At 39.5% G+C, this 72,089-nt stretch overlaps 3 protein-coding genes across 7 annotated transcripts; 1 reads left to right on the plus strand and 2 right to left on the minus strand.

The window, feature by feature from the left end:
• Positions 1–10,471: 10,471 nt before the first annotated feature.
• DDX25 (DEAD-box helicase 25) lies at positions 10,472–50,580 on the minus strand. The gene is made up of 12 exons (XM_027835205.1): positions 50,518–50,580; positions 49,684–49,747; positions 45,527–45,571; positions 44,854–44,989; positions 43,324–43,416; positions 43,132–43,234; positions 39,972–40,086; positions 39,459–39,636; positions 27,360–27,597; positions 15,632–15,794; positions 14,904–15,092; positions 10,472–10,533 (listed from the first exon to the last, which is right to left on the minus strand). Exons 1-12 carry the CDS (start codon positions 50,578–50,580, stop codon positions 10,472–10,474), a joined length of 1,449 nt encoding a protein of 482 aa, XP_027691006.1.
• Positions 50,581–53,111: 2,531 nt separating this feature from the next.
• On the plus strand, positions 53,112–64,126 carry PUS3 (pseudouridine synthase 3). Of its 5 annotated transcripts, none has more exons than XM_027877662.1 (6): positions 53,112–53,282; positions 57,447–57,511; positions 58,043–58,472; positions 58,580–59,151; positions 59,914–60,104; positions 60,220–60,898. In XM_027877662.1, the coding sequence occupies exons 2-6, from the start codon at positions 57,471–57,473 to the stop codon at positions 60,513–60,515; spliced, it is 1,530 nt and encodes a 509-aa protein (XP_027733463.1). In that variant the 5' UTR covers positions 53,112–53,282; positions 57,447–57,470; the 3' UTR covers positions 60,516–60,898. The 5 variants fall into 5 exon arrangements, with proteins under 5 accessions (XP_027733463.1, XP_027733466.1, XP_027733464.1 ...); XM_027877665.1 differs by having other exon boundaries at positions 58,047–58,472; XM_027877663.1 differs by lacking the exon at positions 53,112–53,282 and adding an exon at positions 53,289–53,403.
• Positions 53,790–57,420, minus strand: HYLS1 (HYLS1 centriolar and ciliogenesis associated). Its single transcript, XM_027877666.1, has 2 exons — positions 57,316–57,420; positions 53,790–56,083 (listed from the first exon to the last, which is right to left on the minus strand). The coding sequence occupies exons 1-2, from the start codon at positions 57,327–57,329 to the stop codon at positions 55,132–55,134; spliced, it is 966 nt and encodes a 321-aa protein (XP_027733467.1). The 5' UTR covers positions 57,330–57,420; the 3' UTR covers positions 53,790–55,131.
• Positions 64,127–72,089: the final 7,963 nt, after the last annotated feature.

Here is a 72,089-nt window from a genome sequence, read left to right on the forward strand (position 1 = left end):
AGAGAGAGAGAGAGAGAGAGTGTGTGTGTTTTACAGCTACTTTCAGGCCTGCCTAGCGGTGTTACAACCAGACACTGAATTAGTCTTTCTTTCTTATAGATGCCTTTAAAGATCCTTAACCTAAATCTTTTTTCTCTCACCAAGGAAAATACTTCTTAAAACTGAGTAGAATATCAGTGACACACCATTAAAAATTATTTATCAGGTAGTCATTGATTCATGTTGTTTTGCATGCTGTCTTCTCCCATTAGATTGCAAGCTCCCTGGGGTCAGGGATTATCTTTTTGTATCCCCAGCACTTAGCCCTGTGTCTGGCACATAGTAGGTGCTTATATACATGTTTATTGATTGATTCCTGGCACTGTCTTCAAGGAGTCTATAATTAATGGCATAGACAAGTACATAGGAGGCCTCTAGACATCTGAACTCTTCTCAGACTCCTCAGCTTGGTGTTTAATTCATTATCTGGCCATACACTGTGTATCCAATTTGATCTCCTGCCACCTTTCTAGGTAGCCCCTTCTGCTCTAGGCAGGCTGGTCATCTTAATGGCTCTGAAGATGTAGCAAACTCTGTTCTTGATTCTCAGCCTGGAAGGAATGTTATATTCCCTCCTCCTCACCTATCCAGATTCTACCCATCTTCTAAAAGCTTCATCTTGAGAGCCAGGGTGAATTGATATAGAGGAAAACAAGCAGAGCCAGTAGAATAATTACCTGTTGACCATAACAATGTGAAGGAAAACAACTTGGAAATATTTCTGAACTTCTTAATGAATGCAAAGGCCAATCTTGACTTCAGAAGGACGATAATGGAACATGTGTCCTTCATCTTTGCAGAGAGGTGATGGACGTTCAGAATGAGACATCCATTTTCAGATGTCACCAATGCATTGAATTCTTTTTAGTCAATTTGGACTATGCTTATTTGTTATAAAAGAGGGTTTCTGTGGTGAAGGGGAGATAAGATGCAAGTTAGTAGGAAGTAACAGAGCTGTTTCTCAAAAACATTTAAAAAAAATACTGAGGGGAAAAGAAAAAGTTCAGAAAATTATGCAAACAAGGTAGTTTTGTTACCACCTTGTTAAATTTTATATGCACTTAAAAACCAAACTCATACTCTTTTTGGTTCTTCCTTGCATTTTGGAATGTTTGAGTTTGTTGGCAATTGTTAAGCTCATAATAAAAAATAAAAAGACCCATCTCCTCCCTGTAACCTATCCCCAACCACTCCAATCTACACTGATCTTACTTTTCCAAATTTTTATCACATGTATGATGCCACCACACAACAACCCACAGGGTCAGACACCAAGACACTGACAGTAGGTCATTCATAGCATAAGTGGTTTCATCTTACATGACTTACTTCTAAATGGAATTTCAGATGTGAAAGATGGAACGCAGTACAGTGTAATGGGATGATTTGGCATCAGGAGAAACCTTTGGTTCAAGGCCTAGCTCCATTGCTCCGTTGTTGTGTGACCTAATGAGGGAGCTTAGCCTTGGTTACCTCATTTGTAAAATGGGTATAAGAGTACCTACCTCCCAGAGCTGTTGTGAGGATAAAACCGAGATTATTTGTAAAGCTTTTTACAAACCTTAAGGCACTATAAACAAAGAAACTATTCTTTATTCCATATTATTATATGTTTCTAATGTATATACACGCTAACATTTCATTTCTAGGTTTGCAGTAGCTGTGGCTGCAGTTATAGGTAGAAGTGATAAGGTAGAAGTTATAGGACCTGCAGGTGACAAGTTGTATCTCCAAGGTTTGCATCTCTTCATGATGGCAACAGCAGTGGAAAGGATAGTAAGAAGGGCTGTTGATCTGGGGGTACTGCTATTCTCAGGGCTCCTAAGTTTAACTTCCCATTGTTGGCCGTTGGTCTGCAGTTGGTATAGATAATCATAAGGATGGAGGGGCCCTTCTCAGCTAGGCTTGCTGGCTTGCCTCATTGCCTGTGGGGGATAGTCTAGAGCAGGGATAGTAGGTGGGGGAGGGGTACATAATTCCTGGGGTTTTCTGATGTTGGGTCCTGGGCTAACTTTCAGGGGAGGTAATGGTCAAGGTCAGGGTCAGGGAACATGGCACCTCTGTGACCTCAGAGTGCCTTGCTACTTCAGTTAGGCTACCTTGACTACCCTGTGAGTGTTACGTATGGAAGGCAATTTGCAAATTTAAAGCAATACATAAATGTTAGTTATTGTTCTTATTAATTCTTCCTTGTTGGAATTGTTTTTCTTTATCTTCAGAATTACATTTCTGGGAGAGCTTCCCCCAACACTCCTTGGCCCACTTCCTTTGTAGAATTTTAGGACATGTGACCCTACCAGTCCTTTTTCCGAACCCTTCGAAATTCACTCTCTCACAATCTGATGTGGGATGTTAGACTATGCCTATATTTTCTCCATCACAAATTCCAAGCTGGAATTACTTGTCTCCCCCTCTCCTCATCACACTCCCAATCATTTCTAGTCTGCTTTAGTAAAATGGTTCTGTATTGTTGGTCACCACACAGAATAGCAATTTGTTATTACTTTCTCTACCTTTTTAGAAATGAGAATTAAAAAAATAAATAGCACAGCTCCTTCTCCTTTCCTGCTCCAGAGCATGCACACAACCTTGTTGCTAGCACCCTTTTCCCCTGGTGGACAGAATTCAGAATCTCCTCTCTCCTCTTACTGTTTGGTCTACAGTCTACCTTTCTCCAGTGGTGGTGGGCTGTTCCTAAGCTTCTTCCACCTTTGAAATAATGTAGTTATCATTTCAGCCCTAAAACTTACTACTGCTCTATTTTTAGCTGAGAGGGGGGCATGTCAACAGATGTCTAGATAAATCATAGTTCAAAAATCCAAATCCCATTCTCAGAAATCATCTTTTCTAGCTGTTCACCTCCTTAATCTAGATCTTTTTTGCAGCCTTTTGCCTTCGACTGTAAGCAGAAATTAAAATGCCCCCTAAAGTCTTCACTTTCTTGCCCAGGATCTTATAGACTTCATATTTCTTTTGATTCTATTATTTGTACTCATGTGAATCAACAGAAGTGGGTAGTGGCCATCAGGTGGCATGTTTGAGGAGGTCCTTCAGTATGTCCTGTATATGTGTGCTAGGAAGACAGCAAGGATCTCTATTGTTAACATCAGGTTGACAAAGAGCTCTCAGCTGGGGTGTCACCAGCTCTCATTACTCCTTGGCTTCTTCCTCTGACCCTTTAATAGTTCCTCTGTACTCTGTCTTTGACGGATCTTTTCTGCAGCATTGCATTCAGATCTGGGGGCCACAGATTAAGAAGGATATTGACTAGTTGAACGGCACTAAGAGGAAGGTAATTAGGTGGGTCAAGGGCCTTGAGTCTTTGTCTTACCAGGATCAATTGAAGGAACTAGGGATGTTTATCCTGAAGAAGAGATGACTGAGGTGGGGGAGGGGTGAGGATAGATGTCTTCAAATATGAGAAGGGCTGTGATGTGGAGGAGAGATTAACTTTGTTCTGTTTGGCTCCATAGGTTAAAACCAAGAGCAATGGATAGATGTTACAAAAGAACTAATTTAGATGATGTCACGTAAAACTTTCTGGCAATTAAAGCTGTCCAAAGAGTTATGAGTTGCGTTGAGAGGTGGTGGGTTCCCCCTTCTTGGAGGTCTTTCGGCAAAAGCTGGATGACTACTTAGGTATGTTATATAGCAATGATTCCTTATGGGCATAGACCATAGATTCTTATGGGATAGACCAGAGGACCTTTTCCTACTCTCAAAATTCTGTGGTTTTTTTTTTTTTGGTGATATTTATCTGCATGTCAACATTCTTTGGAGTAGAAAGAGCCATTTCTTTTTGAGAGGGTCTAGTTCCATCATCTGTGGTAACAGCCTCAATTGCTCAGCAGCCTGTCTTCTTCCCTTCTACATCTATCATATTTGAAAAATTTTTCATTAAAAATTAGTATTTATTTTCTTTCCCTCCCACCTCTTCCACTCCATTCTAGAGACAAGGGGAGGGAGAAGAAAAAACAAAACCCTTGTGACAAATAGACATAGTTCAACAACAAAAAAATTCCTATATTGGCCACATCCAAAATAATGTATGTCTCATTCTGCATATTGAGTCCATCATGTCTCTGTTAGGAAGTGTATAGTATTCTTCATCATTACTCCTCTGGAATCATGGTTGTTAATTAGGTTGATCAGAGTTCTTAAGTCTTTCAAATGTATTCCTATTTACAATGTTGTCAGTGTATAAACTGTTCTCCTCATGCTTCACGCCGCATCAGTTCATTCTTCTGAGGCTTCTCTGAAATGTCGTCTTCATCATTTTTTACCACACAATAGTATTCTATCATTTCATATACAGAACTTTTTTCAGCTGCAGCTGCTGCCCCTCCCCCCTCCTTCCTCCCAGGTAGGGGAGGGCGAAATCAAAGGTGAGGGGTAAAGGGCGAAACTCTCTTCTCCTATGAGAGGGGTTAACAGATACCCTCTTGACTCAAGGGAAGGGAGTGGGAGAAAGGAGTGGGAGAAAGGAGTGACCAGGGTTGTAAGGAGGAGTTTCAAAACTCCTTAATGATCAATCACAAGACCTCCAGAATCTACCAAGATATTTCTAACTTTTCCCTGTAACCTCCATGAAGGAGGATTCAGGGGTGTAGAGGAAAGGGAGTAAGTAAGCCTCAGGGAACCAAAAAGCAACTGCAGTTTTCCTCAATTCCCTAGCACCGAGAAAATTGACAGAATTGGACATAAACTTCCGGATAGGGCATCTGTCCTTGTCCTCTATGCTGCAGAAGGTGTACCCAGGTCCATGACCTTCAACCGACACAGTGATCCGAGAGCCTGAGAATGTCAGGTCGAATGCCAGACAGCTTCATAACTGTCTGCCTGAAGAGCACCTCCAAGCCTTGGCGCTTGGAGAGTGACCCCAACTGCAGAGTAAGAGAGGAGGGGTGGGGCATACCCTCCAGTCTCGGCTGGAGAAGAACTTGGGGTTAGGCAGTTTCCCCATACAGGCCACCAAAATGTTGAAGTTTAGGGGTTCAGGGGCACTGGGACCCCAAAATCACAACACGCAGGTCCTGCCCAAAAGAATTCAACCCAAGCCTTCTTTCAGTCAAAGACAAGGTTAATTAGAACATCTGTCATATTGGGCAGACTCTTATGGAGTTTGAATGTTAGTGAGCTATTGGCTAGATTGTAAGAATCTTAGCCCCTGGCTTCCTTTTAAATATCAACTAAAATCCCTCCTACTACAGGAACCCTTTCCTAACCCCTCTTAATTCCAGTGCCTTTCCTCTGTTATTATCTCCTATTTATCCTGTGTATAGCTTGCTTTGTATGTATTTGTTTGCATGTTGTCTCCCCAATTAGATTGTAAGCTCCTTGAGGGTAGGGACTGTCTTTTGCCTCTTTTTATATCTCCAGTGCTTAACACAGTTCCTGGCACATAGTAGGCACTTAAAATTTATTGATTGGTTGATATCAATTCAGGGGTCCATCAACAATGCATTAATGTGCCCTTTTTCCTGCAGCAATTCCAATATGTCATTTTCATTTTTTGTCAATTTTGCTGGTCTGATTAGGTATGCGGTAGAACCTCAGTTATCTAATTTGCATTTCTCTAATGATTAGTGATTTGGAATATTTTTTTTTTTCATATAGCTATTGACAATTTAGAGCACTAGGCCTAGAGTCCAGAAGACCTGAGTTCAAATCCTGCCTCAGATACTTACTAGCTATGTGATCCTGGGCAAGTAGCTTAATCTTTGTTTACCTTAATCCACTGGAGCAGGAAATGAAAAACCACTCCAATATCTTTGCCAAGAAAATCCCATGGACAGTATTGGAATGAACAATAACAACAAAACATTGACAGCCTGGATTTCTCTGTCACATTTTTCCAACCTCTAACCTCCAATTCAAATTAAGACTCCCCTCTGCCTCTTTAAATCCTTTTTCTTCTTTGTTTTTGCTTGGAAACATTTATACTATATTACTTTGAATTACCTGTATTTGTGTCTTAACCCCTTATTAAAGGCTACAAGTTCCCTGAGGGCAGGAAACATTAATTTTATCTACATTTTGTATCTTCCATACCAGCAAGCACAATCCCCTCCAGATAGCAGGCACGTAATAAATGTTTGTTGTATAAACAAATACCTACTTCCTAAGAGTTGGTCCTACTATTACAGCAGGTGAAATTCATAAACTATGGGGCTTTGTATTTCTGAGTAGGCTCATCAATTTTATTCCATTTTTTGGGTTTACAAATCATTAGACATAATTATTCCTCAAAAGGTGTATGTCTAGATGGGTTGAAGATGTGATTTCTTTGTTGACCTTTTGAAAAAATCATTAATGCTCCTACCATGCGTCCCCAAAGTGCAATGTGTGGACTCTGAAAAGTATTGGTAGGAAACAGAATTTGGGATTTAGAACCCTTGGACCCTGGCACAGGGGTGAGAGCCCAGAGCCGAGTGAAGGAATCTGAATTCTCATTATAGTTTTGGCATTAACTAGCTGATTTTTTTTTTTTTGCTTGCTATATGATGGGAAAGATTTAAAAGGTCTCTTCAAAAGATGAAACAGCTCTTTGAGCTTTGACGAAAGTTTCTCTCTGTCTCTGTCTCTGTATCTCTCTCCTCTTGGAAAAGAACTATTAATTTTCCCCACTAGTTTTCTAACCTTTTCCATCATTGACCACATGGATACCAACGCCAGAAGTTTTCATGGTCACCAGCTGAAGAGGATTGACACTTTCTTAAAAACCAAGAGCAATTACTCAATCCAAGAGCCTTCCCGCCACACCACTAGACTATGGCCAATGTATTTGCCTTTCCTATTAGAAGACTTAGCTCCAGCTCCTAATACCATGGTACATTCAGCTCCTTGCTAGGTGCTCACTTACAACCCCCATTAGAAATCCCTGTTGCTGCCCAACACAATAATGAATTCCAATATGTTAACACCATCAGGCTGGCCAAGAGAAACACCTACTGGTTTTTAATGGACTGATTTCTAATGTTTAATGCCAAACAACACACAGCTGATTCACCCAGCTCACAGATGTACTGAAGTCATCTGGCTGTTTCTCTTCTCTCTAATTCTTCTCCAGGTTTTCAATGACTGAGGGGGATGACCTTGACTATGGAATCAGTGGAGATGTGAAAATTGCTTCCAGTTCTGGGCAGTGATCCGAGCTGAATGAGACAGCCCAGAGAGGTACTGACTAACCAAACTGGACAACCAATGTTAAGACAGCTGGGTTGCACACAGAGAGGAGCATGGTTTTGCTGCTTCCCAGGTGGCCAGACAAAAGGATACAAGGAGAAGGGCAAAGGGGAAGAGGAATGTCCACTGTTTGCAGACCCTGTGAGAACTGTCACTAAACAGAAGTTACTAAAGGGGCTTAGGAGGGTAACTAGAGAGAGCCGGTAGCAGATTTTTCTCAGAGATCTAAACTGGGGGTGGGGGAGGAAAGCAAACCAAACAAAATAAGTCAAATTTTATTCGGGACATTCTAAGATTGATGTGAGTCTAGTAAAAAGAAGAGTCCTACTCAACTCTCCTCTGAACAGAGAATGATGCTCAATGTGTGGGAAACCACTTGAAGGATAATTTCAGGATAAGAACTGTTTAACACTTTAACGATTCTCTAACTGTTAGTGATCTGAAGAATTTTATCATATAGCTTTTGATAGATTGGATTTCTGCTCTTGAGAATTGTCTATTCATATCCTTTTGACCACTTACCAATTAGAGAATGGCTTTTATCTTACAAACATGAACACTTCCTTTATATATTTCAGAAATGAGACCTTTAGCACAGGAATTTTCAGCAAAGATCAAGGCATTTTCAGATAATGGCCAATGTGGGAATTTGCTTATGTATTATTTGTTACAAGGAGGAAAGGTAATAAATGCTTAAGTGAAAAATAATTAAAAAACAATTAAAGCTGCCTTACAGTAGAATTGGCTATGCTGTGAGGCAGTGAACTCCTAAAATATTACATCAGATCCTAGATGACTACTTGATTGGGGATGTAAAGGGGATTCTTGCATTGGGGAGGTCAGAATGTATAATCTCTAAATTTTCTTTTAATTCTTAGATCCCATGATACATTGACTCCTAGTTTGTGCTGGGGGTTCAGAAACTATAAATGGGATAAAGCAGGAGAGATGCCTAGGAAGAAGCACCTCAATTCCTGCCTTCCCAGTTATACTGTGTGCTTTACGACTGCTGTCATCTCTTAAAACAGGATTGATATTTATCACTTTCCTGTAAATATAACAGGTTTTGAGCTCCCCAAAGGGCCTCATCCTATAACAAAAATGATCATCCCACCTCCAGCCAATGTAGCACTTCGTGGCTATGAGTAAGTCTTATAACCAACCTGTGATGGCATGAAGTAAGTCATGCAAATATTATGATCCCCATTTTACTAATGAGGAAACAGAGGCTCACAGAGGTTAAGAGATAACCAGTACTGGACACTGACAACAGAGGCAAGTTGCACCTGAGCCTAGGTCTAGGGCTCTTTGCACTATTTGATACTGCATCTGCCTGATAACTACTAGGTAGGGCTAAGAACCAAGTAATTAACTTTTCATAAATAAATTGTGGGAAAGCTAAACACCTACCATTCCCAACATGTCCATAAAAATGAGAGTGGAAGATAAAGTCACAAGAATTAAAAATATTTCAAAATAGAAATGTTTATATAGGCATAAAACAAAAATCTGTTCATTTGGACACAGAATGTCAAGATAAGACCTGGCTCATTGAGAGTGGGTAAGTGGAAGGGACAGGAGCCAGCATGGGAAGGGAGGCGTATCGCTGGGTGGGAAGCTGGCAAAACTCTCACAGGATCATCGTTTCACCCTGTCTTCTGGAACTTGGTGGGGTTTTGATTTTAAATAGCAAATACATGCAAGAAATAAGTGATCCCAATGGAGGGTACAGGAAAACATCTGGGATTCCCAAATAAAAATCTAAGCCCTAAAATCCAAGTCCTTGAACAATGGTCCTCTAATACAATAAGTGAGACTTCCTTTCCTTCCCCTCCTCGCTTTCACAGCTGTGGGACTTTTGCCAAGTCATTTACCCTTGGATGAGCATCACCTATAAAATATCTGATAGACCTACTTCACACAGAGTTGTGAGGATCAAAAGAGATCATGTTTGGGACAGCGCTTTGTAAACTGTACAACATGAGGAATCATTACATCTTCACTAAAACTTGAAGGCCATTGAAAAACAGCTGCTGCTTCTTTAGTTCTTCAGGAGACCAATGCTCTCACCAATGTGGGGGACTTCCTTCCTCAGTACATACGGTGACCCATCCCTCTCACTCTGTGTGGTTCTTGTTCGTGTTCTCCCACAGAGGATCTGCCCGATAAGCTGGAGGCCTTTTAACATTTGATAGGTATCAGGAGAGAACCTGGGTTGCCTTTGCTGTTATCCCTCACTCAAATGACCTGACTGGCCCATTTTCTTTTTCAATCAAATAATTGGAGCAAAAGAGAAAAAAGTTTTGATGTTTGCTATGGCATCTGGAAGCATAGAAAGTTGCTAGAATGAAACAACAGATTGTCATAATTCATAGCCCAGTGCCTTGCACACACAGCGTGTGCTTGATAATAATTCTATGGAAATGCAGAGGCAAAATAAAATGGTGGAAAGAGCACTGGAATCAGCAACAAAAGATGTTGGTATAATCCTGCCTCAGATACTTGCTTAGTTGTGTGGCCACGGGCAAGACACTTATTTATCCTCTCAGGCCCCAAGTTTAGATATCTTTAAAAGAGGGAGAAGAGTACTTACACTTGAATTATACTCACAGATCTGCTGAAAGGAAGGTACTTCGAACGAACACCTTTAAGTATTCTATAAATATGAATTATTTTTGTTAATTAAAATTAATGACTTAAAGTACCCCCAAAGCCAAGAGGGGTGCACAAGAGGGTGGTGGGGAAGGGAAAGAGGTTAGGAAAAGACACACAAAAGAGAGCTCTCAGATTACGTGTACTGGTCTTTTCACTTAGGCTCCAAAGCTCATGTTGCTGTCGTCACAAGGATAAAAGAACTAGTAAGACTCTACAGCCATCTACTGGCAAAATTCAAGGGCTTCAATATAATTTTTGTGTAAAGGATTCAGTTACTTAGATTCATCAGCGCATTCTGGAATAAGTGGAGGCCCCCATGCAAATATATTTACCAGTAAAAAGATGAAGACAAATCCAGGTCAAAAAATGCTCTCGAGTCTTCCACCAAAGCTGTCCAATGAGCCACATTTTAACTGATGTGAAGAAGAGTTAGGGACTAAAACTTAAGACCATCAGGAACTTTATTCTGTTGTATGACAAACAATAGTTTTCCTTCTGAAAAAGCCCCAACCATCAAATTACAATTGTAGCTTTCTGGAATCTGTTTACACATATATGGGAGTGTTTTATAAACCCCTGCAAAGTCTTTGCTTTAATATTCAATCTTTTCAATTTCATCCATGTCATCTGGGTCCAGCTGCTTAATCTGGCTGTCTGAAAGAACGTGAAAGGACACAGCAGGCAAATCAATACCATTGTCTGTAGGCAGAAAAGCCATGAATTCTATCCAATCATTTCTGAATGACACCGTGATAGCACTTACAACCAAGAAGATGCACTTACAGTAACTTCTTTGTCAATGAACTGTCTTGAACTAGAAATAACAGGACACACAGGGATATGTTCTGTCACTGAAGTCCAACCTCCCTGTGCTGATGAGGTGGCTCTGAGTTCTTGCAGGCCATGCCCAGGCAGAAAGGCTCTAGTAGGTCCTAACAGCAAGTTAGAAAGGCTTTGAATCTGGGCCCAGACCCAGACTATGAGCAGTCTTCTGAGGTCCAGGCTAGCTAAATAAATTTGCAGAGGCTCATCACCAGGATGCAGTGATGAAAAATTTGGCCACAGCAACTCTTAATGATTGTCTGCTAAGCCATATGGGCTTATACGCTGACTCTGGGGCGAGGGTACTGTTGCTGACAAAATTAGAGGACCCTCCTGTGAAGAAGGAGCGATGTGTTCCAAGAGGTCAGGGAGAAAGGAGAGAGTCATGGTACAAAAAATAGGTAGAAACTGATGAAAATACGGTAAAGCATAACCAAAAAACCCCAAAATATGCATCTTGGAACCTTGGGGTGAGATGAGAGGGCAGGGGTTAGATTAAAATCAGCAGAAATTGAGGGAGAGAAATGAGAGTGGGGGACTGTTGGAAGGGCTGGAGAGAAGGAAGCGGTCAGGTTGGCATGTGCTAAGAATATAATGGTTCTAGAAAAAGTGACAGAATCAAATAGATTCCCTGGACTAGGCCTCCAATAATGATCCTTCCATAGCAGCAAAGGGCCTTCTAAAGTTGGGAGGATGACCAGACAATTGTGGTCCCCTACCTCACCCTGGATTACTTTATAAGCACTTAATTGGGTTCTCATCACATTTAGACTAGCAGCTAGTTAAAGTCTGTAGTCTAAAAATTGTTTCTTAGCATACTCTGCCCTCTTTTTTGCCACCATCACCAAAGAAGCAAACAGGGTTTGCAAAGGATTGAGCCTGTATTTTCCATGAAAACTGTTCCTTACAGGCTTTAGGGTGTGTGTCACTCATGTAGATTTTGTGTGTTCACATGTATCTCTCTAGATATGGCTCACAGGAAGGCACCAATAATTATCTTTAGAGTGTCCTCCATCTGTATTTCTCCAAGGGAGACTCTGATTCCTACTAGGAAAGGAGTGAGAGACTGAGGCCACAAGGCTGTCCACTCTGCTCTCCTCAAGGAAAGCATACTAGGTTAGCATTATATCTATTTGTCTCTTGCTAAATATATTAGTCTAAGGGAAATCATTTTTAGGTGCCAGCTGCTCCTGATCATTGTCCCTCAACAGGGAAGGAGTACCCTGAGATATATCCAAAGGCTTGATTCCCTTCCTACCAAATGTCAGTCACACAAAGATCTAGTGAATAGCAAATAAATTCATTTACCCAAGGTGATAGGAAATAGAAATCAAACAAGTTATACAGATAATATACCAGAGCACAGACAGAGTGAATGAGCTCTCTCTCTGGGAGTGAGATATTGCCATGAAGAAAATTTTAGCTCTCATCAAATGGGAAATTCCCCCAAATCTCTAGTATGGTAAACTGGGGATAGGGACATGATCAGAGCTCTAGTCTAGCTCCTCTATATTCTGGCTTCTTTCCAGTCAGTCTCGGTATCTTTCTCTGTCTGTCTGTCTCTCTCTCTCTTAAGGAACCTCTCCCTAAAGAGAATTTGGAATTAAGTACCAGAAGAGAAGTCTCAACATCCCTTAATGGGGAAGGAATGATAAGAAATGAGGAGAGTGTCTTGAACCTAAAATTATGGCTCCTAGGCTAGCAATATTGGGGGGGCTGTATAGATATAATTCTAGCTCAATATTCTCTTTCTCTGAGGAGAGAAGAGTGACCCGCCTTGTGGCTTCAGTTTCCTGCTCCCCGCCTGGCAGGAATCAAAGTTGTTCTTGGAGAGGAGTGAGCCAGAAAGATTCTAGATGCCTATTCATGTCTCCTTGAGAACCACATGATCCACGCAGAGAAACATGACCTATAGGGGCCACACCCTCCCCTCATGAGGAATGAAGATCAATCTAGGTTATGGAATTAGAAAATCAGATTATCTCATATTAATTTGAGGAATTATTAATTCTGTATATATCATAATCTGTATCTATATCTCTATATACATATGTATATATATGTATATGTATATATATGTGTGTGTGTGTATATATATATATATATATATAGTTGGCTCTCATGCCCAACATCCTTCATAAGAATTCACTCTGAGGGGCAGCTAGGTGGGGTAGTGGATACAGCACTGACTCTGGAGTCAGGAAGACTCAAGTTCAAATCTGGCCTCAGACACTCACTAGCTTTATGACACTGGGCAAGTCAGTTAACCTTGATTGACTCCTCCCATCCTCCCAAAAAGAAAAGAATTCATTCTGTCTTTTCTACTCGCCATGATACTTCTAGGATTTAGTAACTAAATAAAAACAGTCTTCTGTACCTGACCAGCTAGATGCTAGTACCCTGGGAACTTCTGAACTTTGGATAAGTTACCCAAAGGGTTCATCAAAAACACGTAGTCCATTATTTCAACTGACTACCTTTATCTTTACCTTTCCTAAAGTCTGTGTTTGTTAAAAACCAATGACAGAAAAAGCAATCTGGAATTATGCCCCCAAAGTTACTAAATTATGCATAACCTCTGACCCAGTGATACCACTACCAGTCCTATGCCACAAAAAGATCAAAGAAAGGAAAAGACCCATATGTACAAAAATATTTATAGCAGCTCTTTTTGAGGTGACAAAGAACTGGAGACTAATCAACTGGTGCCAATCAACTGGCAACAGATGAACAAATTATGGTATATGAATACAGTTCTATAAGAAATGATTAAAGGGATAATTTCTGAGGAACTTGGGAAGACCCTATAGCCTGATTCAGAGTAAAGTGAGCAGAAGCAGTGAAAAATGTATGCTCTAACCATGTCATAAAAACAAACATTTTGAAAGACTAAAAAATTCTGATCAAGGAGATGACCAACCAAGATTCTAGAGAATGAGTGTATGAAGCATGCTGCCCACTTTCTAACAGTGGTTATGGACTCAAGATGCAGAGAATGAGATGTGTTATTGGACATGGCCAAAGTAGGAATCTGTTTTGTTTGATTATGCATATTTGTTACAAGAGTTTTCTCTCTTTTTTTCAGGGGGGAAGGTGAGGTAGTATCAAGAAAAAATAAATGTTTGATAACTGAAAAATGTAATTAAACAAATGAATGTCAAAAGTTCAAGGTCTGTACAATAAGAGTGAGATTGCTTTGTGAATGAATCAACATTTGTCTAATATAACTAAATATTATTTCCTCTCAGCCAGTCAATAAGCATTTGTTAAGCATCTACTATGTGCCAACTGCCATGCGAAATGCTGGAGATACAAAGAAAGGCAAAAACAGTCCCTGTCAGGTCAATTAACATTGGTATTGGTATGCTTCTTCTTCTAAAGTCCTACTATAATGTCTCACTGCAGTATGAATGAAACTCTGGCTCTCAAAGTCTCTACTGGTAGAAAACCTCTGAGGTTTTCCAGGCTGGAAAGGTATCAAATAAAGGTCCAGTAACACATTATGTATATATGTGAGAACCATCTGAGCTACACAGGGAACAGCTTGTCATCAAAAGTTTGGTCACCTGAAAACTATTAATAATCATATGAAAGGTGTTGCACTATTTTGGCCATAGTGATAAAAATCTGCTGGAGTAGGTAGAGTGCAGAATGGAGGAAGTGCCCACACTAGTAAAATCATAAATCTTTTGGAAAGTGGAAGAATGATCATGCATGCACAGGTGGGCCAGTGCCTGGGTACTTCTGAGTTTGTGGAAATATTGTGTTCCTCAGCCTTAAAACTCTTGAGGCCTAAGCACCACAAAAGCCAGTAACATCTCTCTTAAGGGTGTGTGTCAGCAAAAAACGTATATGCCTCCTGATACCTGTTCCATAGCATAATATCATTTTTTTGTGGCAAACTGATCTGAGTCTTCACAATCTTTGGTGAAGGAAATCTCTTGATTTGCTGTAATTCTGGGTTACTCAATGTACACCACATATAATTTCCCCCCAAACTGGCTTATAAAAACACCTGGGTCTTGCTAATTATATTCTCTATAAGTGTATATACTGTATATATTTGCTCCTTTTAGCAATATCTTATTTTGGGGTTGTGGTCTACGTTTGGGGATAGGGATGGGCCAGGAGGAGGGAGAATATATTTGAACCAATATGGCCAATAGAGCTATAGTTCACTTTATGTAGAATGTATTACTTACTGAAGTGATCCTGAATTTTGAAAAGTAAGGGCAAATTATTCACTTCAATCATGTTGAAGGCAATGCCCTTTTTCCCAAAGCGGCCTGTTCGTCCTATTCGATGGAGGTAGGTTTCATAATCTGGTTCACCAGTTTGATTTACAGGAAGGTCAAAGTTCACAACAATTGTGACTTGCTTCACATCAATACCTAGAGAGAGAGAGACAGAGAAAGAAAGAAATATTGACAAGTAATTCTGACTGACAAGTCCCACAATTTCTCCCAGGAGGAAAAGCTGATGAATGACCAAGTATTTTATGGAATTATCACTCAATGGGATAGACAAGCTTGCTTTCAAACAAATGAAATGTCTATTTTGGATAGCACCCTTAACAAAGCTGGATTAGAAATAGGTAACTGCTAAATCTGTCTTTAAGGTAAATATATATGGAGGGGAGGTCCTAACTATACCAAATCTATTAAAATATTTCTTTCCAGTGCTGAAGTGAAAAGCATGAAGCCATCAACTTAAATTCTCCTTTCTCAAAGTATGCATCCACCTGTGCTCTCCTAAGTCCACAGGGGTTTCAGAGGGATGAATGAGAAGACTGGAGGTAACAAAGATGAAGAGCTTAACCTTGATGAGGTCAAACCTGGAAAGAATGAATGAACTGCTTGTGACAACCATAGGCTTTTCCAAAGCAGTCAATACTGCTATCTTAAAAAAAAAAAAAAGTCAAAACCCACACCTCGAGCACAGACGTTGGTGGTTATAAGGACTTTCTCTTTCCCATCACGAAACCTCTGGATGATTGATGCCCGCTGATCAACTGTCAGCTCTCCACTTAGCAAAGATACCTGGTGGCCGTCCTGCATCATCTCCACAGTTAACCACTTCGCATTTCGACGAGTCTGTTTGAAAAATTGATCAAAAAAATGTACCCACAAGGTTAAGGCATAGTTACTGTATGGAATAGGGGATAAGAGAGAGGAGGAAAGATTCATCCTTTCATTTCCCATTAACCCTTTAGAGTATGCTGCACTGATTTACTTCTTTTTCCTGTAGCAGTTCTGAAGGACCAAAAGACAGCACCAAAATGACACACCTTACATTTGTCCTGAGCTTTACAGATATAGAAATGCTTTGAAAATGTAGTCCCAATTGATACCACTGATTACGGGTCTGATATTCAAGATACATAGGGAACTTTTATATATGTGTATACGTATATGTATATATACATATATACACATATATGGAACATGTTATACATACACACACACATATATATACGTATGAGACCAAGAGGCAATGGATAAGTGGTCAAAGGCTGTAAATGATCAATTCTCAAAAAACCCCTGCAAACTATTAATAATCATACGAAAGATTGTGCCAAATCACTAGTAAGAGAAATTTGTGTGTGTATATACATACTTGTTTAAAAAAAAAAAGGAAAGTTAATGATCTATCCATGGAAACCTACAAAATAGAACTCCTTTGGAGTACTGGAGTGAGAAGTTTTATCAGTGTGCCAGCTTTAATATTATAGGACTGTAGGCAAGTGATTTAACCTGTATATATCCCTGTGTGTATATATATACATATATATATACACACACATAACCTGAATATATCCCTGTATATATATATACATAACCTTGTATATATATCCTTATATATACATATACACATAACCTGTATATATCCTTGTATATATATATATACATATATATAAATTGGCAAAGAGGACATAATGATGGGAACAATCAGTATTGGAGGGGTGGTAAAAAACAAACACAGGCACACTCATGTGCTTCTGGTGGAGCTATGAATTGATCCAACTATTTTGGAAAGTAATTTGGAATCATGCTAAGAATCTGACAAAAATGTCCATACCTTTCAATTCGGAGATTCTGGTGCTGGGCATATATCAGTATAAAGGATGTCAAAGATAAAAAGAAAAGTCCCATATACATAAAAATATTGACAGTAGAACTTTTTGTAGTTACATAGAACTGGATACAGAGAAAACAGATGCCCACTGATTGGGAGATGATTGATCAAATGGTGGTACATAAATATGATGGAGTATTAATGTGCTATAAGAAATGATAGATATGAAGAATTTTGGGAGGCATAGGAAAATTTATATGAACTGATGAAGAGTGATATAAGTAGAACCTAGAAAACAACATAGTGATTAGTGTAAATGGAAAGAAAAAACAAAACTGAACACAGTAATTATGACCAACCTTGACCCAGAAGAATTGAGAAAATGTACTACTTTTCTCTCCTTTGCAGGGGTGGGGGACTGTGGGTACAGAATGCTGCATACACTATCAGACTTGGTTGATGTATTGGTTAGTTTTGCTGAGCTGCCCTTTCACTTCCCCCCCACCCTTTCCTTTTTTTTACACTGTGTCACAATGGCCAGAGAAGGGTATCTTTGGAAATGAAGGAGATATAAAAACAAAAGACATCATTATATTTTTGAAAAAAGTTCTCTCATTTGTGTCTTACTACAACTTTGTGAGGTTGGCAGAGTGGGTATAATATATCATCATCATTTTTACACTTGGACAGGTTGCTGTATATACAGGTTAAATCACTTGCCTAAGGTCCTATAATATTAAAGCCGGCATGCTGCTAAAACTTCTTACTCTGATACTCCAAAACTCCAAAGGAGTTCTATTTTGTAGGCTTCCATGGATAGATCATTAACTTCTCTTTTTTTAAAAAATAAGTGGCATTACATCATTGTTTTTAATGGTTGGCACTGAAATGGTTAGACCATATATAGCCTTTTGCAGTTCAGTTGCCAGGGCCTGGTTTCAACATTTGAGGTAAGTGACACTGGTAAGGGATCTCCCACCTGCTATAATGATTGCTTTTGTCTTTGTCAACAGCTGCCCATGGCCTTGGAGCACAGGGCCTTGTCACAGCAGTGGGCTCAGGAAGGGGCCAGACCTGTTGCAGGAGAAGAAAGTGTTTTTTTTTTCCCTAGGAGGACAATTTGTACTGTGGAGAGGACAGAGGGAAATGCCCCCTGGGAAGAGGCAGGTAGGCCAAACCCCAAGAATTGTTCCTTATAGTTACTAATATCCATCTCCTCTCCATCAGTCACAAACTAGAAAGCCACCCTCTCACTCTTGTATCTGGCCCCTCCTAGTGGCTCTAGCCCAGGCAGACTTAAAATTTCTCTCCCCCAAGCTTGGATTTAACTATATATACATACATACATATATATATATATATATATGTATGTATATATAATTTCCCTCCCAATTACATGTTAAAACAACTTTTTTAACCTTTTTTAAAGTTTTATCCTTCAAATTCTCCCTCTCCCTCGCTTGCTCCCCTCCCTCCTCCCTGAGATGGTAAGCAATAAAATATAGTTTTTTTTGTGTACAATCATGTAAAACATTTCCATATTAGTCATTTTGTGCAAGTCACACTCGGGAGTGGTGTGGTCAGGGACCCTGGGTAGGTCCAGTAGTATAGGCTCATGAGTTGGAAGCTGCTGAATTGGGCTTTGGTTCCTTTGAATCTGACCATGTATAGTGCACCTGTAAGTATGTTCATGCTGGCATGTTTGTCTTCGGTCTCCAGGCGGATGCTGACTGAAGCCAGGCCATCCAGGGCTGCAGCTGTTTCTGAGATGATCTTGTACTTTTTCCCATTCCAGAGAACTACATGAAACTCATTGGAGAAGGACCTCCCACCTACTATGTTCCAGTCCTAAGCCGTGTTTTTCCTCTAGTGAAACTGGAATTGTTAGCCAGTAAGCCCATACTGAGGACCACCATTCACCACCGTCATCATGTGTATCACTGAACTCCACCATGACAGAACGTCCATTGTTGGCAATGGTTGGTGACATGCTGGTCCTATAGACCAGGACCAGGGACTTCAAGGTGGGGTCATACACAGAACAGCTCGATTGAAGACAATGCTGATAGCAGACTGGTGGTCCCCTTGGGCAATGGGGTATAACCTGTGACCCAGCTGTGATGGCCAGTCATACTGCTACTGCCACCATCATTACTGTGCACCTGTCTTGGCTACAACTCTGGCTCCTGGAACTTGTTCTATACTAAGCCACTCAGCCGTAGCTTAAAGCCTCCAGAGGCGTGGCTGTAGGAAGAGAATCATCAATTCTCTATACCTTAATAGTTTCATTAGTTGCTGTGGCTTCTCTAAGATCATCACTTAGAGGCCAAACTTAGGCTCAATGAGGGTAAGAATTCTGTGGGTTTTGCCTTTGTATCTCTAGTGCCTAGTACTGTGCCCCACATATAGCAGGCATGTAATAAAGGCTGAATTGTAGAATAGAATGAACTTCCAAACTTAGCTAGATTCTCAGTCTATTCAAGGCCCTTCCAGCCTGGTAGGATCCACTAGAACTGCTGGCAATCTGTTGGTAAAGTTTTTGAGAACCTAGGTTCACTTCCATATAGTGATGGAGTAGGACTTTAGTGAAGAAATATTTATTGCTTATGCTTATTTATAAAAATTTTTTTTGAAACTTATATACTAGGTTGTTAGAGCTGGAAGAGATTTTAGAGGTGTTCTAACTCTTCCATTTTATAGATGAGATAACTGAGGCCTGGAGAGGCTAAGTGCCAGATCTTCCGACTCTAGCTCAGTGTTGCCTGTCACACCTCAGGGACTCCTCATTTACAAAGCATTTCAACAACCCTGAGAAACAAATGGTACAGGCCAGGATGAAGAAACTGAGGCTTAGAGAGGTAATGCATGAGTTGCCCATGGGCAGAGGGACTAAGCATTTATTAATTAGCCATTATGTGCCAGATGCTGTCCTCTCTGTAAACCTCTCTAGGGCTAAGGTCCTGCACGGCCTCCTTGCCTACCCTCTTGTCCTGGGAGGTTGGGAGATGGACCAGCTGGAAGGGCTGCTTTTGCTTCATGACTTGAATTTTCCTACAGAAATCCTTTTTGGATTGATATCACAAGCATGGTGGTACAGAGGGAACATGTTCTACTTCTGGAGCTCTTCAAATCATTTCTCCTTTAAGGTTCCTCAAGCCAGGAAACCTATCTTTAACTCACATGTGCTCCAGTCCTAGGTTTTGCTCTTTATGATGCCAAAACCATACCTCACCTCTATGCTTCTTTGCCAAACAGATATGACATCTATAAACCAGCACTTTATCCATGCCTGTATGTTATTTTATGCCCAGAATTCATCTGAAAAAAATAAAAAAAAAGGATCTCCTGGAACTATTATGGGAGACTGGGGTGAGGAGGCACTAAGATTGTTAAATTTCCTTCCCTTGAAAATGTAAGAATTTTATTCATGTGGGAACTGGCCCAACAAAGCCTCCTGCCCTCTAAAGTCCTGTTTCAGTATAAGGCACCACATCCTACACCTGACATCCTGATACCAGGCCTCCGGTGATATGGCTAGTAAATAGTTAAATAGCAAAATAAATAACAAATAATAATAATAATAATTTAAAAATAATAAATAGTAGGTAGTTAAGCCCACATCTAGAACCTTCTTCCAGCACCAAGGACAGGCAGTCTTTTAAACCTTCATTGGTCCCCATCAGTCAACAGCAACCTCTCCCCTCAGACCTCCTAGAATACTTTGTACCTCTCTGATGTACTTTTGATGTATTATCAATATTTGTGTTTCTTATCCCCTTAACAGACTGGAGGATACTTGAAAGCAAGGATCATAATTTAGTTAAACTTGATATTTCTCTTGCTGTGGTCTAGGGGTGCTAGAAACCCAGATATGCAAGGGTACAGGGAGAGGGTCTGCCTTGAAAGAATTCAACCACTCAAGCTTTCTTTCAGTCCAAGTTGTGAGTTTATTATGACACTGGTTGGGGTGGGTGAGATTTCTAGTGAGTCTTCAGCATTTGTGATGCCAATCCAAAGTGGGCCAGATTTTAAGAATCTGTGCATGTGATGAGGATAAAATTGGTACTTTTATACAGAAAGACTGTGGCAAGATCTGGATGGGATCTGGGAGTGGCAAGTAGTCTGGGCTGGTCCAAGTGCAGACAATGAGTGCCACAATGAAAGGGCAGTTAAATGGAGAATTGACCGGGATGGAGTGGGTGTCTCAGGCAAATGCCAGAGATCTGGGTTCGGAGCCCTAGGGTCCAGGTCCCAAAGATATAGTCCCTTCCTCTTAGGGGTCTAGTGTGAATTCCATTCCCCCCCTCATTCCTTGGTGTCAGGAGTTAGAACAGCTAAAAACATCTTAGCAGATTCTGCAGGTTCTGAGATTGATCATTTAGGAGTTTTGAAATACCTCCTTACAACCCTGGTTGCTCCTTTCCCTTGAATCAAGAAGGTATCTCAGTGTGGGGAATGCAAACAACCCAGATTTTTCTGTTAACCCCTCTCATCCTAGATAAGACCAGAAGAAAGTTTCATTCTTCCTGCCCCATCTTCGAATTTACCCTCCCTCACCTGGTAAAAGGAAGGAGGGGGAAGGGACAGCAGCTAAAGGTGGGCCCCACTGGTAATGACCCTGGGTCCCTGGGCACCCTGTAGCCCACCCAGAAAGCCTGGAAGTATCACTCAAGTTCAGTGCATCCTACTCACCCAACCCCCCCCCCCCCCACCCCAGCAGCTGTGGGGAGAGAGGAAAGGGTCATGGTTTAAGGCAGTGAGGTAAGAAGCTAGCCAGCCTCGGCAACTGGCAAGCCCATCCTCATATGAATAATTTTTATATGATATGGAAATGCAATTCATGTCATTTGAAGTTTGCATTAAAGCTGAAACAATTTAGCTATCACTTACAAAAATTGTAAAGATTGTTGGTTATTGTTTTAATGCCAAAACCTATAGGTGGTAACTGATTGTGTGTGTATATATATGTGTATGTGTGTGTGTGTGTGTGTGTAAAAGGAACAGCCCATAGCAGTTCTAAAGGTAGATGGGGTGGATAGGAAGCCCCTTCTCTGGGGTGTCTGTTGATCCCCCTTTATTTTGTAAACTTGCCAAGAAGCATGTTTGGGCTGTGGAGCCCCTAAACAATGAACTTGACTTGCTGAGAATTTGCAAGAATATAGAAATGATACCTAATGATTGGTTTACACCAGGACAAATTCAAATTTGAGATATAAATCCTGGAAAATTTTTCCTTAAGCTGTGATTAGTGAAACTTGCTTTTTGGGATAAAAGCTCTTGAGCCTGTAACTAATTTTGAGTTGTCTGATGGATCAATAATCTATCCATAATCAAAAGTCAATAATCAACCATCAGAGAGAAATGCCACCAGCTGCTCGGAGAATATGATTTAGGTGGAGGTCTGCATCTGTAAAAGCTCAGAGGACAATTTTAGCCTCTGTCTGAGATGGGATCCTCCTGGCTCAGTTTCCCCATTGTGTTCCTTTGAAAAGGAATGTTACCTACCTGGCTATTCCTGAATCTGGCTATGAGATGGAATTGATATTGCATGGTTAGAAAACTGAATTATCTGAATTCTAAGGATGTTTTATCCTGTCATACTTAGTATAAATCTTGTCTCTGCTTTATCCTTTCGTAGCAAATTTCTATAATCAGAGCAAGTAGTCAGTAAAAGATATAAGCATAGTCCAAGTGTGTGAGATCTTGCTGTTTTGACCTGAATTCCATATCCCAAAACAACTAGAATTAAATCAGAAACACCTTCAGTTTGGTTTGGGGAAGAGAATTTCAGTGCAATCAGTTTTCTTAGAGGGAGGTAACCTGTTTGGCCTAGTCATTACTTAAGTGGCCTCCCAAGTCTTTTGCTATAATTGGAGTAAAAGCCAGTCTCTGGCAAATTCATTTGTGTAACTACTGAACCCAGGGGTGGGAAACTTTTACTGCAAAAATGTGTTAATTCCCAATAGCACCTGATCCTCCTAAAGGAATTGGAATCAGAGTGGAAGCTGGGGAAAATAACAAGATCAGATAATCCTGTATGTCAAAAGTAAATGATTCTAATGGGGTTCTTGCTTTCTTTGTTTTCCCCCATTCTGACATCACTTTTACTTCTCCCTATATTGGGCCCTACATTTTGAACTTGTTTGTCATACTTGCTTGTCAGGTTTTCGTTTTCTAGATTACTGGCCATTCACCTACAGTTGGTAGCAAACAGTGGGTACCAGCCCATGTCCCCCATCCCCATCGTCCCCTGGATGCAGCCTGTGCGTGGTTCCAGTCAACCTCCTCTATGGGACCCCCTCAAGGCAGGGACAGCTCTACACCCCTTGCCAGCAGGAAGAAGTTTTAGAAGCCAAGACCTTCATCCCTTACCTCAAAAGAATTTGGGTCCCATTTGTTTGAGGGGAGAATGATGGGGGATGGGATTCACACTAGACCCCTAAGGGGAAGGGACCACATCTTTGGGACCTGGACCCCAGGGCCCCCGAACCCAGATCTCTGGCATTCACCTGAGGCACCTAGTCTATCCCGGTCAATACTCCATTTAACTGCCCTTTCATTGTGGCACTCATTATCTGCACCTGGACCAGCCCAGACTACTTGCCACTCCCAGATCCCATCCAGATCTTCCCACAGTCTTTCTGTATAAAAGTACCAATTTTATCCTCATCACATGCACAGATTCTTAAAATCTGGCCCACTTTGGATTGGCATCACAAATGCTGAAGACTCACTAGGAATCTCACCCACCCCAACCAATATCATAATAAACTCACAACTTGGTCTGAAAGAAAGCTTGAGTGGTTGAATTCTTTCAAGGCAGACCCTCTCCCTGTACCCTTGCATATCTGGGTTCCCAGTACCCCTAGACTCCGCAACACTGGGACACCTAGTAGCACAATGCTCCTCACACAGTAATAATCATAACAGCACTAAGATTTGCAAAGCACTGTACATACATTGTCATTTGTTCAGTAGGCATTTGATGTTTTCTAGGTTGAACAGTTAATTTTAAGATGGAAGGGACATTTTTGGAAGACAAAACTTTAAAAATACACCTATAATTCATAAAAGAGGACAAGAATAGCTTCTTTTACCTAGTCAAGAAAAAAACAAGATCAATCTGGAAGAGGAAGACCCTCAGGGTTTCTGGCCAATATGGAAACTATTGCTTTTTACCCTTATTCTAAGCTGTCAGAGCCCAAACAATGGCCAAGTGAGGCTTGGGTTGGGGTATTGTTGGCCTGACAATGAAAGCCAGAGTGATATGGGTTTAAGGCATGGTCCTTAAAAGAATTCTAGCCTATAAACCCCAGGATATCTTGCAATGTTTCAGCAATCAAAATTTATATTCCTTTGGGCAGAGCAGGTAAGGGTATGATCCTCTATGTGGATAGAGGGGAAGAAGGAAGGCAGACAGGCATGCAAGCAGGAAGGAAGGAGGGAGGGAGCTGAGTTGCCCAACTGGAACTGGTCAGTTAGGTCCCCAGCAGGGCAGCTACTACTACTCACAGATTGTTTATCCCTCATTCTTGAAGAGGACCATGACATCAGGAAGATGATGCCATGACTTGCAAGTGAATTGGATTTCAGTGAGGGAGGGTTGTGCAAAGTCACCAGCCTCACTCTCTTCTCTGGAACCATCTGGATCCAGTGGCCAGATATAGATTAGGACAACCAGGCTCTGAGATATAAGGCAGGTATGAAGCACAGTAGCAGCAAGTCTAGGGGTGGGGAGACTGTCAGACAGAGGTAACAACTAGTAGAAGGTAAATGCCTTGAGGCCAAGGACCTTCCCTTTTGTCTTATTCCCACAAATGCTTGTTGAACTGAACTGAATACCTATATAGCCCAAAAGAATGTAAAACTTTGATCACTGAAACCTTGCAAGATATCTTGGGGTTTACCGGTTAGATTTCTTTCTTAAAGACCACCTCTTAAACTCAAATCACTCTGGCTCTCATTGACTGGCCAACAATAGGTCCCAGTCTAAGTCCCACATGGTCTTTGTTTGGGCCCTGATGGCTCAGAGTGAATGAAAATAGCAACTGTTTCTGCTTTGGCCAGAAACTCATAGGGTCTTCCCCTCCCAGGTTGTCTTTTTTTGATTAGGTAAAAGAGGCCATTCTTTGCACAAATTGCCAGAGCTAGCCCTGTGTTTGGGAGGCTCCAAAGGAAAGTGTGGGAGAGAAGAGGTATTAGACTGACTACCAAACTGAAGGTCTACTGAGCTGTTGTGCTGACCTCATTGTTGTATGCCTGTGAAACCTGGACAGTCTATCAGTGCCATGCCAAGAAACTGAATCGCTTCCATTTGAATTGTCTTAGGAAGATTCTGAAGATCACCTGGCAGGATAATATACCAGACACTGAGGTCCTTTCTTGAACTAAACTGCCAAGCATTCAAATTCTACTTCAGAGAGTGCAACACTGATGGGCTGACCACATTGTTCAAATGCCAAACATACACTTGCCAAAAAGACTTAGTTTATGGAGAACTCACACAGGGCAAACGCTCACACAGAGGTCAGAAAAAGTGATACAAGGATACTCTCAAGGTCTCTCTTAAGAACTTTGGAATAGATCGTTTGACATGGGAGACACTGGCACAGGACTGCCCAGCATGGCATGTTTTCATCAGGGAAGGTGCTCTACGAGCAAAGCAGAATTAAAGTAGCTCAAAAAATGTGAGATGCGCAAATTTAGAGAATCCACCCCAAAGTTCACATGGACTATTTGTGCCTGACCTGTGGTAGAGCATTCCGAGATTGTATTTGTCAGACACACTGTAACTTGACTCTAGCATAGCATGTCATTTTGGTCCTCTTCCAGAACCAAGGACAACAACCAACCACCTAGCCTTAATCACTGCATGGACACTGCCTCAGTCAAACTGAGACCTGGGAAAGACTTTAGCTTAAAAAGGCCAAGGTCTCCTACTGTATCTGGGGCCATCTCCAGTCATCCTGATCTACATCTTGCCACTGGGCCCAGATAGCTCAGAGGGAAAAAGTGAGGCTGGTGACTTTGCACAGCCCTGCCTCACTTAAATACACTTTATTTGTAAGTCATGGCATCACCTTCCTGACGCCATGGTCCTCTTCTAGAATGAAGGACAAACAGCAACAATAATGAATACCTATAGAGAAGAGACCCAGGTGGGAAGTCCCAGTGGGGGTTTGGGGTAGGGATATATGTGGGAGAGAACCAGGCAAACTCTGCTTGCTTCTAAGGCTGGCAGTTCATTGTAGTTTCCATCCTGTCTATCGCAATGTTGGGAAGGAATATCCAGTCCCTTGGTATACTGTTTATGACCTACTACTGTTCCTAGAGTACCCTGTCGAAGAAAGGAAATGATTAGTCTGGCATGACTACAATTCAACAAATATTTAGTAACTGCTCTCTGTAAGGGCCTGGGCTCGGCACTGAGGGTACACAGGCAAAATAAAACCAAACAAAAGTTTATGCAGGGTACAATTTGGACACCACATCATAGGAAGGACATTGATAAGGGAGAAAATATACTAAGGAAGAATGGGTTAATAGATCACACCACTCTAGGATCAGCTGAAATAACTGAGGAGATTTAAGTCTTCCAGAGAAGAGCTGAAGTTGATGGTCTCTTCAAGTACAGGCAGGGCTGTTATATGGAACAGGGACTTGAACTAACAGCAATGGGCAGAAGCTGCAAAGAGGCAGTTTTTAGGGTTGATGTTCGGAAAAACCTCCTAGCCATGAGAGCACTTCACAAGCTGAACGGGAGGTAGTGGGTTTTATCTCACGAGGGGTCTTCACACAAAGGCTGTCCAACCACTTGTTGGGGAGGTTGCAGGACTGATTGTTTAGGAACCGTGTGGACTACATGGCCTGTGAGGTGCCTTCTAATTCTGACATTCTGTAATGCCGAAGGGCAAGATAAGGCAACACACAGATACAACCTTACTCGTTCATTTTGGGTAAAAAGGCCTGTTCAAGGAGCTGCCAGTCCCAGACACCTGTATTATACCATACTGCCTCTCCTGCCACCAACACCTTTTTCAGGGATTCATCTTTGACTTTCCTATTCAACCCTCCCATGCTGGTTTGGTTCTACTTCAGCTCACTGTTCAAAAGCCGGCTGGGTATCCTGCTGCCATCCCTTCCTACACATCCAGACCAGTCAGGACCTTGAGACATTGGACTTTCCAAGTTGCTGCATGTGCTGGAGGTTAAAAAAAAAGTTTAGTGTCTCTTAAAATCTCACCAGGCATTGTAAGGAGCAAAAAGAGGCCTGTGCAGATATAGTCACGATCAAGTCAGCCTATTTTTCTTTCCTGTGAAGGAGAAGAAAGTGCTAAACTAGTTGGAAAGAAGATAGAATGGGAAAGGAGAAGGAAAGCTGAACTGATCAGGAATTCTGAGATGAAAAGTGTCCCAGTTCTGATCCTCTTTCAGTTCTAGCAAGACTGCAAATTTAGTAAATATGTTTGAACCAGGTGTGTCCCTGGCTACTGAGTGCCTACGCTGCACAAGGCACAAACACTGGGGAACTAGGGAAATCTGCTCATACCCCTTCAGAGAGGATTCAACCCAGCCAGTGTTACCTGGCAAAAGATGATGGCCTGACCAATGGTGATGCCTCCATAGATGTTGCACAGGGCTTGGTATTTGTCTTTCCTACTGTCACACAGAACATAATGCTGTCTGATGTTGTTCAGGGTCAACTCTTCTTTGCGTAGCTTGATCACATTAGGATCAGGAATGATTCGCTCGGCAAACTGCCACACGGAATCCTCAAAAGTTGCTGAAAAGAGCAGCATTTGGCATTCGGGCTGTAAAGCTCTGTAAGAGAAGAGGCCAATTACCTGTGTGTTGCCTTTCCCACCTCTTAGAAGAGCCTGAAGAAGGCTGAGTTCCACCCTTACCCTCTGTACAACGAATGTTCTCTCCATCTTTTGCCTTGGGAGAGGCAGGTACCTCTATACAAACAGCCAAGGACAAAACAGCTAGAAATGTCCCACAAAACGCACCAAGCCCACCAACCAGGAACTACACCTAGAGAATAGAGAAGTCTCATCTGCATTGTGGGGCAGGGTCAGATTTCCTTATCATAAGGACCCATTAAACTCATTAACAATTTTTGGTTAAGGAAATGTCAAGGGTTCTGGAAACATGGCAGAATAAAGCAGGAAATTATCTGGTTCTCCCAAATTCCCCCATAAACAATTTAAAATAATGCCTCAAAGTGAACTTTAGCTGAAGTAATTAAAAGTTGGTGTAAAGGAGTTGTCCAGCTTAAGACAACTCTAGATGACATTAGGAAAGACCTGACCACACCCCCCACCCCATTTCAGGCACTTTATTGGTACTGGACTCAGGGTGTAGGTGTGCTGACCAGATCCTGTCCCAGGCTGTGGTTGGGGGTGAGGAGGGAACACATGCGGTGAGTGCTGGCTGTGGTCACTTGTAGGAGAGTAGAGTCCCTGGTTTTGGTTCCATGGCAGAGGGTGAACTGAAGCTTACAGCCTCTGAAGGGAATGCAAGGAATAAGAATGTTGTTGGTGACAATGTTGCTGGGGGCCCTGGTTGTGGTTCAGGAGTGGAGAGGAGTACCTGACATCAGGCCTCCAGGTAGAGCTCAGAAAACAACAGCACAAAAACTTGAAATTTGAGACATAATTCCCCATACCTAGGGACTAGAGCTGGAAAATAACATGAAGTCAACAGCCAAGAAATAAGCCACTAAAATGAGTAAGCAAAAGAGAAAGAATCTGACCACAGATAGCTACTATGGTGATGGAGAAGATCTGGGTTCAAGCTCAGAAGAAGACAGTGAAGTCAAAACTGCTACTTCAACTTCAAAGAAAAATGTAAAATGGTCATAAGCCCCAAAAGAATTCTTGGAAGAACTTAAAAAGTACTTTAAAAATCAAATAGGAGAGGTTGAGGAAAAATCAGGAAAAAAATAAGAGCAATGTAAGAAAATTATGAAAAGAAAGTCAACCAACTGGAAAAAAAAGATCCAAAAACTTATGGAAGAAAATAACTCCTTAAAACTTAGAACTGGGAGAGAGGATTCTGGGAAAATGGTGGAATAGGTCAGTAAATATCAAGCTTTCAAGATTTTCCTCCACAAAAGAGATAAAATGGCACCTCTGGGCAAACATAGAGCATACTAACAGTAGGGACAGAAGAGGGGTCCCTCCTGGGACAATTAGAGACGATCTGAAGAAAAATCCTGGACAAGATTTCCTCCCTGTGAAGAGTAAACACCTCCAGGCTAGGATCTGCTTCAACAGCAAGTGGTAAGCCCTGGGGTTAGCTAGTTTGGGAGGCTGCCTCTTACCCCCAGGACGGTGAGGGGAGTCGGACATCTGACCTGGGGAAGATTGAGGGAACCTCCTCTGTCAAGGAACCCTAGATCCAACTGTGCTGCAGAGAGCAGCCTGGGGAGAAGGAACCAGCACATGCCTGGTGAGGGCAGAAGTAGTGGAGTGGGGATGCCTCTGCTGTGGGCATTTACAGGAGGCTGGAGGTCTTGGCTTCAGTTCAAGGTCAGAAGGGTGAACTGAAGAGGATTAGAACTGAAGAGGTAAACTAAATTATTACTAAAAAAAAATGCACAGGCAAAGGAGAAAGAATCCAACCACAGAGAGCTATTATGGGAATAGAGAAGATCAGAGTTGGTCTTCACAGGAGGATACTGAAGCAAAGAAACCCTCTTCTACCCCAAAGGGTAATGTCAAATGGTCATCTGCCCAAAGAGAACTCATTGAAGAACTTTAAAAAGACTTTAAAAATCAAATGAGAGAGACTGAGGAAAAACTAAAAAGAAAAATAAGAATAATACAAGAAAAACAAGAAGATTATGAAAAGAAAGTCAACCAATTAGAAAAGGAGATCCAGAACCTTAAGGAAGAAAATGACTCCTTGAAAATCAGAATTGGGCAAGGGGATACCAGTGAAGTTATAAAAGATGGATGTATTTATATATACATAAAGAATGAAAAAATAGAAGAGAATGTGAAACATCTCATAAGAAAAACAATGGATCTAGAGAACAGATCAAACAGACAAAATATAAGAATAATTGGACTGCCTGAAAGTTCTTTCTTTCTTTTTTTCTGTGAGGCAATTGGGGTAAAGTGACTTGCCCGGGATCACAGCTAGTAAGTATCAAGTGTCTGAGGCTGGATTTGAACTCAGGTCCACCTGACTCCAAGGCCAGAGCTCTATCTACTGTGCCACCTAGCTGCTCCTATCTGAAAGTTCTGATCAAAAAAAGAATCTTGATACAACAATGTAAGAAATAATTAAAGAAAATTGTCCTGAAGCATTAGAACAAGAGGGGAAAGTAGAAATAGAAAAAAATCCATCAATCACCACCTGAAAGAGATCCTATGAGAAAAATTCACAGGGATATTATAGTCAAATTTCAAAACCCCCAGACCAAGGAAAAAATATTATGAGTAACATGAAAAAAAAACCATTTACATATGGTGGTACCACAATTAGAATCACACAAGACCTAGCAGTAGCGACACTAAAAGATCGTAGGTCTTGGAACGCTGTATATTGAAGAGCAAAAGAACTGGGTTTCTGGCTGAAAATATCATACCCAGCTAAGCTAAGTATAATTCTGAAGGAAAAAAAAAAAGACATTTGATCAATTGTCAGACTTTCAGGTCTTTGCTAAAAAAAAAAAATCCTGGACTCAATAAAAGATTTAACATACAAAAGCCAAGAGAAATACAAGGAATATACTAATGACCAATTACAAGGGACTAAATAAGTACAGAATGTTCACCTCGTATGTATGAAAAATGTAAAACCTATGTTTAAGATTGTTACTAGTAATTAGGTAACTTATAAGGAGGATTGGGGTAGACCTGAATATGATATGACTTCAAAAAGTAAAACCATTTGAATATAGCTAAAAGAGTAATTATCTTTTACAAATGAGGTACAAGAGGAAGAACCAATACAGAGGAATTAGATGGAGGAAGGGGGCTGTTAGTTCTAGAAACCTACTCTCATTGGGAATGGGTTTAAGAGGGGAAAATACATATGCATTTAGAAGAGTATAAAAGTCTTCTAAATTTAGAAAAAAATAAAACTCTAAGGGGATAGGGAGGAGAGAGAAGATAAAGGAGAGCTCTTTAGAGGGGAGGGTGTGGGAATAGGTTAAAAGGGGATATAGAAGGGGGTTCAGATTTAGGGGAATGGGAGTATAAGGGAGGGATTGCTAGAGTGGGGGTAGGTTAGGTACTAGGAGGGCAAGGTAGCAGGCAGAAGTAAAGTAGAGGAGTTAGGAGAGATAGGAAAAATAAAGAGATATGCATAAACATAAAAACAAAGATTAGGAGTAGAATCTCTTAGGGAAAGTATATGCATATGTATGTATATATGTATGTATATATGTATACATATGTATAAGTGCATGTATATATCAGTGCCTACATATAAATATATCCAATGCTCAACTGTAGCCTTGGGGTGGTGGGTAGGGGGGAGGGAGGGGAAAAAATGAACAAAGTAAAAAGTGTACAGCAGAGAACAAAAGAAAACCTATAAGGAAGCAAAGAAAAGATGGGCGGTTTTCAACATAATGAACAGTATTTAATATATAGGCTTTCTTGAAATAAAAAGTTATTACTACATAATTTGAATCCTCTCCTATGTTCTGCTTACACATGACATTTTTTTGTCTTTTCTTATTTTACATTTAAGTTTACAATGTTTCTTTTTCTTTCCTTATTATGTATTTAAGTTATAGCATTTGTCTAAAATGAAAAAAAAGACATAAAAAAACTTAGAATTGGGCAAGGGAAAGCTTATGACTTCATAAGATACCAGGAAATAATAAAACTAAATCAAAAGAATGAAAAAATGTAAGAGAATATGAAACATCTCATTAGAAAAACAACTGACCCAGAAAACAGATCAAGGAGAGACAATATAAGAATTGCTGGACTACCTGAAAATTATGATCAAAAAAAGAATCTAGACACTATACTTCAAGAAAATATTAAGGAAAATTGCCCTGAAATTTTAGAACTAGAGAGTAAAACAGAAATTGAAAAAAATCCACTGATCACCACTTGAAAGAGATCCCAAGATGAAAACTCACAGGAACATTATAGCTAAATTTTGAAAGAGAAAATACTACAAGCAACTAGAAAGAAATAATTTAAATACTGTGGAGCTGTAGTCAGGACAATGTAACTTCTACATTAAATAACTAAAGGGCATAGAACATGATATTCTAAAGAGCAAAGGAGCTGGGTTTGAAATGAAGAATAATTTACCCAACAAAGCTGAGTGTTAAACCTGCATGGAAGAAAATGTCATTAGAACTAGGTTATAAAGGGAACATATACATTTAGAAGATATATAGTCTTTTTAACTTACATAGAAATAGGAGTGAGGAGATATGGTAAGGGAGACACTCTTAGAAGGGCTTGCAGATCAAGAAATAGAAGGGAAAAAAAAGAAATAGGAGGGTAAAGGGAGAGGATAAGGGAAGGACTCTTATAAGATGTCTAGATTAAGGAATAGGAAGGCAAGGAGAGAGGATAAGGGAAGGATTCTTAGAGGGAGTGTGGATTAGGGAGGCAGTGGTCAGAAATAAGTTAGACATTTGAGGAGAGATAGTGTAAAAAGACAGGAAAAGAAGGATGTAAGTGAGGAAAAATGGAATGGAGAGAAATATACAACTAGTAATTATAACTTTGAATGTGACAGAAAGCATAGCAGAAGGGAATGAAAACCAGATTCAACAATATGTTGTTTACAAGAAACACATTTTAAAATAGAGATACACAAAGAGTAAAAATGAAGGCCTAGAATAGGCCTTTACTATGCTTTAGTTGATGCAAAAAAAAAAAAAAACCAAACAGTAGCATGATCTCAAAGTCAAAGCTAAAATATTTAATTAAAAGAGATAAGCAAGGAGACGACATTATGATAAAATGTACCATAGATAACGAAGTAATATCAATACTAAACCTACAAAGCACCAAACGCTATAGCATCCAAATTTTTAAAAAAGCTAAATGAATTATAAATGGAAATAGAGAGCAAAACTCTAATGTGGGGGACTTCAACCTCCCCTTCTCAGAACTAGATACATCTAAATAAAAAAATAAGAAAGAAGTCAAGGAGAAGAATAGAATCTTAGACAAGCTAGATAGGATAAATATTTGGAGAGAACTGAATAGGAATAGAAAGGAATATACCTTTTTCTCAGCAGTACATGATACCTTTACAAAAACTGACCACATGTTAAGGCATTAAAACTTTACAGTTAAATGCAGAAAAGCAGAAATATTAAATGCATTCTTTTCAGATCATAATGCAATAAAATTATAGTTAAGAAGATACCATGGAAACAGATTAAAAATCAATTTGGAGACTAAATAACCTAATCTTAAAGAATGAGTGGGTTAAAGAATAAGCTACAGAAACAATAAATCATTTTCTTAAAGAGAATGATGATAATGAGACACACCAAAACCAATGGGATACAGCAAAAGCAGTGATCAGAGGAAAATTTATTTCTCTAGATGCTTATATCAGTAAAATTGAGAAAAAGTAGACCAATGAATTGAATATGCAATTAAAAAAAACTAGAAAAAGAACACATTAAAATTCTCTAATTAAGCACCAAATTGGAAATCCTAGAAATTAAAGATGATATTACTAAAATTGAATTAAGAAAATCATTGCCTTAATAAATAAAAGTAAGAGTTGGGCATATGGAAAAAATAACACATATAAACCATTGGTTAATATGATTAAAAAAGAGAAGAAAACTAAATTGCTAGTATAAAAATGAAAAGGGTTAATATAAGCACTAATGAAGATGAAATTAAAGCAATTATTAGGAGTTATTTTGCTCAGTTACATGCCAATAAATTTGAAAATTTAAATGAAATGGAAGAACGCTTACAAAATATGAACTTGAAACAAGAGGGTAAGGGGAAAGGATGGGGGGAGAGGATAAGAGAAGTATCACTGGTGGGGGGGTAGATTAAGTAATAGGAGGGCAAAGCAGTGGGTAGAAGTAAAGTAGACGAGTCAGGAGGGATAGGAAATAAGAAATACACACAAACATAAAATAAAGATCAAGAGTAGAATTTATTAGGGAAAAAAATTAGGGGTAAGAATCATGATCTCAGAGAAAATTAAAGCTAAAATAGATTTAATTAAAAGAGAAAAATAGGGAAATTACACTATATGTCAACCATATTAATTAATATTGCTTTAGACTATTTAAAATAACTAGAAACTATAAGGTTGGAATACTGCTGTGGTGTAGAAAATGATGAGTTGGTGGACTTAGACTTGGAATTATGAAGGAAGATATTATCTACCCTCAGAGAAACAGGGGACAAACAAGTATAGTACAGTCCTAAATAGATGTATATGAATGTATATATCTATATATGAGTATGATTATAGATATGTTAGTATATGTAAGTGCATGTATGTATGTCTATATGTATGTATGTGTATCTATATATCTATATATCTCCACGCTTAATTGTTGCCTTCTTGGGGGTGGGGGGGAAGAAGGAGGAAAAAAAGAATAAAGGAAAAAGTGCACAGCAGAAAACAAAAGAAAACTCACAAGGAAGCCAAGAAAAGATGGATACCTCTGAACACTATGTATAGTATTTATTATACAGGCTTTCTTGAAATGGAAATTTATTGCTGTGTATTTTGAATCCTCTCTTACGTTCTACCATGCATGTGGCAATGCTTTTTTTCTTACTGTGTATTTAAATTTTAGTATTTAAGTTTAAACTAAATTAATTTAAAAAAACTCAAAAATATGAACTTCCTAGATTAACAAGAGGAAACAGAATATCTAAGTAAACCTATTTTTGAAGAAGAAATTGAACAGGCCATCAATGAGCTTCCTAAGAAAAAAGCATCAGGACTGTATATATTTACATGTGAATTTTATCAAAAATTTAAAGATCAATTAATTCCAATATTAAACAAATATTTGATAATAGGAAAGAAGGAATCCTATCAAATTCCTTTTATCAAACAAATATGGTGCTGATACCCAAACCAGGAAGAGCAAAAACAAAGAAGACCAATTTCATTAATAAATATTGATGCAAAAATCTACATAAAATACTTGCTAGGAGACTACAACAATATATTACAAAGATTATACATTGTGACCAAGTAGGATTTATGCCAGGAATACAGGGTTGGTTTAACATAAGGAAAACCATTAACATAACTGATTATATCAATAACAAAAGTGACACAATATGATTATATCAATAGATGCAGAAAAAGTTTTTGATAAAATACAACACTCATTCCTATTAAAAACACTTGAAAGCATAGGTATAAGTGATGATAAGAAGCATCTACCTAAAATCATTGCAGGCATTATTTTTAATGGAGACAAGCTAGAAGCCTTCCCAGTAAGATCAGGAGTGAAACAAGGATGCCCATTATCACCAATATTATTCAATGTTGTATTAGAAATACTAGCAATCACAATAAGAGAAGAAAAAAAATTGAAGGAATCAGAATGGACAATGAGGTAATAAAATTATCTCTTTTTGCAAGATGATATCATAAATACTTGGAAAATCTTAGAGATTCAACTAAAAAGCTAGGTGAAAAAATTAATAATTTTAGAAAAGTAGGAGGATAAAAATAAACCCACATATAACATTAGCATTTCTATATATCATCAATAAAAGTCTGCAAGAAGAGATAGTAAGAGATACACAAAAATACTTGGGAGTATACCTGCCAAGAAAAACCCAGGAACTACATAAATATAATTATAAAACATTTTTAAACAAATAAATTCAGATTTAAATAACTAATATTAATTGTTCACGGGTGAGCATAGTCAATATAATAAAAAATAACAGTTCTACCTAAACTAATCTACTTATTCAATGCCATCCCAATTAAATTACCAAAAAATATTTTATTGAGCTTGAAAAAAGAGTAACAAAATTCATGTGGAAAAAAAAAGGTCAAGAATATAAAAGGAATTAATGAAAAAAAAAAAAAAGAAAGGAAGCAAATTTAGTAGTACCAGATCTTAAACTATATTACAAGGTAGTAATTATCAAAAATATCTGAATCTGGCTAAGAAATAAAGGTGGATCGTAGAACAGAATAGACATAAAATGAATGGTAGTAAAATCTTTTGTTTCACAAATGTAAAGATTTAAGCTTGTGGGATAAGAATTTGCTATTTAGTAAAAATTGTTGGGAAAATTGGAAAGCAGTCTGGCAGAAATTGGGTATAGACCAATATCTTACACCATTTATCAAGATAAGGTCCAAATGGACACATCACCTAGATATAAAGGGAGCTACAGGGAAATTAGAAGAACATAGAACATATTACCTATCAGACTTATGGATAGGAGAAGAATTTATGAATAAACAAGAGATAAAAAACATTGTGAGATGTAAATGGATAATTCTGATTACATTAAAGTTTTTGTTCAAATAAAACCAATGTAGTCAAGATTAGAAGGAAAGCAGAAAATTGTGAAAAAAATCTTTATAGACAGTTTCTTGGATAAAGGTCTCATATCTCAAATATATAGAGGACTCTGTAAAATTTATAAGAATATGAATCATTCCCCAGTCGATAAATGGTCAAAGGATATGAACAAGCAGTTTTTTGATGAAGAAATCAAAGCTACAGTCATATGAAAAAAAGCTCTAAATAATTATTGATTAGAGAAATGCAAATTAAAACAACTTTGAGAGATCATCTCACACCTATCAGATTGGCTAAAATGACAGAAAAGGAAAATGACAAATATTGGAGGGGATGTGGAAAAACTGGGACACTAATATACTGGTGGCAGAACTGTGAACTGATCTAACCATTCTGGACAGCAACCTGGAATTGTGCCCAAACAGTTATAAAGCTGAGCATACCCTTTGACCCAGCGATACCACTATTAGGTCTGTTGACCCAGTAATACCACTATTAGGTCTGTTTCCCAAGATGATAAGGGAAAAAGGAAAAGAATCTATGTGTTCTAAAATATTTACAGCAGCTCCCTGTGTGGTGGCAAAGAACTCAAAATTGAGGGGATGGCCCTCAGTTAAGGAATGGCTAAACAAACTGTGGCATATGATTGTGATGGAATACTACTGTGCTGTAAGAAATAATGAGCAGGTTTAGAAAAACATGGAAACACTTGCTTGAAATAATGAAGAGTGACAGGGCAGCTGGGTGGCGCAGTGGATAGAGCACTGGCCCTGGAGTCAGGAGAACCTGAGTTCAAATACAGCCTCAGACACATGATACTCACTAGCTGTGTGACCCTGGGGCAAGTCAACCCCGATTGCCTCAATTGCAAAAAAAACCAAAACAAAACAAAAAAAGAAATAATGAAGAGTTAAGTGAGCAGAACCAAGAAAACATTTTATGTGATAACAGCAACAGTGTGTGAAGAATAATTGTGAATGACTAAGTTATTCTGAGTACTGTAAATACACAAAACTACAAAGGACTTAGAAGGAAGATGCTATCTTCCTCCAGAGAAAGAACTAATAACTAGAAGTATGTATAGTATGGTTTTACATCTCTATCTGTCTGTCTGTCTGTCTGTCTGACTATCTACCTTCATGGCCTTCTCTAGTGTGAGGCAGGAGGGAAGGAGAAAGACAGTTCAAAACTAAAAAAAAAAAAAAAAAAAAAGAAAGGAAAAAAAGAAAAATAAAACGCCAAGCTCCTCTGGGAACTAGTCAGGCCTGAGGTCACTCTCCTGGGCAAGGTCACTTATTTCTAGAGAGAGGAAAAGAGATATTTAGAGATGAAATGTTTTGCTTCAAGATCATAGAGTTACCATATAATATTGTCTTGGCTACAGGGCATAGATTTCATGAACTCCTTGAAGGCGCAAAATCTGGTTTTGATGTTCCAAATGAAAAGGAAGTCAGCCTTTGAAAACAAGTCATTTATGAAGGAAGAAGACAAGGTTAAACACGAGAGATGGGAAACTAAAACAATAATCAGATCTGATGGAAAGTAAGAGGCAATTTGGAAGAGGAGAAACAAATAGAAATTACTAACCTTGTTCATAAGGATTTCTACCTAGCCCTAAACAAACAATATTAATGGGGCCAAAAGTGTTTTAAGTAACAAAAACGGAAAAGTGACTAAAATGGTTTTTGGGTACCATATTGGAAAGCAGATGGAGAAGCCAGAAAGAAGCATTTATCTACTCCCCTTTTCAGGAGTGCAAGTGTGTTGCATGAGAACTGGACAAGGATTAGGAGGAATGTTTTCTTGCAGAGTTTTTGATGCCACTTCTTTTGAACAGTTTAAAAACTACCTTCTACAGCTTTTCCCTCTTTGCTTCCTCCTTTCTTAGGAAAGATGAACAAAGTGGAGGGAGGGGTGTTGGGGGAGGATCATAAGAATTAGGATTGTAAATGAAGGAAAAACTATAGTAAAACTATTCCCTTTCTTTTTTATTTCCCTGACTCAGAATCACAGACTCTTAAGGGATGGTAGTAACCTTTAGAAATCTTGGAGTCCAGGACTCAACATACTTCTTTGGAAGTCAGGTCCATTTTTTGGCTTTCAAGGAAAGGAAGACAAAAGAGAAAAAAAGTATGTTACTATAGGATATTGATCACCAGTCTCTGGTCAAGAACCAAATTTGAGTGACTGAGGGTCCTAAGAAGATCAAGAGAAAACCTCTGAAAAGGTTCAGAGAAGTTCAGAACAACTGAGTACATGCTGGGCACTGTCTAGTCTCCTGGAAAACTTTTTTTTAATATTATTGAGATGACAAAATATAACATGCATGAATAGGAAGAGCAGAATACATTTATATAGTTTCACGTAAGATTATACAGAAATATTTAGGTATATAAAGAAATTGGTAGAGACCATGGTCAGCTTACACCTGGGATTTTTCAAGCCCTAATCTAGTTTAATCCCCTCATTTAATGGAGGAAACAGATTCTAGAGATGAAGCCAGAAGTAACAAAAGTAGTTAGGACCATACCCCAACTTTTCTCATCATTGTAACTATTTTTGATATGGAACTCCGAGTTCATGAATATAGGAAACTCCTGGGATATAAACTTCACCAATGCAGATTTGCAACTCATACGTAACTTAGCGGTCTTAGAAATTTGCCTGGAGCACTAAGAGGTTAAATAAATTGCCCACTGGTACACAGAGAGAGCGTATGTGTCAGAGACACGACTGGGACCCAAGTCTTCCTTACTTCAAAGCCAACCCTCTATCAGTGTGGTCTCAGTTATCTCCGGTACCCTCACAAAATCCTTTAAACAGTGGGTAGGTAGGCATCAGAATCCTGTGTTCATATATTTGCCAAGGGAGGAAGGGAAGAAAACATGAATAAACCGAGCACAAGGGCACGAATCCCTGGAATCTTCACTCTTACGAATCAGCTGCAGCCCAAGCCTTTGCTGCCCCCATGTGTCAACACAAGCAACCTTTTTTCTAGATGAGGCAAAATAAAATGAGGCATCTCAGAAATCACAGGACTCTACAAAGACCCTGAAAAAAAAAATCTGAGAATAATGAGGAGATTAGGTGTTAATGGGAATGACAATGGTGAGGAGTGGGGAAAGATGAAGTCCACATAACAAGGAGCAGTACATACATCAAGTATCATGATACAGGAAGAGGCACAAAGCTCTGAGATTACCTCTGAATTCGAATGCTTTGGTCTGAGAATCCCTGGGTATCAATCATCACATCTGCTTCATCCAGGACAAAAACACGAATCTTATTCAAATCTATCACTTTTCGTTTAAAACACCAATCTAGAACAGTCCCAGGGGTGCCAATTATAATTTGTTTGGTTATATCAGTGCCTCTCGGAGCTAGAGGAAAAAAAGATTAAAATTTTTTCTTAGATACAAAGTCTCACCTTTTATAATATCCAACTGGTTAAGTCAGAGTACACGGCACTGGACTGCAATTTAATAAGTTCCAAAAACTAAAAAATGCTGCTATTTTTGGCTTTGTAAATGTGCAAGATAAAGTCCTGGAAACTCAGCTGGGTTAATAATAACAATCAAAAGAACAGTGTGTGGGATATGATCCTATCACACAGGGTACTGAATCTATTTTAGAAGCCAGCCTGAATGAAATCAATTGTTTAGGAGCTTCTGAGAGTACTATATAGTTAGCCAAGACTTTCTTAGTTGGCACATACCTCGGTTTCCTCGAACAGCATACATCACTTCAACATCAATACAAAATTTTCCCATCTGCTCAACCACACGTCCAGTTTGCAGAGCCAATTCATAAGTTGGAGCTAAGCAGAGACACTTAAGGTAGAATAGGGAAAAAAAATTTACAAAAGCAAACCTTTGGGGACTGGGGCTAGAAAGAGGAATAGAAATGCCTAGTTGTAGAATTTGGGTTCAAAATGTCAACCCTGGCTGAATGCATTTAATGGCTGGAAGATTAGGAGAAGACTTATGAGATAGGGAATGAGCTATCTTTCATATATTCCTTCTGAAAAAGTCACAAAAAGGAATAACCAACAATATAACCACTAGGTACTACTATATTTGTAGATGGGAATGGGGAATACAAAGAGGTAATACTAGGAAGTCATAATATAAATGTAGGTTCTTATCACTTTATCCATGGACTATTATAATCTTCTAACTGGTCTCTCTGCCTCTAGCCTTCCCCCCCTAAATCTATCATTCCCAACATCCTACATCCACTTTAATTTTCCTATTTCACTGCTCTGCCTCATTTTACTGGGCCAAAGCCTTTAATGGTTTCTAGATGCCAGGATAAAGCCCAAACCCAAACCAAGACAAGGGCTCTTCCAAATGTGCATTCATCTTTATTTTGTACTTCTATATGACTCTTCTACTCCAGTCAATATGGTCTACTTATTGTTCTTGCACATGGTACGCAGATAGCTATCCACTATTACTCTGACAGTCCTCTTACCTGGGTTGGCTTCCTCTTTCTCTATACTTCTTACATCAAGGTCAAATTCAAGTTCTGCTGTTCCAGTCAAAATCACTGTGATTCTGAGACCCTTTTTCAACCTCCCTAATCCTAGAGCCCCTGGTATCTGCATCACTCATTTAGGACTTAACTTTTGCTACCTTTTACTGTTGTTGATTTTTGTACATTTATGTCCTATCTTCCTAACCAGACTGTAAGCCTTGGAGGCTAGAAAAGAACAATAGGCCTGTTTCCTCGGTGCCAATACTCTGCACAGACTAGGTCTAGGAGGAATGATGATGATGGTGGAAGAGAAAAATGGATGTATAGATCTGTGGCTGCTCCAGTCAGCGTATTATAATCCTAACATCAACTAGTTTAGACTGAAAGAGGAAAATAATGTGCCATGAAGATGCTGAAAAATATTTTATATTTGTGTTTTAACTTTAATGCAATGAAAAACATACTTATTTTCTACTGTGTGCAAGCTATTAGAGAGATAAAAACAAGACAGCTCCTGCCCTCAAGAAATCTTGAACAAAAATAAGGAAGTACAAGGTAATTTGAGGTAAGGGACAGCACTAAACACTGGAGGTGGGAAGGACTCAGGAAGGATTCCTGAAGAAGAGGGCACCTAAGCTAGGCCTTAAGGAGGATTCTGTGAGCTGGGGATCATGAAGGAGTGCATCTCAACAGCTGTGTGAATATAGGGAGGCAGGTGCTGGGATGCCAAATTTGGGAAACAGCTAGCCGTCTTGTCTAGTTACATAGCAGAATTAATAAAATAAGGTTAAAAAGAGACTGCAGAGGGCCTTAAATGCTAGGTTAAAAAGTTTGTAGGGAGCGATAGATAGGTTTGAGTCAGGTAATAACATGGTCAGATCTGTGCCTGAAAAAGATTATTTTGACAATTGTGTGGATGAAATGGAGAGGTCAGAGGCAGAAAGCAGGAAAACTAATTAAGCAGCTATTGCAGTGGTCCAGCTGAGATGTGATAAGGGCCTAAAAGATGATGGTCATATGAATGGAGAAAAGTGAATGAAGACAAGAGATGATGTGGAGATAGAACTGCCAGGACATGGTGACTGAGTAGACCTAAGACATAAAGTAGAGGGAAGAGTCCAAGATGACTTTGAGGTTATGAACCTTGGTAACTGGAAGAACAGATGCTCTCAACAGAAACAGTAAAGTCTAGAGGAGGAGCACATCTGAATGAAGCAGATAATTTGTTTCGGAAAGGCTGAGCCTGGAATGTTGATGGGACATTCAGGTGGAGATATCCAGCTGACCATGTGGGATTGGAATGCTGTAGAGAGATTAATGTTGATCCACTGTCAGTTCAGTCATGTCCAACTCTTTGTGACCCCTTTTGGGGTTATCTTAACAAAGATAATGGAGTGGTTTGCCATTTTCTTCTCCAGGTCATTTTTCAGATGAGGAAACTGAGGCAAATAAGGTTATGTGACTTGCCTAGGGTCACATAGCTAGTAAGTGTCTGAGGCCAGATCTGAACTCAGGAAGATGGGTCTTCTTGACTTTAAGGCCAGTACTTTATGTACTGTATCACCTTGCTGCCTTAGAGAGTAATACTGAATATATAGATTTAGGAGTTCATTTACATAGAGGTAATAAATAGGAATAGATGAGATCACCAAAGGAAAATTGTAGTGAGAAAAGTAAAGAGGGCTAAAGATAGAACAAAGGAAAAATGATATTTATAGGGTAGTAGGAACTAGTAAAGAAAACGGAGGCATGGTCAGACAAGTAGCAGAAGTAGGAAAGCAGTGTTCCAGAAATTCCTTTGGTAGCTGTGTAGAAGATGAAATGGAGTGGAAAAAGATTTGAAGCTGGAAGACTAATTAGGTAGCAAATAGATGAGAGGTGACAAAAACCTGAACTAAAGTGGTGGCTGTGTGAATAGAGAGACGAGGACTGGATGCAAGAAATGCTGGGGAGGTAAAAATGGCAATATCTGGCAACTGACTGGATATGGGGGGTGAGGGAGAGTGAAGAATTAAGGAAAATGCCAAGGTTACAAGACTGGGAAGTTGGAAAAATGGTGGTGCCTTCTATAGAAATAGGGAAGTTGCATGGAAAGATAATGAGTTTTAATTTGGACACATTGAGTTTAAGATGTCTCTGGGACATCTAGTTTGAAATAACGAATAGACAGTTGGTGATGTGAAACTGAAGCTCAGGAGGAAGACTGGTGCTGGATATGGAACTCTGAGAGTCATCTGCATAAAGATGATAATTAAACACCAATAGATTGTAGAGAGAGAAGAGACTGAATGAGTGGCTGCAGTCTGAGAAGAGGGAAGAGGATTTTGTACTCTTTTCCCCTGGCTGGCCATTACATATACTACAAAAGTCACAATTGTTTTATCTCACCTCTTTCTTACCTGTGGAAACAGCTCTGAGGCATTAACTCTGCTTAGCATTGCCAAGACAAAAGCAGCTGTTTTGCCTGTTCCAGACTGGCTCTGTGCTATGAGGTTCTGGGGTCTACAGGATAACAGGAAACCATTAAGCTTAAAGCCAGTCTAAGAAATGAAAACAAGCCAACCCACTTTACAAGGGCCCTTTGGACTTACGGGTGTGCCAGCATCATGGGGAGGGCCATCTCCTGGATTTTTGATGGTCTGTTGAATCCCATTGCATAAATCCCTTTCAGTAACTCTTCCTTTCTATTAAAAATAAATCAGACTTATAGGTCTGTGGCTAATTTATACATTAATGATGTGTAGATATTCCCTACATTGGAATACAGGACAATCGACCTGTTCCTTCTTATCCTGTGTGACTCCTATCCCTATTCTCTAACAGATCCCCCACGGAGGATCAGCCCACCATGCTCGGTCTTCTAACACTGAATGGAGAGGAGGGGAGCACATGGTCTGCTCTCCTCTTATTCCTCATTCTGACTATACAACCACTTAAGACTTTAGAAATACATACACGAACAATAACTAAATGCTGCCAAGTTATTTTTATGACCACGGACTGTAATTTGTCTTAAAAAAAGAATATTTAATATAACTTTCTTGATGACCCAAGTATATACAAACATAGCTCAGACTAGAATATTTGCACTTTCTCAATTATTTGCATGTAAATTACTTACTTGAATTACTGAAAACCAATTTTGAATCTGAAAGGCTTCTTTACCTATCATTCATCAGGCCCCTGGGCTACTTCTCATCATGAGCAGGGTTGTGAAAACCCATTTTATTTACTCATTTTAAGTTAGACAAGACAAACTTAAGTTGGGAAGATCAATATATATTCTTCCTGTTCCAGGATCACATGTCTTGTTCCAAAATTCAATAGAAATGATTTCTGGACTATCAATGCTACTATCTCCCTCCAAAACTGAAATTCCACCTCAATAATAAGCACCATTGACACAGCACTGTGAGACTTACAGAATATTTAATACACATTATCTATTTGCTCTTCATAACAGTCTGGGGAGGGAGTGTTTTTCCCCCTGGTTGGACTTGTGATTTCATTGGTATGGTGAATGCCCTGTATGGAAACTGTACTAACATAGATCATTAACTCACCTACAGCTTATAGCTTGAGAAAGCTCCCTGGGACACTGACCAGTTAAGTGACTTGCCCGTGGTCACACAGCTAGTATGTGTCAGAGGTAGGACTTAACCCTAGGTCATCCTGACTCTGAGGTTGGCCCTTAATCCAACATGCCACAGTAACTCTCATGAGACAGTTACTTATGTGTAGTATCCTTATTTTATAGATGAAGAAATTGATGATCAGAGAGTGACTTGTCCATGGACACACAACAAATAAGTATCAGAGAAAGGATTTAAATTCAGGTTTCTCCTGACTCCAGGTCTAGCATTCTTTCCAGCACATCACACAATCTTAAGAGCAAAGCAAGATACAATAATTTTTTCCTATCAACCGCTATTCAAAACAGATGTAGAAGTAATATTTTAATGTTCCTAATTTAGTTGTATTTTAACTATTTCATTCAACGTTGAAAAAATGTCAGAAAGCAAAGAAGTCCCTTCTTGAAGCCCCTTTGTGCTACTGACACACTCTTTCCTGAGCCATGGTTCTTGGCATTTCCAAAGCTGACCCAGTAATGAAATACTCACAGTCGCAACTCTTCAAATGTCTTTACTGAATAGAGGGGAGAGCTAGGATCCTTCTGTAAGACTTCCACACGGTGAGTGGACTCTACTAAGGACTGCCGGATTAGTTTGTTCAAGAGTGAGTTGGCAGCCAAATCCACTGGGGGAAACAAAATAAGAATGGAACACTGTGGTAGTGATACAAACCCAGTGAACTATGTACACAGATTGTGTCAAAATTGGCAGTTTACATTTTAATGCATCTGTGGTCACCGGTTTTCTTAATTAAAACTGGAAAAGTGACTGGAAAGGATGACACTGAACTAGGAGGAGGCTGTCTTCCTTTTTTTATGAGGGTACAGGGCTTTCAATGTTTCTAGTATGTATATCTGCTCTACACCATAAGCAAGTCCATATCCACCTGAGACCCAGCTCTTCCTTACTTCTTCCCTTAATGAATGATGCTTAAACCTACCTTTGCTTATCCCATTGTCACTCCACTCTTCTTCCCCCAAATACACTTGGGGCACTCCTTTTTTTTTCTCTACTCTTTTCTTTTTTCCTTCCTAAACATTCCATGATATATATTGTTCAAAAAGGAATCCCCAATGGAGATTAACCTTACACAAGGCTGCGAAGAATAACTGAATGGACTAAAACCAAAATGGCAAATAATACATACAAATAAACATTTTACCTATATCCTCTTCTTCGTCATCTTCAGAATTAGTAATGGAAGCATCTGAAAGGAAGAAATATTTCCCCCACCCCCCAAAAAAAGGGAAGGTAAGATACACAAATGTTGGGAAGGGATATGCTCTAGCCTCTTCCTCTCTAATACATGTTGCACAAGCCAATTAACACACTGCTTTCATGTCACTCTTCTACTAAAAAATCTGCAACCTCTCTCCATTACTGACAGGATAAAGTTAAAATTCCTTAGTTTATCACTTTACACTTACAGTGGGCTGGGCACGGTTGTATATAGCTGTAATCCCTGTTACTTGGGAAAGTGGAGGCTGGTAGATTGCTTGAGTTAGGGAGTTCTGAGCTGCAAGAGGGCTAAAGCTGATCAGGAGTCCACACTAAGTCCAACACCAATATGGCGGGCCCATGGGAGCACCAGGCTGTCTAAGGAGAGGTGAACTGATCCAGGTCAGAAAAAAAGAGGTTAGAGCTTCTGTGCCAATCTGTATTGGGATTGGGCATATGAGTGGCTGCTGCATGTTCCAGCCTAGGTGAGATGGGGCAATACAGCCTCAAAACAAAACAGAAGTAAAACACCTACACTGATCTGCTCTCCCCCTTTTTATTTTCCAGTACTCCCCTATATGAATTCTATACTCCAATGTATTGCTTTACTCGATATCCTCTGATATGAACATTCGTGCCATGAACATTCCTTTTTCTGTACCTTTGCCGGAAATATTTTTCTGCCTTCTCTCTGCTTATCCAAATTCTATGCATCTTTCAAGTATCCACTCAAATTCAATCTTTTCTACAAAACCACATCCAACCATCATAATCTCTCTTTTGTTCTTATAGCATTTGCTACTTGTACCTTGCATTTGGCACTCATTATGACTGTTTTATAACATGTTGTATTGTTGTTATTACTATTTAATTTTTCACAAGAACGTTTCATTTGTCCACTTGGATTACATACTTCTTTGTACAACATACAATGTTATATATAAAGGATACACAAATTTCTGTTGAATGAATAACTTGCACTTATATAACGCTTTAAGGGACATAAAGCACTTTCTATACACCAACCCCGTGAGTTAGGTAGTGCAAGTAACGTGCCTGGTTTACATGCAACATAATATCTATGTCCCATCTAATAAGCCATCATGTCCAGCTCTCTCCAAAGATGCCAATGATCTCTTAATTGCCAAATCTAATGACCCTTTCCCTGTCTTCATACTTTTAGATCTCTCTGCAGCCTTTGATATGGTAGATCATCCTTTTCTTGATACTCTCTTTTATCAAGGTTTTTGTGATACTACTTTGTCTTGGTTTTTCTCCTACCTGTCTGATGGCTTTTCTTCAGTTATCTGTGCTCAAACTTCATCTGCATTATATCCACTAACTCTGAGCCCTCCCCAAGGTTCTGTACTGGGCCCTCCTTTCTTCTAACTCTATACTATTTGACTTGGTAATTCCATCTAGCTTCCTTGAGTTCATTATTCATTTTTTCTGCAGATGATTTCCAGATCTACATATCCAAACCTAGTCACTTTCCTTAGTTATGGCTCCTTATCACCAACTGCCTTTTGGACATTTCCAACTGAATGTCCCCTAGCCACTTCAAATTTGACATGTTCAGAATAGAACTCATTCTCTTCCCTCCCCCACCCCCTCCAATCCTCCCACATTTTCTGAACTTTCCTATCACTGTTCAGGATACCATGTACACAACGAGCAAATCTTAGAGCCAAGATTCAAACGCAGCTTGTGTCAAAGTCTAGCATTTTTTCTACTTACCATAATGGATCTCATGAGTGAATCCTAGACTTGCATAAAGGCTATATAGAAACTTCAGACCTTCAGAAAAATCTGTAAAATTTACATTTGCTTCCCTTATATTTGCCAAAATTGCCTCCCTAGTCTTTATTCCCTTCCTTCTCTCTATAACTTGGGTAAACATTTGCCTCAAGAACACAACAAACTTCTCCAGAAACACCTCTTCCCATAAAATCTTAACAACATAAAATCAATTTATTCCTGGTCTGCTATCTGATTTTATAGGCCTTCCTACATTGTCATGGATTAATCATTTAAGCAATAAGGCTTATTAATTTCTTATTCCAGCAACAAGAGTTCACAAAATCAGGCATACTTTAAAGTTACCATTCATCCTCAAACATAGAGCTATCTCTAAAAATGTCTGCCTAAGCATAGTAACTATGCAAGGCTCAGGTACTCTTTTAGCTAGCACTGCTGGCCTGTTTTTATTTTATTTTATTTTTTTTCCTCCTTCTAGCTCACTGATAATAGTAGCAGCTGTTTCTGATGCACAGAGTCAAAGCTAGGACTACTTAGCTACCAAGAGATGGTAAATTGTGATCTCTTGTAGGCAGAAATAGCACAACCGCCCAAATGCTTGCAGAAGGCTCTAGGATTAACTCCCTACTTTCCTGGGTGCTTTCAAACAACTGTCATGCAGATACAGCAATCAAATCATGAGGGATGTTTCTCCTCTTTCCCCCCACTGACTTAAGCAGAGGCTGTTTAATAAACATTTTGCTAACAAAATATATGATCAGCTTGAATATTTAATTCAATACTTAAAGGATCCATTTTTCTTTTGTCAAGGTAGATGCTCCCTCCAAATGTAACCTTTCTGTACCTTAGTAGACAGTTATTTTTCTTGTTTCATGAAATACCTTGGTCAAAATATTCATCACCCTGCTGCCAATCTTCTAGAGATAAGCCTTTTTGAATTTAGTTATGCTGATCCTCAGACAACAAACATCCCTCATTTGATGCTTGTGCTCCAATGGCATAGTTTGAAAAGCTGGTTACCTCCTTTTGGTAATGAGACATTGGAATGGGATTATAGTCATTTGTGCTTGAATTCTCCCAGCTTCCCTCCAGCTACTTTCAAAGGAGAATTTAATACATTATTTAATTTCAGTTTATCCTTATTTCACTCAAATTGGATAATGCATTTCAATTTTCTTTAAAGTACATAGGATAGGCGGCATGAATGGCTAATGATCAAAAAGAAAAACATTTGGTAGCTGGGCAAGTGGAAATGATAACTAGAGGAACTGTACCAATCCCTGGAGAGAACAAAGTTTACTCCCAGCTGGACAGAAATCATGATATGGTGGAGAAAGAGCTGGCTTTCAAGCTGGTAAGATCTGGGTACAAGTTCCACCTCTGACACTGGCTGTGTGACCTTGGGCAAGTCACTTACCAGTTCACTATTCTAGGCAACTCTCTAAAACTATAAGTGGCAAAGAAGGTACCAACCTGCATTGGTAGAGGGAGTTTCTTCACCATGAAGTTTCCTGTATCAGTGAAATCACAATTGCAGGTCCATTCCCCAGCCTATTTCTATGTTTGCACCTCAACTAGAATACCATTTCCCCCTGTGGATGCACATATGTATGCCTTTATCTGTATTTAAAATATGTAATTTATATGCAAATATATACATTCATTCATAAACAAATTTGTATACAAATGCATGGGTATATATAATACAAATAGAAAAGACATGTGCATGTATAAATACACAAGGTTTTAGCTTAAGCATATTAAAGCTATATATGTATATATTACATATATTATACACACATAAAACAAAATATATAACATAAAATAGAAAATAAAACACATAATTATAATAGATATATAACATGTAATAAATATATATTTATATAATAAAATAGTATATATACATATAAATACACATCTGTCTTTTCAATGTGTATTCTCAGTGCTTTGCATATAGCTTTCAGTAAACGCTTTTTCATTCATTCATATTTTCTCTAGGAAATGCTGATTAATTCTAACCCCTTTGACTACTTTTTTTTTAACTCCTGTCCCTAATTTAGTCTATATCATATCCATGTTTTTGTTGATACTTTGCTCCCTAGTCCTCTTCTTGTTTCATGTGTATTGTCATTCTTTTTTCCCCTCAACAACAGGTGCAATCTCTTTGAGGCCATGGACTACAGCTTATGAATATGGACTATGGACTAGAGCTATAAGGACATTAACTAGAGTTCCAGTGCCTTGCACACGGAAGTTCTCAACTAGTTAACTGAGAGACAGCCATCAAAAAACCAATATATTTGCCTACACATATCAACTAAACTTTTTCCTAGCACCACTCACCTAGTCCTGGGACCGTGGTACTCTTAAGACCCCGAAGACTCTTCCGGGGAATGAGATTTGATAACTATTGAAAAACATAAATTTCAAGCAGTCTCAACTGGGGAATGTCAGCTCAGTACTAGGGGCTGGAAGGGTTTGTACTCAAAAATCATCAAGGATGCAACGACCTTGAAGTCCTATATAATTGGAGTGGTCTGTGGTCACAATTATCCTAAATCTGGAGGAATATCTCTGCTGGCCTAGATAGTTATTCACATACTTTCTTCTATTATGTCACTGGTCCCAAACTGCAGGGGATCTGAACCTTGCGGGGTATGTAGATGCTAAACAAGGACAAATCACTGTAGGCAGCTGCTGCCTGTTGGTTCACAAGGTGGAACTAGGAAGAGACCTGCAGGTAAGTTGAGGCAGTTCCAGTTTGCCCCTTTGTGCATCCCTTTCCTACGGTCTGGGCTCCTGCACAAGCAGCTTTTTTCCAGCAAGGGCTCTGGGTCGTCTCTCCCAGGGATGTCCAGACTCAGTCTCCCCCTCCCCCTGCCCTCCTCCTCAGGTGGAGTCCCAGGTCGGCTCCTCTGAACATCGCTTCCCCGCCCCGCCCTCCCCCCAATCTCGCCTCCAGGAAAGTCTCCCCGCCACCCCGGTGCTTTCCGTCTCCTCCAGGTGGTCTCTGGGACAGTCCTCGTCCCCTCCCTACCGCTTCCTTCCTTCTCTCTCCAGGGTGCTCCCCGCCCCCCCTTCCCCCAGCCCACACTGTGCCCTCAAATCCCTAGCCGGTTGTCCAACCCCAACCCCCCCGCCCCGTCTGCCCCAGCCCAAGGGGTGGGGGGCCGTTACGTGGCTACTGAGCAGCTCGCTCTCCGCTGCCCCAGCGTCGCCTCCCGACAGTAACGACGCCATGGCTCCCGCCGCTTGCCGCTACTCCCCTGAAGCTTCAGCCCCCCAGCACGTGCTTCCAACCCAGGCACGAGGACGTGCCCCGCCCCCGCGCCTGGGCCAATGGACTGGCCGAAGGGGTAGGCCCCTGAAAAATTTCACTAGGACGCACGCATGCGCGGGGCCACACGTGGGTTGGCAGGATTCACCTGTGTAGCTCGGTAGGATCTTAAGCTTTTAGAGTTGGACCTTGGAGATCGTGTAGCAGGGGGTCTTTACCTGCGACCTTGAATTCGCCCTTTTTTTTTTTTTTTAAATAATGGTCTTTCTTTTATAACCTTATATATTTTATTTTATGCATTTTCAAAACGTGATTCTGAGAAGAGGTCCATAGGTTTCATCAGATCCAAGACACAAAAAAATTGGCTAGAACACCTAATATAGTCCAATTTCCTCATTTTTCCATATGAATAAAGTAAGTCCCAGAGGTTTTGATAACTAGATTGGGCACTGAGCATTGCAGGTGGGGGAGTATGTTGGACATTGCCCTAAAGCAAACTTTCTCCAATGTCAAACCTAAAACCAGGTGACTATTGATGACCTTGATGTGTGCCTAAGCTTCCTCCTTGACCCTGTGACTGAATGGGTTATTAGAAAGCACACATATACTTCAGACTCCCAGCCGAAGTTCTGCACACAATGCAAAACATCTAGTAAGGAGCTTGGAGAAAGAGGGGTGACAAAATATGCTCAATGTGGAGGGAGGGTGGAATGCAAAAGGATCAAGGTGATCAAGGAGCTGGTTGCAGAAGGAAACCAATTTTTTTTAACAGCACAAAAACTTCTTAATTCTTTTTTTTAGTTCCAAATTCCTTCCCTCCTCCTCCCTTCTCCACCAAATGACAAGGCAAGAAAAAAAAAAAAAACCTAGTACATAGATATATGTATATTCATGCAAAACAAATTTCTGCATTAGCCATGTTAAAAAAAAAGGCAGAAAAAATATTCTTTGGTCTGCACTCTGAGTCCATTAGTTTTCTATCTGGAGGTCTATAGAATATTTCATCACTAGATTTTTGAATCTGTGGTGGATCAACGTTGATCAGAATTACAAAATCTTCTGAAGTTGATTATCTTTACAACATTGCTGTCACTATATACATGGTTCTGGTTCTCCTCACTGTATTAGTTCTTACAAGTCTTCCCAGGTTTTTGTGAAACCATCTCTTTCATCACTTCTTACAGCACAGTAGTAGTCCATCACATTCATATACCATAACTTGTTCAGCCATTTCCCAATTGATGGAGATCCCCTCAGTTTCCATTTCTTTGCCATCACAAAAATTGATATTTTTGTACATAGAGGTCCTGTTTCTCTTTCTTTGATCTCTGGTGCATAGACCTGGTAGCAATATTGCTGAGTCAAAGGGTATGCAGAGTTTAATAGCCTTTTGGGCATAGTTCAAAATTGATTTCCAGAATTGTTGGACTAGTTCACAACTCCACCAACGATGCATTCAAGTAACTGTTTTTCCACATCCCCTCCAACATTTGTCATTTTCCTTGTCATCTTAGCCAATTTGTAAGGTGGTACCTCAGTTGTTTTAATTAGCATTTCTTGTTTTTTTATATATAACTACTGATAACTGATTTTTCTCACTCTGAAAACTGCCTATTCATATCATTAGATCATTTATCAATGGGAGAATGGCTCTTATTTTTGTAAATTTGGATCAGTTCCCTATATATTTTAGAAATGAGACCTTTAGCAGAGAAACTCGTTACAAAAAAGAAAAGTCCTCCCCTCTTCCCCTCCCACCCCCGCCCCGTTTCCTGCTTTCTTCTTATTTAAGCTTTATTGGTTTTGTGTAATTTTTTTTCATGTATATGCTCAGAATTATCCATTTTACCTTCCACTTTGTTGAGTCGTAGATTTTTTAAAACAAAAGGCAGAGGCCACCACCAAAGGCAAATCGCCTCACCAAAGGAATGTAGTAGTTGTAGAGGCACACATTTACATTAGACTGTTTTGTAAACTATTTCGCACTTTCTCCTGTTGTCTTAAAATCTTGGTCAGTGTCCAGGCCCTGTGTTGGAACGTGGGCAGATCTCTCCATGGTGCTGAAGCCTCCCTACTGATTGGTCATAAGTCTTCCTCATAGTCCCTAGCCTGTTTTCACTTTAACACAGATTAAAGTTTATTGCCTATATCTTGGAAAGGTAGCATTCCACCTACTTATTATGCACAAATAGCCCATGTTTCTTAGCTCTCAGTCTTACAGCAGGGATTTTAAAACTGATCTGTTTAAAAAAAAATAGCACCGAGTTCTCTCTCCTTTTCCTGCCACCTTAGGAGTGGAGTTGGGCGGGGTTAGGGATAGGTACATCCTAGGCTAGAAAAACAGCAGTAGGGTTCCTCCCTTCAGCCCTATCGCTGTGGTTCTCCGAACTACATTTCCCATCAAGACCTGACAACACCACGTGACTGAAGCCTAGCAATCACTTCCTGTAGACCAGAATGCTTCCTGGAAGCTTTTGCTGCCGGAAGGTAAGTGTGTTACGGCCAGCTCTTGGGCATGTGCCTTCTCTTTTTATCACCAGATCCTCGGTCCTAGGTGTAAAGAGGGTATTGGGGTTGGGAAGACCACCACGCGCTGTCTTCACATCTCAGCCCCTTTCTCCCTGCCGGAGGTACAGTAGACGGGCGGCTCTAGCTCTGACCTGCGGTAGGTGCACACCCCGGGAAGTCCCCTGTTTTGGGGAACTGAGCCTTTCCTAAGGAGTTCCATCCTTCCTGAAGGTTGGACGCCAGGCGGCTGGTTCCTAGAGACCTTGGTGAAGGGAGCTGTAAGTATGGAGAAAGAGCAACACAGCGGTAGCTACTCTCCTAAAAGTTTGCAAGGAGTTTTGTCTTTGATCATAGCTATGCAAATGAAGAATCCTCACTTTGTTACTTTAATCAAGTCATCAAAAACTTCTCTTGAACACAAATACTACCCTGAGGAATTACTTGTAACGTGGTGCATCCCTTTTCACTAAACCAAAAGCCTGAGATCTGACCAAGTAGATTTGAAATAGAACTAAAACTTTGCTAGTGGTAAGAATGCAAAGGCAGAGGGGTATATTGCTGTGGGGAACACGTGGTTTTTAATTTTAAAATAAAATCTGGTGAAGGGGAAATTTATCTGGCATAAATGCTTCTAGATGGAATTGATTCAAATGCAAAACTAGACTGTGGATTATTTAGGTTTTTATTTGAAAACATCCTTTGAACAGCTCCTGTAGTAAAATTACAAACCATATTAATAAAAACAAGTGGCCACAATATCAGCAGGGACAGACATGAGGGAAAAGAATGCTGGTAAAAGATTGAACAAACCCAGAGCCTAGGCTGTGACCTTATAACAACTCAAGAAAGCAAAATGTCATTGGTAAAGACAGAAAAAGAAAATGAAGTTTTAGGGGGATCATTTAAAGCTCCTCTGGCTTCAGATACTTAGATGAGGATTCTTCATTTTCTTTCCCTGCCTTTTCCCTACCCTCAAAGAGACCAATTAGTTGCATCTATTCCATGCCACAAGAGTGAACTGGATTTAAATCTTGTTCCTAAATCCAGTTTTTATTTGTAGTAGACGTTATACAACAGCATTCTGGAATTTTAATGTAGTACAATTTGTTCTATAATATGCTGTAGGCCACAGGAATCAGTAGGGTTACATTAAGTTTAATCGATCCTGAAGTGATCAAGCAGATAAATAACATTCTTCAATTTAACAAATTCAATTCAACAGACATTTATTAAGTGCCTACTCTATGCAAGGAATTCTTGAGCAGAGTTCTGCAATGGAACATGGTGTATCTATACATTATAAAAAGGTGCTTTTAGGAGCCTCACATTAATGACTGGATATATTAATAGCTTTCCTTTAGCAACAGGAAATTTGACCTTTGATTTACCCTTATTTACTTTATTCAGGAGCTATTATGGGGAGGGCAGGCCTTGTGTTCTTATTCCTTACCCTTCCCCTTAGCTGTTACAGAATTAGGAAGAAGGGGAGCTGGTTGGTGGGGAATGTAGGCAGGGACAGAATCCTATGAATTAGGAGTTCTAGTTCATTATGATCATGTTATATTAGGAAGTATCTGGTAGAGATATGGGCAAGTTTATACATTTCTAAAACATTCTTTATTAAGACAGGTTTAACTCCCAGCAGCTATAAAAGTCACACACAGCAACAACTGACTGATAAAATCACACAACTCCTCAGCCTGGCCAAATGGGGAAAAGGCACAGAATACAAGTAGTGCTTATTGTCAAATTGACAAAAATACTACGAGTTTGGTTCTTTCTCTGGCATGATTTGTCTTAAGAGTGCTGGGTTTGGGAATGGTAATTTGGAAGTTAATTGGCATCTGACACAGGTTTGGAATAGAAAGAAAAAAGCCAGTGATGGATGAAGTCCTTCCTTAAAATGTTTCTTGTTTTTTTAAAAATCAGTTGTTTCTCTTTATGGAAAGTGTGAACAAACTAGATAGTCACAGATTATCTTGAGTAGGAAACTAGACAGTAAAGGACTAAGAGGGAGAAACAGGGGAAGGGAGCATCCTGGGCATGATACCATTTGCTAGGTCACAGCGCACACCCCAACGTAAGGCAGATCTTTTCTTCATAGTTGGTACTAAGTAGTTGTTGGGGACATATATGTGCTGAGGCTTGGGTTGGGGCTCTGGCCGACAGATCATCTGCTCTCGAACACCCCAACGAAGGTCCTTCCTTTGATCTTCTCCTGGGAACCTCATTGAATCCCAATCTCTTTTGTACTCAAAATACCGTGCTACTCGGTCAATCTTTCCCCGGTTTCGGCCTAGCTGATCCATCTTTGGGAGAATGAATGACTTGGGTCGGTTAGACACAATCAGATCTTGTTTGTAACCTGGGGGTTCCATTGCTTCTCTTTGTAGGTAGCAGATGATTTCTTCTTCTTCTTCCTGAGAAATGTCATGGTACGAATGTTGTGGATAGAACTTTTCTGAACTATCCATACCTTCAGCCTCAGCCTCAGCCTCACTGTCGTCTTGGCAGGGCTGCAGATTCATTAGTTTTCGCCTCAAGTCCCAGAGCTCCATGTCATTTTCTATACTAGACCCTGAATCACTTACAACAGACTCATCTGTAACCACTACTTCACCATCTGGCTTCCTACGAAGCACCTTCCTCTTCATTACTGGCTTCCGGGCTATCTGGGAGGTGTCTGAGTCAGTCTCTGAAACTATAAGATCTTCTTGTGCGCACCGCAGATGCACAGGAAGAGAGGGTGCCTTGCTCAGGGTCACTGAAGCTTTACTATAGGGATCATACTGGTTTGATCTAGCTTCTCTTATGGTATCCCCCTCACCCTGCCCTGCACAGATCTGGGTAAAGGCTATAGCAGCAGCTGCCATACGTTCTTCTGGATCCATAGCGGCCCATTTTTGCTTATCAGGCCCCATTAGTTTCTCCATTGCTGCTTCTATGTTGTAGGCATGTCTGTAAAAGAAAACAATGAAGAGTTTAAGTGTTTCACAAGACTAGCCTAATGTTATATACCATATTTATAAATTTGTCAGTTTTCTATTTCTGACAGAACATTTATAGTAGTCATGCCTAATACTTTGAAAGTGGGTAAGGGAGCATTCTAAATTGTTTGTACTTCTGATAAGTCAACAGTTTAAATAGTAGATGTGAATGTCTACAATACTTTTTAGAGACTCAGAATTCAGTTTTTTGGGTTGTTTGCCTTCACACTGCTCTCACATAATACCCTCTGTGCTTTCTACCTTTTTTATCTTATATTATTCATCCAATGCTAGATATATTTCATTGCTATTCTTTTTCAGACTTAGTTTGTGATTTGTCTACACTTGATTTCTCATACTCCCAACACACAAATTTTCTATCTAAATAATGATGCCTTGTCACCCTATCAATAGTTGTTACAGATGATGAATGGGTGAGGAGGATTGAGAATAATACTCAGCAGGCTAATAGTTTTCCTAGGATAAAAATTTTTAAGGTTGTAAAAGTTGATTTTAACAGTCCTTACTGTTTTTACTTAGGCATTGTATTTTTCAAAAGAATAAAAGGAATATGCATCCAAAATGATTTAATCTCAAGATTCAGTGTAGGAAAAATAATACTAAAATTTCATGTGAAAAATTAAGCATGTAACTTAAGGATCTCTATAGTTACTTTTGTCTTTTTTTGAAGTCATGCAATACAGATTTCTATATTGGCCATGTTGACAAAAAGAAAAAATTCAAGAAAAAGTGAAAAGCATTATGCTTTAATCTGAACTTGAGTTCATCAGTTTTCTTTGGAAGTGGATAGCATTTTTCATCATGAGTCCTTTGTAACTGTCTTGGATCATTATATTGATCAAAGTAGCTAAGTCTTTCACAGTTGATCATCACAACACTATTGCTGTTGTTATGTTTCACTTGTCTTACCCAATCTGCTCATCTTATCTTATACCACCACTGAGGAAGTTCTAGGTGCAATAAGCCCAATTGTGTTGCCACTACCAGGTGCCATCATGCCAGATATTATTGATAGCGTCTCCCCCTACTTATTAGTCAGCTCTACAGTCTTACTTTCATCTGAATCTGTTATTTTTGAGGGAGAAATTAAAAAGTAGAGGATTGAATGAGTCTGGAGGCTGTTACCAAAGTCAGTATTAATACTTGACATGGGAGGCAGTCTTTTATAAAGCTTAAAATTACCTTTTTTCTGCCATTGAAATTACTTCAGGTGAGAGTTTCTTAGTTGTTTCTGAACTTTGCTTCCAATGTGGAATAAAACCATTGATTAAGTTCTTTCAGTCAGTTTAGCCTTCCATTTTATCACCTTGAAGATGGAGCTGAATACTTGAGAGACGATGTGGATCAAGGCACTCAGAAATCTTCATCTGAAATATTGGTAAGTGACAACACCTCAGTAAGGTAGACAGGCTTATCAATACAAGTAGCAAGATTTTACAAGTAGGATCTTAGAAGGTCTACTGACTAAATACACATTTTTGGCAAACAAGTGCAATTGGGAAAAATCAGTAGTCTGTTTTCAATGATCCCTGCTAACAAAAGCCATGTAAACAGGTGGATACAATTGAGAGAACCCCCAAACATCATTTTAGCTATTTCTGAACAAATTTACCAAGATAGCTGGTAATGGCTCTTCCCCAGTTTGTGTTTCTCCTTCCCCTGCCTGACTGAATGGACCAGAAGGCAGAGTTTAGGATGAAGTAGCATGTCTGAGATAGTCAACAAGGTGGCTAATTCAGAATTGTTAACTTCTTGGATTCATGTACACTGGCAAAGGTCAGGGTTTTTCAAAATTAGAAGCTAATGAAACCTGAGAATGTATTTGAGAGTATGACTGTAGTAATAACTATGATATAATCACCAGAATGTGATCATCATCAAGTGCTTCATTTCTAAATTCTTATTTAAGGCAGAGAGAAACTATATACTTTTTTACATTTTGGAGATACAAGATGGAAGGAAACATAGAGACAAATCAGACTGAGACACTCCTCAAGAGAATACAAGAACTGGAGAGAGAGGTACAGAGGCTACAACGGGAACAGGCTGACAACAAGAGCCCAAACATCAAAGGGGAGAGTTCCACTGAAGCTGGGAAACCAAAGAAACGGCAGCAGCGTGCTTTTAACTTCAGTACATATGGCCAAAGACACGTAGCTCTAAGGATAGCTTATTTGGGTTGGGGATACCAGGGTTTTGCCAGTCAAGAAAATACAAACAACACCATTGAGGAGAAACTGTTTGAGGCACTAACCAAGACTCGGCTAGTAGAAAGCAGACAGACATCTAACTACCACAGATGTGGGCGAACAGACAAAGGAGTTAGTGCCTTTGGACAGGTCAGTAGCTTTTTCTAATTCTTGTAAGATGCCGGGGGTTGCTAGATGTGCATGCTGTGGAGTTAGGTTTACTGTAAACGTAAAATGCTCTTTTCCTCATTTCATAGGTGATTTCCCTTAACCTTCGCTCCCAACTTCCAGAGAGTAAGAAGCCAGAAGATCAAAGTTTGGAAGGTGGTATCAATGACTCTGTTGAAGAGATTCGTTATACCCATATTCTCAATCGGGTGCTCCCTCCAGACATCCGGGTGCTGGCTTGGGCCCCTGTAGAACCCAGCTTTAGTGCCCGGTTCAGCTGCCTTGAACGGACTTATCGCTACTTTTTCCCCTGTGCCGATCTAGATATTGAAGCCATGAATGATGCAGCCCAAAAATATGTTGGTACACATGATTTCCGTAACTTATGTAAAATGGATGTGGCCAATGGTGTGATAAATTTCCAGCGGACTATCCTGTCTGCTAAAGTACACCTAGTGGCCTTGCGGGGTCCAGGGGAGAAACTTCAACAGCAGGAACCATTCCAATTATGTCAATTTGAAGTGACTGGGCAGGCATTTCTTTACCATCAAGTTCGTTGTATGATGGCTATTCTCCTCCTTATTGGCCAGAGAATGGAGAAACCAGAGATCATTGATGAACTGCTGAACATAGAGAAAAATCCTCAAAAACCACAGTACAGGTAATGGAAAATTCCAACAATTTTACATAAACTTCTTTTTACTTTGGGTAGTTCCATTCTCTTATTTTCATTAGCTACTTATTTTTAATGTTTCCCTAACATACTCTTGGGCCAAGCACCTTAAATGTAAATAGAATATTTATTCTAAATAAGTACTCATATTTAAGTTCTTAACTTCTACATTAGTGGCATGAGAATGTATTATTACTTCAGGTGAGTCAGGCAGCAAGCATTAATTTATCATTTTACTTGCTTTGTTTTTATTTAATGGGTTTCGCTTATACTGTACTATTATGCCACTTTTAATACCTTTTCTAATGTTTACTTCCTATTTGTCAGTTATGGAGCAATAAAAATAGATTCCTCATTTTGAGAGCAGATTGAGGCTCTAGGATTGGGCTTATTACATGTAAGACTCCCCCTTCTGGTCAACTTTATATAGCTAGGTTTCAATTAACAAAAGTGTGTGTGTGTGTTTTTGAACTAGTTTTAAAAAAGTTAGCTTTTGTGGTGTTAACTCATTTCTACGTAACCTGGGTTAATATAGGACTTTTTTCTTCTAATGTAGGTCAAATCTAAATGTCTAAAAGAGGATTTATTTCTATTTTGATTATAAAATACTTAAAGGACAAGGAACAAATTTAATTCATTGGTATCTTTATATAGCATCCAAGAAAATACTCTACATTGTAGTGGGCACTTAATAAATACTATTAACTTTTCTATGAAACTGAAGAAATCAATGATCTTGTCTTTTTGCAGCATGGCAGTGGAATTTCCTCTAGTTCTATATGATTGTAAATTTGAGAACATCAAATGGATCTATGATCGGGAGGTCCAAGAGTTCAATGTTACACACTTGCAGCAACTGTGGGCTAGTTATGCAGTTAAAACTCACATGTTATACAGCATGCTACAGGGACTGGACTCTGCTGCCATATCTCCTGGATCAGGTAGGTGAGAAAAAACTGAAACCATGACTCATACAGGGGGGAGGCAGATTATTAGAAAGACTGGAGGTTTCATTGTATTAAGTTCATATAATTAATTGCTAATTGTACACTGCAGGATCAAAGAGAAATGAAGTGGTCCAGTGGAGAGATGTCAAGCCTTCTGTCCAGAAGCAGATTAGTGCCTTTGTAGAGGGAGTGAAAACACGAACCTATAAGCCATTATTGGATCGTCCTAGATGTGAAGGCTTAGAGTCCCGGATCCAGCACTTTGTTAGAAGGGGACGAATTAAGCAGCCACAGGTATGCCAAGAGGAGGAAAGACAAACCAAAAGGGACCACAGTGATACTATGGAAGAAGAAAGCAACACCTCAGAAAAACTAACAAAGAAGATCTGTGTTAATAGGAATTAAAAGTGCCATCTGATATTAGGAAAGATGATGAAACCTGGAGGGGCAAATCAGGTTAGAATAAAGGAAGACCAAAATGAATTACTGTTAAAGAACTACAGAACAAAACTCCTTTTTAAAGGAAGAGTTTGTTCTCTGAATTTTATCTGCTGGTTTTCCATAAGGTTTTAGATTAAAAACAAAATCAAAACCTTACAATTTTAAACTGAATTTGCCTACATTCCAAGTATGAAGTTAGTGGTTGAAGAAAGCACAACTTGGACCAATAGGAACAGGGATGAGGCAGCAATATAAATGGAAATATCTGCCACAGCTACAGACTTGTGCCTTTGTTTTCAAATTCATTAAAGAAACTTGATTTAAAGGGGAAAAAAGTTACTTTTCAATCCTACTGTCTGTGTTTTTCATTATCTGAGCTTTACAAGAGTTTTCCCCAAGTGGAATGAAGAGAGCACAAAGGGTGAAATAAGGCTAAAAAGATGGGTTGGAACTAGATTGTAGAGATTCTTAAATGCGAGGCTGAAGAGTGTATCTTAAAGGCAATGGGAATCCACTGAAGATGTATAAGCAGCATAATGACATGGTAATTCTGTGGCTGTAATCTTTACAATTGTGTGGAAAATGGATTGGAGATGAATTAGGAAGCTTAATATAGGAAGAGGTAATAAGGGTCTGAATTAGGTTGGGAGCTTTATTAGTGGAGAGAAAGGGTTGGATATGGAGGATTTAGCAATTGATTGAATATGAGAGAGGGGTGTGAGAGAAAGAAGAGGCAAGATTGACTCAGTTTATGAATCTAGATCACAGGAAGCTTGGAGGAGATAAATTTCATAGGGAATAGATAACTAAGAACTGAAGATGATCAGAACAATCTAGGTTGTTCTTTTGTTCTAGGCTCAACATTGTCTATTTATAATGTCTTTCCCAAGAGAGACACAGAGACACACACACACTTGTGTGCAATGTCCTCTATATGTTATCTGTACAAGTGCATATCTTAACCTTTTTTTTTGTACATTTGACTTTCCTGTGTGAATGGTTAGGTGAAACTCTTTTTAGAGGTAAATTCACTGCATCAGCATTTTCTATCCTATTCAAATCATGGTGGTTGGTTTGTCTAGGCCCCAGGTTATTCCCTCTCCTTTCTCAAGTTCAGTACTTGGATCAGTCTTCCTCTTCAGTCTGTGCCCTTATACTAGGGGATTTAATTATGCATATCGATGCTCACTCAAATTCCTTACTATGACCTCAGCTCCACATAGGGATGATCATACCTACAAGTGTTAAGATTCCTTAATCAAAATCTGACATTCCTCTGGCCATTTCTATGTCTCAGCCCTCCTAACCTATTCTTTGCTGTCATTGTGACCTCGAATCCCTTCACCCCTCAGTATTTTCTCAAGCCATTATCCCTACTCTGATTTCTCTTCCCAGTCATGACCCTGTAACTACTTAACTGATACCCTTAAACAGCTTGCTGCTTCATCACTGCTAATCCCTTACCAAATTCCAGCCCTAAATTACTCCCACCATTGCTTTTCTCTTTTCCTACTCATGTGCTACGAAACAGACTTGGAAGTCAGCAAACTGGGTACACTATAAATTCATGTTATTCAACTTTAACCGGGCCCTCAATACAGCAAGACAATTCTTTTACTCCTCCCTAATTGATTCCTTATTTCATTCCCCACAGCAGCTAATCCACCTTTAACCTCCCATATTTCTCCCCAGCTCTACTCTGTGCTGAGGATCTAGTCTCTTTTCCTGAGAAAACAGGAACTCTTACTTTTTCCTTTCTTTTCATCTCAAAATTTGACATCATCTTCCCACCCCTAATCTTCTCCTTCAGACTAATAAAGATGTGTAACTTTTCCTTGGCAAGGCCAACCTTTTTATATAGCCTTTGATCTCAACCCTTATCATCCTCTCTAGCTTACTGTTACCTCAGTCACCCTCTAATCATCACTCTCCCAGCCTACTGGTTCTTTTCTTGCTTCAAACCTTTCCTAGACTCTACTCGTCTATCTTCCCTTTCTCAGCTAAATTTCTTGGGGGCCCACCTCTCCACATATGCCTCCATTTTCTTTCCTCCCTCAACACACTCAACCCTTTGTAGTCAGTCACTCAACTGAAACTGCTGTCTCCAAAGTTACCAGTAATATCTTAATTGTCCAATCAGAAAGTTGAGTTAGTCCTAATTAATCTTAACACACTGCTGCATTTGACATTGTTGATCACTTCCTCTTTTCTGGGTTTTTTTTGATGCTGTCTGACCATTCCCTTTAATCTTCCTTGCTAGCTCATCATCTATATCATATTAACAACTCCAGGTATTCCCCAAGGCTTTGTCTTGGGCTGTATCTTTGCTCTTTATACTTTTTCTTGGTGATCCCATCTCCTATAAGTTTCATTATCATCTATGCAGTTGACTTACAGATGTCATATATTATACTCCAGTCTCCTGAGCTTCATCAAGTGCCTTTTGGACAATAGAACTGGATGTCCCAGAACCATCTCAAACTCAGCATGCCCAGAATAGAACTGGTCTTTTCTGCCAAATTCACATTTTTTCTAAAGGTCCTGATTTCTGCTGAAATCACCACCAGTCTTCCAGTCTCTAGCCCTGTCCTTAATTCCTCTTTCTCCCTCCCCCAACACATCCAAGTTGTTGCTGAATCATGCCATTGCTCCTTTCACAATATACCTTGCACCCGTGCTTTTCTCTCCATTCACACCTTAGTTGAGGTTCTCATCATGAATTGCCCAGATTGCTCCATCATGTAAGTCTCCTTATTGTTCTCCCAGCCTCAAGTCTCTCCCCACACTCCAGTCTATCCACATGAATGCTAGTCATTTCCTTTAGCATAGATCTGGCTGTCGATCCCATTATTTCTCTGTTTAAAAGTATGGCTCCAACAACCTTTCTCACCTCAATGTACACTACTTCCCTCCTGTGCTCTGCAATCCAGCCAAAGTGGCCTTTTAACTTCCTCACATGTCACACTTCATCTCCCATTTCTATGTATCTATTCCCTGCCTGCAATGAACTCCTTTCTCACTTCTGCCTCTTTTTCTTCAAGACGTAACTTGAGCAACACCTCCACAAAGCCCACCCTAATCTTCCCAACTGTTAGTGCTCTTCCTCCCTATTCTGTTTATTCTCTATATTTATTATGTATTTACTTACTTATACATGTATTTTTTTCCATTAGAATGCAAGTTTCTCTGAGAGTAGGGATTGTCTGATTCTTTTTATTTGTATCCCCAGGGAAGAACAGAGTGGATGCTCAATAATTGCTTGTAGATGGATTGATTACTTGGTCATGGATCTCATCCAGGGACCCAGATTCAGTCAACAAACATTCATTAAGTGCCTACTACATGCCAGGCACTGTACCAAGCACTGGGCATATAATTAAGAAAAAAGACAGTTCCTGCCCGCAAGGAGCTTACAATCTAACGGGGGAAGATGCGATCAGTGTTATGTCATCACCAAAGAGGAGCATCTGGAAGAACTCATCCTCCACAGAAAGGGTTAACCTTTTTTTGTCGTGAAATTTTTTTTTAGTAGTTAAAATTTATGCACCCCTTCTCAGAATAAAGTTTTAAAGTAACTAACTGCTAAAAATAATAGCATCTGCAAAGTGCTTTACAATTATCTTATTCTAATTAAAGGAAATAATAAATTTCAGTTAGAGGTTTTATTTACTTTTTTGTTTGTTTTGGTAAGGCAATTGAGGGTTAAGTGACTTGCCCAGTGTCACATAGCTAGGAATTGTCAAGTGCCTGAGGCTGAATTTGAACTCAAGTCCTCCTGATTCCAGGGTGGGTGCTCTATCCACTGTGCTACCTAGCTACTCCCAGTTGTAAAATGAGTATGTAATTTCCCTCCTCCCCCTATCCAAATCCACAGACCCAACCCAGGTTATGAATTCCTGCTCTATAGCAATGGTTCTCAAACTTTTTCTTTTTTTAAACTTTTCTTATGGCACAGTCTTTTTTGCTGTCAGGAACTGGGGCACTCTCACTACAGGAAGGTTAGCAGACTCATGAATACGAAGACAATTGCAAATGTTAAATTCCATTTAAGGGCATTGTGGTGGGTAAAAGATGAAATCACTAAGGAAACAAAGGCTCAATCTTCTAAACATATCGATTTATTAAGCAGCACATGACAACTGCCCAACAAACTTTGACCAGGACCAGACCTCCTCAGTTTATTAGTCCTGGACCCTGAATACAGGGGGCGCCAGACTGTTATATATTAGAAACAATCAAATAAAAGCAATTAATTAAAACAATACAACATTAGGTAATCTGATTTTTAATTGGAGAAAAGATTAAGGACTTTCCAAGTTGGGATGGGGAGAGTGAACAGGGGCAATTCCCTGAATTCAGAAAAAGAGGTGTCCCATTCCACCCAAGAGTCTGTGGACAATCAAAGGAACATGGAAACAATAACTGATTGATTAGAACTGGGCCAGTTTTCCGATAAGACACATGGGTTGCTTGAGATACACAACTGTGAGAAAACTCCTTGTGTCAATCTTTGGATCTGACTGGGTTTCTGGTCAGCATAACCCAGGTCCTTAGTTAAGGGTCTCTACACAGCAGTAGAGGTGGTTCAGTTTCCCATCTATGAAGGACTAGATTCACACAATGCAGTAAGATCTCCCAGTTCCCACAAATGAATAAAGTTTTCTCAGAGACTGGATTAGACCCATAATTGAATAGAAAAGGAACTGAGGTATATCTCCAGAACTGAGTCACAAGATGGAGTCAGTGTGATTCACTCAATTCCACAATCAACCATTTGCCATACTAAAATCCCCTCAATTCTCTTAGCATTCCAATAAGAGCACACCTAGCCCTTGCAGCACACATACATTTTAGGAAATCCCTCACAAATTTGGACCCTGACCTGTATCTCCTCTGACAACGAACACATTTGGCTGTTTTATGCTTACCTGATACTATTCAAAAGGTCAAATAGGTTCTCTCTGTTCTATATTTTGGGGAATCTTTTATCCTTTTGATGTGCACAAGAGATATCTTGTTAGAGAGGTCCTTTTAAGGTAGTGTTCCAGTTAACCAAAATTTTAAAAAATCAAATAAGAAACAACAAGCACCGTGGGATCTTGTATTCTCTACATCTTTTTGTTGATTGTATGATTGCTTTGGGAAATTGCAAAGTTCCTTTAATGACCTTAAACTTTTCCCTGAATAAAGGCCCATATTTTTAATACCAATATTTTACCAGTGTGGTTATATGGCTCTAAGTTGGGAACTTTAATCTCCAAAGAAATGAAATGAATATAACTCAAGAGGGCAATGGAGAGTAGCATAATAGGTGCAAATAAGCTCCAATACTTTACAAATAAAGAATTACAATGAAATATGTGAGCAAAAAATAAGGTGATCAGGTATGAGGTGAACTCATTGGATAGCCTGTGTTCTTCATTGGTATCCTCACATTGTTTAAGAGAGAGGAAATGGACAAGAGTAGGGAAATGTTGATGGACTGCAATCGGCATTATTAATACAATAATGAGATCTGAGATTCATTTGAGAGGTAATGATTTCGATTCTAAATATTTTGTTTAGTTTGAGACAATGTTGGGACACTCGTATGTATGTGTATATAGCCAGCAAGCAGCTAGCGACATGGGATTGAATTTCTAAAGAAAGTAGCTGAATATATGGATTTGGGAGTTATCTGCATAGAGACAACAAATCTATATGAACTGACAAGATTCACAAAGCAAAGCGTAGAGAGAAGGCTGAGGATAGAGTCTTGTCAAACACTGGCACTTAGGGTTTAGGATGCAGATGGTGCTTTAGCAAAGACTGAGAAGGAATGGTCGACAGGATGATAACCAGGAGACAACAGTGTCATAAAAGCTAAGGATGCAAAGAATATCTGGAGAAAAAGGGGGAGAATAGTGTTATCAGCTATTGTGAGGTTAAGAAAGATGAAGTCTCACTTATGAGGTCATCAGTTAGCATCCAAGAGACCACTGGTCATCTTTGAGAAGGTGGTTTCAGTACATCTGGGGGATCAGAAGCCAGAGTATTAGAAGTGGAGGTAACTGAGGACACTGAACTCTTTCTAGAACTTTTTCAGTGGAAAGGTGGAGAGAAATAGGAGGTGGCAATGTAAAGTGCTGATTTAAGGGTGGGTGAGACCTGGGTATGTTTACCTTCTCTGCTATCTACAGATAAGGAGAGTAAAAAAAAAAAATACCACCACCTGGCATTAATATAGCATATACTTTGTGCCAGGGGCCGTGCTAAGTGCTTTACCAATATTATTTCATTTGATCCTCCCAACAACCCTGAGAGTAGGTATGATTATGGGGAAACTGAGGTAAATGGACATTAAGTGACTTGTCCAAAGTCACACTGCTAGTAAGTGAAGCTGGATTTGTACTCAAGCTTTCCTGACTTGAGGCCCAGTGCTCTATCTAGCTGACTGAATGAAGATGGCCACACTTCTGGAGAAGAAGGGATCAAGTGCACAAATAGAAGTGTTAGCTTTTGACAAAGGGAAGTGCTACTTCTCCAAAGACTGAAGGAGTAGGGAATAGATTAAGAGGTCTGAAGTAAGCCTAACAGATAGGCTTGATTTCTTTAGTAAAATGAGAGGCAAGGGCATTTCCTAAAAGATAGGGGTTTGGGGATAGCATTGGACATTTGAACAAGATTTACAATATTTTTGTCCCCCCACCCTCAACTTCCTACCTTGTTTTAATAAACTTTGACAGACATTTATATTCTATAAGAATCTACAAAAGCAATATTTAAATAGTTACTTCTAATATGCGTTAGATTATTATTTACATAAATGCTGTATCTAATCTATGAACATTGTAAATCAAAGTAACTCCAAATTAAAGTCTTGCATCACAAGTGAAATGTGGCTATTCTAGATCAAAGGGGCAGTGTAGCAGAAAGATTTAGAATTTAAAGATCTGAGCAGAAGTCTGGGCACTGATGATTAGCTGTGTTAACTGTGGTTAGGTTGCCTATCCTCTCTGAATCTGTTTTCTTATTTATAAAACATGGATAATAATACTAGAATTATTTACTTCAGAGTTGTGAGAAAAGCACTGTACCCATGTCAAACTGACACTATAAGGATTTGAGGAAATTTCTAGTACTTTTATGGGAAAATTGCTGTAGAACATGATTATAATCTGCTCATGGCTTCTTGTGCTGTGTAACTCCTGTTTAAATCCTTCCATAAATTTGCCAAAAGAGGTCAACCAATGTGTTGAGGCTACTTGCAAGGTCTTTTTTTCAGCAGTAAGCTTGTTGATTATGTTGGTACCCATGTAGTACACAGACTATTAACTCTTGCTACATGAGTAGCTTCATAATTATGTAACTCCCATTCTTTGTGCTCTTGATCTCTTATGCCATTAAATTCTGTCTACTAGATTGTGGTAAATCATGACAATACTCAGTGCTACGACATAGGATAGAAAAGTAAATTTTACTTCATGTTCAAACTATACAAACGACAAACTAAACACAGAAGGTGAGGCAAGTAAGAGACAAAGAGAACAAGCCACTAAAAATATTTGTTCAGCTTACTTGAAATAAGATCCATGATTTCATCAGTATAGATACCTTTTACACCTACAAAAATCACAACACTTCTGTGCATTAGGCCTTCTGCCCTAGTTTAGCGAAAAGAGCCCAGAATTTTCAGTAATGAGAGGTTTGTATCAGACTCGGTCACTAACTAGTTGTGTAATCATTTGGGTAAGTCACAGTCCCTTAATGGAACAGTTTCCTAATCCTTAAAATGGAAAATAACACTTGTACTACAAATTGCCTCCAAATGTTGTTCTGAGAGAATAAAATAGGGTTATACATAACATTCAGTAAGCAAGTACTATATAGGCAGCAAGGTGGCGCAGTGGATAGAGTGCCATGCCTGAAGTCAGGAAGAATCATTTCCCTGAGTTCAAACCTGGCCTCAGACATTAGCTTGTGTGACCCTGGGCAAATCAAACCACTCTAGTATCTTTGCCAAGAAAACCCCAAATGGGATCATGAAGAGTCAGACATGACTGAACAACAACAAAAGTACTATATAAACTTGAGCTATTACTAACAAATGGTCTTCATGAGTTCATTGCTTTTTCTAGTACATTCAAAAGACTTGAAAAATTATTTTTAAAATTTTCTTTAGGCCTAGTACAGTGTCCTGCACATTAGTTAGGGATTCATAAGTGACAAATCCTAATAGGGATTTGGATTTTTACTCAGAGGTCTGGGTTCAAATCTCAGTTCTATTACTTACCACTGTTAACCAAAAAAAATATCCCAAGTCCATAAGACGTGTTGCAACTGGATTACAAGACAAATGAACATGCGTTTGGAACTATCTTCTCCTCCCCACCCATTTTCAACTTTCTTTAGTGTATCTTCCCCCATTAGACTGTAAGTTTTTTGAGGGCATGGGCCTCCTTTCTTTTTCATATCTGATACTACAACAACTATAAGATACCCAAAGCTTAGCAAAGTGCCTGCCATATAGTAGGCACTTAATAAATGTTGACTGATTATTGCTACCCATGTGATGTTGGGCAAGTCATTTAACCACAGGGACCTCATTTTTCTCAACTGTAAAATAAAGATCTAGGTCTTAGCTCTAAACCTATGATCCTAAAAGCCTAACAAAAACTAACTTTTAAGTAACACTTTAAGGTTTTCAAAGCATTTTACATATATTATTACATCTTTCTTTCTTTTTTTGCTAGGCAATGGGGTTAAGTGACTTGCCCAGGGTCACACAACTAGTAAGTGTCAAGTATCTGAGGTTGCATTTGAACTCAGGTCCTCCTGACCCCAACAGAGCTCTATCGACTGTGCCACCTACCTGTCCCTATTACATTTTTCTCATAGCACTTCTACACCCAAAACTATATTATCAAGTATCAATCCTCAAAACCATTTGATATTGCTTAAAAAAAATAGAAAAGGAGATCAATGAAACAAACTAGACAGGGGAGAATCAGAAATAAATGTCAAGTGTTTGATAAACTTGAAAACATAAATTACTTATGAAGGAACTCCATTTTTGTTAAGAATTGCTGGCAAAACTGGTAGTTTGTACTAGATAATTCTCCATACCAACAAAATTCCAGGTCTAATGCCACCCCTACTCTTACCGAAAAAAATAAACAACCCCCCCAATAAAAAAACCCTCCTTATAACAATTTCTAAGGAAATTAATCCTTATCTCCATTTTAAAGATGAAGTAATTGAGGTTCAGAAAAATAAATCACTTCGTGGTTATACATATGAAGTGGTAAAGATTGATCATGAACCTTGGTCTCTGATTCCAAGTCCAGGCTTCTTTCCATACCATGCTTGTTCACTCAGTCAACAAACATTTATTAAGCTCTTACTATGTGCCAGGCAAATGTGTTAAGTGCTAGGATTACAAAGAAAGGCTGGTTGCTTTCTAATTTTCTAAAAGTAATAGCTGACATGTACTTTGGTTTAATGTTTGCAAAGCACTTTAAGTACATTAGATCATTTGAGACACACCAGCCTAGTGAGGTACTTATAAATGAGGAAGCTGAATCTTAGAGCAGTCAAGTGACTTGCCTAGGGTCACACAGGTAGCACTAGATTTTAGCATAGGTCTTCCATACTCTGCTCTATCTACTCCACCTTCACGAGTACAAATTCCCACAGCAAACTACTGTTATGCAGAATGTTATTTTAGCATCTGAAGATCAGATTAATTTTCTTCGACTTAGGAGTTAAAAACAGAGGTGACAGTGAAGGTAAAAAAACCCCCCAAAACAAAAACACCTTCCTGGCACATGTTAAATGCTTAATAAATGTCTGCTGATTGAGGGCAATCCTTTCGATAAGTGTCCCAGTCAACCATACAAAACCAGAGAGCTTTAGTTATTTGGGAGAGAACATAAATGGCATTTAGTGTGGCTTCATAAATGTAAAACAAAAAGTGGTAAGTTGTGGGTTGCAGTGAACTTGGAACAAGAATTTGGGCTATTTGGGGACCTGAATATAGCATGCTGTCTCTCCCTTAAAGACTAAGCTCGAAAGGACCGAACTGTCTTTTGCCTTTTTTTTTTTTTTTTTTTAAATATCATAGAGCTTAGCAAAGTGCCTGGCACACAGAAAGCATTTAATATGCTTAGGGTCTGAATAACTCCAGCATTGGGAGGCTCCTGTAGAGTTGATGGCAGCCTCCTAAACAAGAGACAAATCCTGCTCTCCTGTTTATAGCTCCAGGAGTATCCTCAATCTTGGGGGAGGAAAATATATCAATTAGAGAATCTGGGTTAAACCTTGTTCAAATTTACATCTTCCCGTAGCTTCATCTTGATGGCAGGATAATTATATTTCAATTCAACATTTACTAAGTACCTTGCAACTTACAAGATCTCATCCTCCGTGAGGAAAAATTGTTAAAAAGGGGAGTTCAAAACAGTTGGGTACTGGACGCAACAAATGTTTTTCTCCTGTTTTTTTGTTTTTTTTTTTTTCTTAACACGCATTTTAGGCAACAAAATCTCAAAGATTTGTTCTTTTTTGATTGGGAGTTGTTGCCTTTAAACCTTGAAACCACTAAGACCCCTGAGACTTCGTTTCTTGCAACAACACCAGTCTCTCCTTTCCCCCTGCACCTGCTGTCTCAGCCTCAGTCCCAAAAGGTAATTAGAGCAAAAAGACCCAATGCCCTTGTTCGCATTCGGATGGCACTTTGTTAAAAGCGTTTCCCTACAAAGAGGACAGTCTCGTGAGGGAGTAGATAAAGCAAGCACTGTCAAAACGGGGGCCAAAAAGACCTGGTCATACAGGTAGTGTCGGGGTGGGGGGGGGCCGAGGACGACAGTCTCTACTCTCCCCAAGCTGCCTCTCACGGCCTTAGCCAGGAGTAACAACCCTAACAAGTCACTAAGAAGCTGCTGGTAACAGAATCAAACATTTAGATCCAGTCCAACCCCCTTATTTTACAGATGAGGAAACTGAAGCCCAGGGAGGCGAAGCGACTTTGCCAAAGTCACACAGCTAATTTGGGGTTGATTACAAAATCAAAATTCCAGCTCCGGTGCCCTCCTCTCACCTGAAACGTCCCCCCAACACCTTTACAACACATCCAAGTGCCAGGGTCGGGAGCTCCAATCCAGCATCCTTCCGACGGCACCCCTGCCTCCTCCTCCCTACCCAGCTATCCTATTCAACAAGACCTTCGGGGAAGGGGGATTTCTTGCCCAAGCCCGGCCTCGGAGAGTGTGGGGCTTTATTTTGAAGACGCCAAGAGAAACGTGAAAGGTTTCCTCAAGGTCCTAAGAAACAAGCTTCATCCTTTCTCTGCCCGACCCAGACCTTCCTTGGGAATAGTTTCTCACCGGTTCCCAGCTGCTCTGTCCAGTAAGCAAAAACCAGCCTTCTTGGACCCAGTCGCCGTTTGGGTGGGACCAGCCACCTCCGGCGCAAGCGCAGATCTAACCCACACTCTCAATAGTCGTTAACCGCCGTACGGGGTTTAAACAGGATGTGGAACACCCCCTAACTTCCTCCTTA

Source organism: Vombatus ursinus, unplaced genomic scaffold (assembly GCF_900497805.2).
Source record: "Vombatus ursinus unplaced genomic scaffold, bare-nosed wombat genome assembly UNPS02014813.1, whole genome shotgun sequence".
In the NCBI taxonomy this organism is placed as follows: domain Eukaryota; kingdom Metazoa; phylum Chordata; class Mammalia; order Diprotodontia; family Vombatidae; genus Vombatus; species Vombatus ursinus.

Excerpts from the sequence above, each read along its gene's own strand:
- PUS3 (XM_027877662.1), top strand. The coding sequence starts at position 57,471 with ATGTGGATCAAGGCACTCAGAAATCTTCATCTGAAATATTG. Across the intron at positions 58,473-58,579 it reads GAGTTAGTGCCTTTGGACAG|GTGATTTCCCTTAACCTTCG; the intron begins GTCAGTAGCTTT and ends CTCATTTCATAG. Across the intron at positions 59,152-59,913 it reads CCTCAAAAACCACAGTACAG|CATGGCAGTGGAATTTCCTC; the intron begins GTAATGGAAAAT and ends GTCTTTTTGCAG.
- DDX25 (XM_027835205.1), bottom strand. The coding sequence starts at position 50,580 with ATGGCGTCGTTACTGTCGGGAGGCGACGCTGGGGCAGCGGAGAGCGAG. Across the intron at positions 15,795-27,359 it reads AGGCCATCATCTTTTGCCAG|ACTCGTCGAAATGCGAAGTG; the intron begins GTAACACTGGCT and ends TTTTTCAAACAG. Across the intron at positions 10,534-14,903 it reads CAAAATTCAGGATCACTTCA|ACAGCCAGATTAAGCAGCTG; the intron begins GTAAGTAATACA and ends ACGTTCTTTCAG.